The 72,089-nt window shown below is 33.9% G+C and overlaps 1 protein-coding gene and 1 pseudogene across 1 annotated transcript; both read left to right on the top strand.

The window, feature by feature from the left end:
• Positions 1-40,306: 40,306 nt before the first annotated feature.
• Positions 40,307-43,859, top strand: LOC120092617 (Lactate/malate dehydrogenase family protein). The gene is made up of 2 exons (XM_039050759.2): positions 40,307-41,223; positions 43,124-43,859. The coding sequence occupies exons 1-2, from the start codon at positions 40,615-40,617 to the stop codon at positions 43,565-43,567; spliced, it is 1,053 nt and encodes a 350-aa protein (XP_038906687.1). The 5' UTR covers positions 40,307-40,614; the 3' UTR covers positions 43,568-43,859.
• A 3,660-nt stretch (positions 43,860-47,519) lies between these two features.
• LOC150031797 (putative lipid-binding protein AIR1 pseudogene) lies at positions 47,520-47,978 on the top strand (annotated as a pseudogene).
• Positions 47,979-72,089: the final 24,111 nt, after the last annotated feature.

Below are 72,089 nucleotides of genomic sequence, written 5' to 3'. Positions count from 1 at the left end.
TTAGACACAAGGTGGTGCCTGCCCAACCCATGTCAAGTTACAACAAGAGATGCTTACTCATATGACAACCCCAAGATACAAGCCAGATGAGCATAAGAAAGTGCCAAACACAATGGCAAAGATCCTTGGTGATGTCTCCAAAACTACTAAAGACTCTTCCACCCCGGTGAACCACGGACCACGAGATCGAGTGAGAGCCAAGAATCAGGCTACCTGTTGGGTTTTATGTCCTAAAACTCGCAATTTGTAAAATGATAAACATTTTCTATAATCAATATACTTATTATTGATTTCATAAATTGTATGAAAGCCTAAATCCAATAAACTAAGACCCATGACTGTTATATGAGTACTTGAACTTTATGTGGAGACATAAGAGTGGACCAGGTTCGAGTAAATAGCCAAAATGATCTATGGTACATGAATAAGGTTGGGTACCTTATTCTGGTAGCACCATTGGATGCGGCCTACTCTGTAGTTGTTATAAAGAGTTATAAAGTGCTACATACGATGTGATCCTAATTCGTACATGATATAACTTGAGGAGTGGAGGCGTCCTATGCAATGAGTTTCCATAAGATCAGGACCAAGAAATAAGTCACTCTTACTTTATAACGCTGTTTACTGTATAAGACTGACTATTTCACCTAGATGACCTAGGTAACTCGACCTTAATCCTGAGCTAACTATCAACTCCTGTTTATTGGGGATTGTCCTTAGATTTGCATAAGTGAGGGTTGGCTCAACAGCACCGGCTTAATAAGACTCCCATTTCAAGAGTAAGTCCTAATAGATATTTGGGGACATAGGGTGCAAGACGAAGTTCACGCCTACCCGATTTAGGGATAGGAGAAAGGTTGTTCTCTCAAGTACTGAATCCAGGTCTTGAACAAGGGGCCCTACTCTCTCACTGGGTTGAGAGTGTTTGGTTTGGTGATTAGATCACAAACTAGTTGTTCATTAGAGGATCAGTAGGAACTTGAGGAATAAGACATAATCTCGAGGGTAAAACAGATATTTAACCCAACCGTTATTAAGAACAACCTGTGAAGGGTCGACTTGCTGATTATGGTTAAATCATGTGGACATAATATATATATAGTGAGGGGAGTGCAGCTAAAGGCTTTAGTGAAGTGACCCATTAGTTAACGAATGAGGATTAATCTGGTCTAATGAGTTTAGCCAATTAATCTCGGATCGTTGGTGTCTATGATCTGTAGGTCCGCGAGGTCCCCCTACTAGCTCATAACGGACTCGCTCTAGAATAACGTGATAAGTTAATTTGAATCGTTCAAATTAGAATTAAGAGAATTAGTAATTATATGGAATATAATTACTTGTTTGATTTGAAAATTAAATGGAATAGGAGAATTTATATTTAAATATGATTTAAATATATAAAGACGGATGTGTTAAAATTAATTTAATATTTGATATTAAATTAATTAAGTTTTATTTAAAAATTAATTTATGAAATTAATTTTTTTTTTCAGTTTTTAAATCAAAATGGGTTTTAAAATCAAGTTTTTATTTTTGAGATAAAATTGGAAAATAGAAAAACAAAAACACAAAATGGAAAAAATCGGTTTTCCATTATCCATCACCTAAGTTGCTTACACAAATAGCATCATCTTTGCCTTGTCTTCTCCAAGCATGATCTGGAACTCATGCAACTCTCTCCTTTGCATGTTGATATATAATATAATGAAGAGATTGGAGTGAAATTCAGGCATGCAATCTATAGAGAATTTTAGTGAAAAATCGGTTGAAGAAAGAGTTATTCACCAAGATTGCTGCTGTGAGCTTTTCTTCTTCATCCTTTGATTCAAGCATGTTTTTAGTCCCACACTCAATCTAGAGCACCAAGAGAATAGTGGGGAAGATCTTGAGGTGGTCTACAACTCAGAGAAGATAGCATCTGGAGAAGGAGCTTTGAAGAAGTTCTACAAGAGGTATGTCTTGAAACTCACTTGTTTTTTGGAAAAGCATGCTTTATATTTTGCCGAAATTAGTGAATTAGAGTGCTTAAATGATCATTGTGCTTTCGCTGTTGCTAATGCAATCCTACAATTGGTATCATAGCATCATATAAGCATTCAATTCGGTTTAATTTTAGTTTGGTGGGTGTTTTATATGAGAAATATGAAACTGATGCACTGATATGGTTTTATGAGTTTTGGCATTTTAATTATCTTGAATTTCTCATTTAAATTTGTAATTGACTCTTATTTGATGAGATTTTAGTGTTAGCAAGAGTCCGTAATTTATTTGAAGTCATTAGAGTTGAAATTAAGATGTAATTGAAGAAATAAGTGAAGAAGGCCAAACTGTTGTTCCAGTTTTTTCAGCTTCTGCTCAAAATCGTTGTTAAGGTTCAGTTACTAAGCGATCGTCTAGCTCTAAATACTACACGATGTGAAGAAAAGCTAGAAGATTGTATAGCAATGGGCGCTGGACGTTGTGATGTTGAATGCTAAATGATTGTGTACCTGCGGGAGCTAAACAATGCGTTCAATTTGCTATACGATAGCAATAAGCAATCGTTTAGCTTTGGCATGGGAACTAAATGATACGCTGAATTTATGATACGATGGTACTACATGATCGTTTAGCTATGATGCGTGTTAAGCGATTCGATGAAGTGCTACGTGATAACACTGAGCGATCACGTAGAAGCGAAGCTAAGCGACCGTGTAGACAAAGAGCTAAGCGACGCGATGGTGTTCTATACGATAGAGCTAAGCGATCGTTTAGCTACGGTGGCTACTAAACGATGGCATGAAGCGCTAGGTGATGGTGTTAAGCGATCGTTTAGTTCTATACGATAGAGCAAAGCGATGGAGATAAGTGATCGTGTAGTTCTATATGATAGAGCTAAGCGATCATTTAGCTTCGGCAGACACTAAGCGATCGTTTAGTTGTGCCAAACACTAAGCGATCATGTACCCTTTCACAACACAAGGCGATGAAGCTAGACGATTCCCTTCCACACTACATGATCGACCTTAGCAAGACTTTAAGGTTAGACCAAGAGTAGCCGGTTCGATCGGTTTTCTCAAGGTACAATCTGGTTCAGCCTCCAAGTGTTTTTGGTTGGTCTGGTTCAGACTCATCCAGTCTGGTTCAAGATGCTTGGGTTCGGTTTGGAGTGGTTCAAGCGGTTCAATGACGGTATTGAAGCTGATTGTAATAGTTAGGCTTCTGTTTGCTTGTTTATGCCAATACTAAAACCATATCAGTCTGTGTTTAATTATTTATGCATTTGATGTATGTTATAATTAAATATATCTTGTATGTGCATATAGTATGCCATTTAAATTTAAAATCCCACCATAGGAAGCATGTTATATGCATTGAAAGTATGTTATAAATTGTTATAATATATAGTATGTGTGTTAGGGTTTCTTGTATTAAATATTGAATGCCTTATTTATGTTATGGATGTTTAGCATGTCTAAAGTTTTATAAGTTGTTATAAAATTGGGTTAGACATTTAAAATACATAAACAACAACTGCATGCTCACGTAGGTTAACCACCTATTTTAAATAGTTAAAACTAATAAAACCTAGGTTACAAACTCAACCGGTATATAATCCTATCTAAGGCTAGGGGTACTTAAGTTGACGGTTTACGGAACACCTCCTACCTGGGGATTATGACCGAATTATTGAGCATTGGTAACTAGTTTTATAAGTATACGTGAGCGATGTGAGGTAATAAAATGGCTTATCACCTAGACATCGTAGGTTAAAATCCAATTATAAGAGTTATACTTGGATAAACCACATAGACTTAGGGTTGTTTTATTAGCCGAAAAGAACCTAAGTATAAATCTACCCAATATAACACTTCAGTGGTAGTTTAATAAATTCTATAAGATAGAGTTATTAGAGAATTTCAGTGGGAGATTAATACCATATACGATACGTTATTTTTAGCTCTCACATCTCTAAGAGTTCACAATCCAGATTTAAGCGGTACTTCGTGTCACCCTGGGAGTGACCTCCATTCGGAGAGTATTTTTTAGCTTAAATCTAGATTTTAGTGAATAAGAGGAAGTTGTACAAACATAAGTTTATTATATGATATATAGATTTCAACTGCCACGTAGTTTATATCGTGAGATTCATATGACGTTTCGTGTCACCTTGGGAGTGACCTCCATTCGAAAAGTGTTTTGTATGAGTCAATATCAAGGTAAATGGAGGAAGTAGTTCATAGTAAATGGGTGAATGATATGTGTCAATATATCCTACGGTCTCCTCCATTAGTCTGAACCGTGAGATTCCTATGTTGCGCCTGCTAGTTTGCTTTAGGCGGCCCTTTGCTAGTCGTTTAGCGACGACTATCCCCTCGGAGGGTTGTAACATAGGATTTGGAACAACTCATGCTTCAGTAAAATGAATAGGGTTTTATAGTTCTGTCTTGGATATTGTCTTCAATTTTGGAGGCAAGTTCATACCGTCCTATAAGATCTGAAAATTGCCGGTCACACATACAAGAATTACTAAGTTGTTAGTAAAGATCTTAACCGAAAACGATAACTTAATGACTATAGGAATAAAAGTTATTCCAGAGACAATAGGAATAAGAGTTAGGCAAGTTCATAACTCGGGCGGAGGTAGGAGACCTTCAGATTTTGAAGTACTTGCACTAATGAGTCTTTCCTCTTAGATATGGAAAAGGAAAGGAAGCACAACGAGGCTTGGTGCAATTGTATAGAGGACCCTTCAAAATTGACAAATGGATAGGCAAGGCAACCTATCGTTTAAAGGGCGAGTGGGAAGTTACTCAGAGAGGACACAACCAACAATGATGTTGGTGAGCTCAAGTGAGGGGAGGTTTGTCAGGACCTTGGTTCTTGAACACTGGCATAGTTGGAGAAGCCTTGCAAGCAACGGTGTCAGGGTGTGTGCATGGGCAACATACGAGTGAAGAGTAGGGTAGGCGACATAGGCAGGCGTGTATGAGACTAACGCACGAGGACCTGCAAGTTCCCACCGAGGTGCGCACGAGAGATCGATAGGTGCATGCCGTGCATGGCCCAGTCGAGGGCAGGCACATGATATGCAGCGGGGTACAAGACACAGGAAGACGACGCAAATCAATATGCATGAGCAATTGAAATGTGATTGAATGGACAACCGGTCGACTAGAGAGTGCCTTAGAAGGGATTCCAGGCAGCACCCAAAAAGTTGGTATGTGAAGCCGATCCAATGAGAGTCAGTAGTTAAACCATTGGATGTGAAAACCTAACGAGGATGTCGATGAGCTCAACCTGGGGAGGTTTGTCAGATCTCTAAATCTCAAAGCATGTAGCTGGCGAATGGGTTATGTCGAGCGGGTGGACAACATGCTTAGGGCTGATAAGAGGTTAGCCATGACACATGCCCAAAGTGCCGAGGCATGCGACCAGACGTGCACGGAAAGCTAACAAAAGGTTTGAGTGACAAGGGGAACGACGTGGGCAGGCAGCCCATGCCTCATGACCAAAAGGATGGCACGGGCGCTTGGTGCATAGAAGGTGCACATAAAAGTGTGGGGTGTGACTGAGGTTAGCAGGGCATGCGACACGAACAGATGCTTGGGCGTGCACACGCATTGCACGACAGTAGGAAGCATGTGTGCATGCATAACCCCCAATGGTGATGGTGCATTCTACAGGCAAGGGCACTGTGGCGTTTGCAGGGCCAGATGAATGCATAGGTGTCACAGGCACATGCCAAACAGAAGGCGATAAGGCAGCATACACGCGATGTTCGGGAGACACAGTCTTAGTGCCATCTTAACACAAACAGTCAAGCGTGTACTCAAGGTGAGGCAAGCTTGGTCCGGGAAAAAGGGAAGCATGGTCCAGTAAACTCTTGGCCAATTAGCCTTGCTGCCGACATGGGGCAAGCATTTTGAGAGGAACTTGATAATAATAAAGGATTATTATTAAATGTGCTTGTCCAAGAGGAGCTAGCAAGCATATATATAGACAAGAATGGTGGACATCCATGATCATGGGCATCATGGGTGGTTATTTCCTAGTTTGTAAGAAGGTTGCCCTAAAAATAGTAAATAGGAGAGAGTGAATGCTAAAAAATAGGAGGAAATGGCCATGTCCTCCTAAAATGTAAGAGATAATTGTGGATATGGGAGAGTGGCCCTAATTACATGGGTAGTGGACGGTTTTACCCACTAGGGCCACTTCCACATTTTCCTCCTATTATCACTCCTCCCACGCCTATAAAAGGATAACCTTGGGGGTTGTCCAAGGCATTTAATGATATATACATTCATTGAGTCACCTTTTGCAAAGGAAGATCTTCTACATGAGGAGATTTCCTATCTCGACTCTTGTAAGCATGGTTTTGATGTTACTTCGGTAATAAAGTGTTACATTTCCACTAATTCTACTTATATCTCTCGTACCCTTTCTCTAGCCAAGTCATGTAGTGATGGTGTGAGTTTAAAAATGCCTTTTGGGATTTCCATCCAGGATTCAAGTGTTCTGTGGGTGTTTTGGGCAAGTTCATGTAGGTTGGTAAAGTGAGACTTGGCAACGCACGAGGTAAAAGGTTGCTCAATTCGATGGTAGGATTCCGCCCCGTGACACCCTACTAAGGTGGACAAGAGAATAAGAAGCCCAAGAATTTTGTCGAAAGGTTTTGTCGTGTGATAGCATTGATTTCCTAGACATCACACATTATTTCATACTGAAGGGATTGGAATTTCCCCCAGTAGAAGCAATTGGATGTATTGGTCTCTAGAGTTCGTTTTATAGAACATATAAAATTCAGAGTGACAGAAATAATTGATAAATATTATTAAATCAAGCATGCTACTACTGTGAAAATGGAGAAAAGAGATAAGATATCACGTCCTTTGAAGAACAATTCTTCACGTTCCTCCAATTTGCATCGTCTTCTCCCGATCTCATGAACACTGCAACCGGATATGAACACAGGGTCTTCCTTGTTCTTCTCATGGACGAGATGAAGGAAATCTCGAAGGAGATCCTAGAGCAGAAGTGGATCGTCCAAATTTCATTTCGATTGAAACATAAATTTACAGTAAACGCAGATAGGTTATGCAAACTAAGTAAATTACAACATGCTTTTCAAATAAGATACATAGTTCAAGGGAAATCACCTTTGAAGAACACTTCTTCTCGTATCCCTTGAACGGTCACGAACTCCTCGAACAAAAAGCAACAAGATCTTGAATACCTTCTTCAAGTAAATCATGAACCAAATGGGAAGAGAACATTACCACTTGGATTCCTTGGTATGCTCGGGGTGAGAACCCAGGAATTGTGGGCTCTGACTATTTTGGTTAAGAGGAGTTCGGAGGAGGAAGACGATTGAAGAAGAATCACTATCGCATAGGAACTGTTTCAATCATTTAGGTTATCGCATAGACAAAGAGCTTATCGTGTATGCTCTATGTTTGTCGTGTAGACTATCGCATAGTTTATTCTTGCATTCGACTCTCTTGGAAGAAAAGAAAAACCAATTTTTCATTTTATTTCAATTGCCATGAAATTGCATAACTACCCACCAAGGTAGTTTTTGAGAAAAAAGGATTATTATTCAAAATAATAAATAATACAAATAAATATGATAACCAACTTATCATATTATATTTATAACCTATAGTTTTAATATTACATCACATACAATATAAACTATAATTCTTCTTCTCTATTTTATGGCATTTAATATAAATCATATTTATATTAAATTAATAACTATTTGAATCTCATTCAAATATATATTCCTCCAAATAATGTATCAAATACATTATATCAATTATATCATATATAATTGAATTAATTTAATTATATCATATATAATTAAATTATCTCTTATTAATTTGAACAAATCAAATGAACACAAACATTGATTCTCAACAAAATTCTTTTAAGCTACCAATGGGACCTTATGGACCTGTAGCTTGAAGTTGCAATGGTACATGAATAATTAATTAAATTCTCTAATTATATTATCCACCATTCGTTAACTGTTGGGCACTCCACTAAAGATCGACAATTGCACTTTTCGCACTACAGATAAATTTCTATGTCCATTGGAGATAACTAATCAACAGTGCAATGATCCTTCACAAATTGCTCGTAAGTACAATTAGGCCAAAATACTGTTTTGCCCCAATAGTTACATCTAACTCCTTAAGTACCAATGATTCCTTTAATGAACAATAAGTTATAGTCCCACTATGACCAAGTCCTCTCAGGCCAAGAGAGGGTGTGATCACTATGTTTAAGACCCAAAATCAGCCCTTAAGGGAGAAATTTATCTACTTACCCCTACATCGGGGAATGAGTGAATTCTGTCTTGTGTAGCTGAGTTCCCGGCTCTCCAATCAAACGAATCCCCAAAATGGTAGGCTTGTTGAGTTGGAAATCTGGCCACTCTCACCTACACAAATTAAAAGACCGCCTTCATAAGCAGGAGTTCACAACTCACTCAGGATTTAGGTCCTGTCACCTATGGTCATCTTAGTGAAATGTAAGTCTCTATTATTAGCGATGTTATATAAAGAGATTAATCATTTCGTGGTCTGATCTTATACAAACTCTTTGTATAGGATACCCCCGCTTGTATGTCTCCACATGAATGATCAAGATCAGATCATTTGTAGCACTTTACAACATTTGTAATACCTACAAAGTAGGTCGTATCCATAGTGTCACTAGGATAAGGTACCCAACCTTATCCATCTACTACAGACCATTTAGGTTATCATTTAAACAAGATCCACCTGTATGTCTCTACATACTTGTTTAAATTACATAAAATAACCTCAGATCTTAGTTTATTGGATTGAGTATATGCTTATAAAATAACACTTATTTTATTAACAATATGTTTATATAGAGTTTACAAACTACAAGATTACAAGGAGATTTAGGACATCATTCCCAACAATCTCCCACTTGTCCTAAAGCTTAGGGAGATTAATGTACAATACAATAAACTAGGGCATACACTATACCCGAGTGACATCTTTCACTTGCCTTAGACAATGTGTCGCATATCCCGTAGACCCATAATTTCTAGATGACCCTCGAACACTTTAGTCGTGAGAGCCTTTGTAAACGGATCAACAATGTTGTGCTCTGACTTGATCGTTGTGACAATCGCATCACCTCGATGCACAATGCCCCGGATCAAATGATATTCCCATTCTATGTGCTTGCCTCTTCGATGACTCCTAGGTTCCTTAGAATTTGCCACAGCACTACTGTTATCACAATAAAGTGTAATGGGCAAAGACATATTTGGAATAACTTCCAAATCAATAAGGAGCTTCTTAAGCCAAACAACATCTTTAGCAGCTTCACAAGTATCTACGTATTCGGCTTCCATAGTGGAGTTTGCGATGCATCCTTGTTTGATGCTTCGCCACATTATAGCTCCTTCATTTAGAGTGAACACTAACCCTGATGTGAATTTTCGAGAATCCTGATCAGTCTGAAAGTCAAAGTCTGTGTATCCCATAAAGATCAAATCCTTATCTCCGTACACGGGCTTATAGTCCCTTGTTCTCTGAAGAAACTTGAGGATCGTTTTGACTACCGTCCAATGATCTAATCTAGGATTAGACTAATATCGACTAAAAATCTCTACTGCATAGCAAACGTTAGGTCTAGTACATATCAATTCATACATAAGGCTACCAATAGGCGATACATAGAGAATCCGTCTCATTTCCTCAACCTCTTGAGGAGTCTTAGGACACTGTTCCTTAGACAAAACAATTCCATGCTTAAAAGATAATAAACCCTTCTTGGAATTTTGTATTGAATATCTGACAAACATCTTGTCAATATACGATGCCTGAGACAAGACCAACCTTTTGTTTTTACGATCCTTTATGATCTAGACCCCTTGAACAAATTGCACCTCTCCCAAATCTTTCATTTGGAATTGGGCGACTAACCATTTCTTAACAGTTAGAAAACCTTCGTCATTCCCAATGAGTAGATATCATCCACATACAGCACGAGAAAAGCTACTGAGTTGCTGCTGATTTTCTTGTAAACACAAGGCTCATCAACATTCTGATTAAAGCCATAAGATTTGATCGCAGTATCAAATCTATATTCCAAGATCGAGATGCTTGTTTCAGTCCATAAATGGATCGATTAAGCTTGCAAATGTTTTGCTCTTGATCTTGTTCAATAAATCCTTCTGGTTGAACCAAGTAGATAGTCTTCTCAAAATTACCATTCAAAAAGGCAGTCTTGACGTCCATTTTCTACATCTCATAGTCATAATATGTGGCTATGGACAAGAGAATCCTGATAGACTTTAACATGACAACAAGTGAGAAAGTTTCTTCATAGTCCACTCCCTCACTCTGGGTATAACCCTTTCCCACAAATCTAGCCTTAAAGGTCTGTACCTTTCCATTTACACCTCTTTTCCTCTTGTAAATCTATTTACAACCTATAGGTTTTACCCCATCAGGTTGATCTACAAGCTTCCAGATAGAATTGAAGTACATGGACTCTATTTCTTGATTCATGGCTTTAATCCATTCATCTTTGTCAACATCATCCATTGCTTGTTTATAAGACAATGGATCCTCAACACCATCATTAGATATGATGTTTTGGACTTCTATTAAACCCATGTAGCGTACAGGTGGGTTCATAACCCTCCCACTACGTCAAGGCAATCTCAACTCTTGAGATAAATGACTAGATGAACTGACATCAACAACCCTTGTTGATCTATCAGCCTGTTCAATAACTCTTGTTGAAGTCTCAGCAGTCTCATTAGAAATCTCACTTAAAACAAGTTTACTTTGTGGCTTATGATCCCTCATGTGGTCTTCTTCTAAGAAAGTAGCATTTGTCGATACAAACACTTTATTTTCACTTGGAGCATAGAAGTATCCACCTCTCATTTTTTGGGGTAACCTACAAATAGACACACTTTTGAATGAGGTTCCAACTTTTTGGGGTTTTGATAAGCACATGGGTTGGACATCACCAAATCCTGAAGTGGCGAAAACTGCTTTACGACCTCTCCATAACTCAAAAGGTGTTTCAGAAACACTCTTTGAGGGAACATTGTTCAAAATATAAACTGCAATCTCTACTGCATATTGATGCGTGTAATTGTGATGTGTTATGGTGTGAGTTTGCGGTGTTGTGTGTTATACGGTGATCATGCAAGTTTTCCTAACAAGACCCAAGTATAAGCCTTCATAGGTTTCCTGGTAAGTCCAAGGTCGAACATAGGGACTACTAAGTAAATATGCGACAAACTCTTCGATTCTATTGTGGTAGTAAAAACAAATGAAGTGGATAGCGTTTTGATTGAGATTTTTCCTATGCGATGGAGTTGAACGCAAAGTTGATGAAAGCGTAGAGTTACAATGAGTATGCGATGAAGGGGTTGAGAAGGGGTTTAGCTAACATTCCCAAGATTGTGCACAAATTATGCGATCATGCTACACATAAATAACAACACGTCATTTCTCAATGCAGAATGCCATAATTCTTATTTCTAGGACACATGCAATATGTATACAAAACAGTCGATAGGACTTATGTCTAAGCCTCAACTCTTGTCTATGCGATGATGAATGATGCACACATAAAACAAGGTGATCGTATACAATCATTCCTATTTCTAGGGCGTATGCGATGTGTAAATAGCAATAGAACTTATGTCTAAGTTTCTATTTCTTGCTTATGCGATTCTAATCTGACTCTCTCAGGCCTAGATTCTAATCTGACTATTTCAAGCCTAGATTCTATCTTTAGATGACTCTCTCAAGTATGTCCAAATGATTAATGATGCATACATAAGACAAGATGATTGCATAAAATGTAAATCTTAAGTCATGCTAGCTAAGTACTTCTCAACCCATTTAGAAATTTAGCTACTCATGCGAAGTATGGAGAGAGTGAACATAGATTGAAATGATATTTCCATTTTCTGTAAATAAAGTATTGAATACAAAATAACAAATGGATTTAAGAGATAAGAAGCCTGGTAAGCATCGACTTGCTTCTCGTGGCCTTTTACACTGCTCTTTTTCACTCTAACTTTGTTCTAAATGTGTATTCTTGCTCTCACAAGTGTTGGCTCATTCTTCTTTATGTTTCTTTCTAGTAGTCTCTCGATCTATCTGAGACTGATCTCTCGGCTTCCTCCTCTTCTTGCTCTTTTCCATCTTCTATGTATATGTATGAGTATGTGCGTGAACAGACTAACTGCTAGCTAACTTGTTAACTTCCTCTCACATTGGTGGCCTTTGGTATTTATAAATTTCAAGGTGAAGCAGTCTTTCTTGCTAATGATCGCAATGATGGGCAACATTAATTCCCCTGCTCTGATGCGCTGATTAATGGTCACCAAAAGTTGAGTGTACTTGCTATAGTGTGGCTTTTAACGGCTTATCAACTAAATTCGGATTCGACCGTTATCAGCTTTCTGTCCCATCATGATTTATTATGCTATCACCTTGATACGCAGTCTTTATGCGGCCGCCTTTTTAAGAAACTTCTCACGATCGCATGACTTACGATCGCAATCTTCAAAAGTGTTGATGCCTTGTTCCTCTGGATCACAATTTCATACGTGCCATCGCATTGTTCCTGCATAAAATAGGTAAATTAACTATTTTTATGCATTGGGTGCTTCCGATCGCAATTCCTTTCAGTTTAGTGCTTTTGGACATGATATTGCTTATTTTACCATCGCATTTTCTCATTGTTTTACTTATTTGAGCTGTAATAACTCGTATTTCTACCAGTTATCACATATCCCCAAAACGAGTCTGGAAGATGAGCATAACTCATCATAGACCGAACGATGTCCAACAGGGTTCTATTTCTTCTTTCTGATACACCATTTTGCTGAGGTGTACTTGGGGCTGAGCGTTAGGACATGATTTCATGTTTTATCATAAAGTTCTGGAATCATAAGTCCATATACTCTCCACCACGATTAGATCATATTGTTTTTATCTTCTTACCTAACAAGTTTTCAACTTCAGTCTTGTACTCCTTGAACGTTTCAAAAGCTTCGGACTTATGTTGCATTAGGTATAGATACCCAAATCTAGAATAATCATCTATGAAATAGATGAAATATTCATACCCACTTCGTGCTCTTACATTCACCGGACCAGATCTGAATGTATAAGCTCCAAGGTTTCCTTGGCTCTATAACCTGTTTCAATAAAGGTCGTCTGGTCATTTGCCCTCAAGGCATGATTCACATACTGGTAAAGGGTTTTCTTGTAAATCGTTTAGAAGTCCACTTTTCACCAACTTCTCAATCTCATTAAGATTGATGTGACCTAACCTTAGATGCCAAAGATGGACATTTGCTTTAGGAGAAATCTTTGATCTTTTTACAGTTGTTGCTGTTTTGAACATTTCAGTATTGAGCACAGCTTTTATGACTAATGGTCTTAGAACATACAAGTTATTTTCTATTGAACCAAAATATATCTCCATTCTATTCTTAAAAATAAACACTTTATTCTCAGAGAAGGAAATTGAATAATTTTGTTGAATCAGACAAAAAAAAGAAATTAAGTTCCTTTTGATATGGAGAACTACATATACGTTATCCAATAATAGATATCGTTTCTTGTCCAAAATTAACTTAAGCCTGCCTACAGCAACAGCTGAAACGGCCTCACTAGTACCGACTGTAAGAGTCATCTCTCTAGCTTCCAACTGTTTCCAAGAACTAAATCTCTAATGGGAAGAACACACATGGTTAGTAGCCCCTAAATCAATTATCCAGGCAGAATCATCATTCTCTACTAAACACGTCTCCATGACAATAAATCATATTTATCCTCTTTGGAGTTCTTCCTTTTCTAAAGAGTAGTGGGATCAGGATCAGAACCCATATTATAAACTCCAAGTTTCATCTTAAAGGAAAATCCTCATTGATGTTTCATCTTAAAGGACAATCCTCATTGATGAACTTCATCAGAGTTGGCAACAATTGCTTTCTCTGTTAGTCCCTTGACATTCAATATGGACTGGAGATTATCTTAGGAACTGACACTACTGGTTTCATTGTCATCAATCTCATTTTGCTTGAATAGTGAGAACCTTCGTTCAAACAATTCTTGTATTGATGCCATGATCTCATGTGCAATGACCATGTTCTCAAATCTTTTGGCCAATGCATATGGTATGCTTACCAAAATTTGAACTCGGGCCTTTGAATTAACCTTCATCCACACCTCATATGCATTACGAACATTTTGTGGTGCATCAGGGGTTGGGACTTGAGGAAAATCCTCAAACACGACAACTTCGAGGTCGTTTACCACAAAAAGAGTTTTAATGAATTCTTTCCACATCATGTAATTAAAGCCGGTCAAACTTGAAAAGAAACTAATGGAAAATCAATATTTGATATTTTGTTGAAAAACAAACATATGATCTACATTAGATTTTAGCATAACTCTCTTAAAAAATCCAATCAGTTTTAGCAAAATCTAAATGAACCCCAACATCTAGTTTTACAATGGCGCTTCAGTGTTTAGGACAAAAGCCACCAAAGAGTAGTCAATTTCTCCCTTCATTGAAGGGATACACTCTCAACTAATCTTTACACCAAAATAACTCTTATTCCTATAATGATCAGTCATCATTTATTTGGTCAAGAAATCATTAACTTGCTTAATAATTTTCCGTAAGTGTGACCCTTCATTTTAGATCATAGAGTTCCGCCCCAATGAGCCAACTGAAGGGAAAAACCGATTGGGGCAAAAACTAAAGCAACCCTATCCATTTTTTGAGTTCGCCTTGATATTGACCAACTGCACAAACCATTCGAAGTGGGACACTCCCAAGGCACCTCAAGGTCGTGCAAGAAGATCTCACAGGGCAAACCAATGTAAGAGATCGTAGGACATGTTGATACACATCATTCTCTCACTTACTATAAATACTCTCTCCATTCATCTTGATATTGACCCATGCAAACACCATCTGAAGGGGGACGCTCCCATGACACCGCAAGGCCAAGCATGAATCTCACGGTGTAAATATTAAAGGAGAAATGTGAGTGAAAAAATGACATAACATATATATCTTGTCCTCCCACTGAGTATTTTAACAACCTAGGGTTTAATTTATTTAGGAAAAATACGGCTAATTATTTTTACTAAGTGATTATTTAAGTTTGTCCAAAAGTAACATTTACTTTGGAAAGTTAAACAATTTTGATTAACATTCATTAAACACCTTAACAAACATTAATCAACAATTGCATGCTTGTTACAAATCTATCTAATTCACCTTTCCAGGTAGATTCCCAGGTAGGGGTATTTTGTTTCTGTCAGCTTAAATACCCCAGCCTAGCTAGAACCCGCCTTAGACAAAAGGTCCCTTATAGATATATTTGCTACAAATTTAATCTTTTATTGAAATCAATTTAATCCTATTAAACTGATTTAAAAGATTAATCTAATTTCTAATCTCATTAGAAATTTGTGAACTTAGGTCTATCTCAATCATATTTTAAAGCTTAGGGAGACTAATATATAATACAAATAAAGTATAAAATACAATAAACTAATGCATACACTATACCCTAGTAACACGAGAATTGTGCAGACGTGTAGGCTTACATTTAATTTCCATAAGAGGGAAGGGAAGAAGAGTATTGACAGAGATTTTCTTCTCTGTAAACTCATTTACATAACATAGAGAGCAAGAGGAGAAAGAGAGAGAATGAGACAGAACTTCTCTCTATTTTTTTCTTCAGTTTGTTATGTGAGAGCGTTTGAGAAAAAAATAGGTGAGGGAGTTATAACTCCCTCCCCTTTAATTTAATTAAATCAAATTCAAATTAAAAAGTTTGAATTTAATATATATATATATATATATATATATAGCCACTTAATATATATAGAAACTATATGTTATAACACATATAACATATATAACCTATAGTTATTGTTATATCATATATAACATAGACCATAGTTTATTATTCTCTCAAATAACCTAAAATATTAATATGAATCACATTCATATTAACTTTAACCTATAGTTTTTATATGAATCACATTTATATAAATTAATATTTGAATCACATTCAAATGACAACCCCTCTAAAAAAACTATATAAATTTAATATGATTCATATTCACATAATTAATATTTGAAGCATATTCAAATATTTATTTCTCTCATAAAACTATATAAATTTAATGTGAATCATATTCACATTAAATTTTAACATATAGATTTTATATGAATCATATTCAAATATTTATTTTTTTCCATAAAATTATTTAAATTTAATATGAATCATATTCACATTAAATTTTAACATATAGATTTTGTATGAATCATATTCATACAATTAATATTTGAATCATATTCAAACATTTATTTCTCTCATAAAATTATATAATGTATCAATATACACGATTTAATTGTATCTTATGCAATTAATTCCCCTTAATTAATTTGAACGATTCAAATTAAATCAAAATTAATTTGATTCTCATCAGTCCTAACTGAGTTGACGACGGGACCTTATGAACCTATAGATTGAAGCTCCAATGATACGAGATTAATTTATTAAACTATTTTATTCAAATTAATCAACATTCATTAACTATCAATCACTCCATTAAAGACTGACCGTTGAACTCTTCGCATTATAGATATATTTATGTGTCCATTGGATATAACCAATTGATGCATTATTTTATGATGTGGAAATGTGGATGAAATGCGATGGTGAAATTGCGTTGAGCACTCAAGTTTTCTCAGTAGAATCCAAGTGTAAACTCCACTGAGTTTCCTGGTAAGTCCAGGGTTGAACTCAGGGACTTTGGAAAATAGGTTGCGGTGGTAATTTTAGGAAAACTTTGCGGTAACTAAATAAATAAATAGTTGTTGAGGTTGTTGTTTGCAGTAATGAAAAATAAACAAATGCGATGGAGTTTGAAAAGAGTTGAATAAACAGAAGATGCGATGAGTATGTGGTGAATAGGTTAAGAAAAGTTTCGGCTAACACTTCCTAGGATGCGTTCATGTTGTGTGATCATGCAACATGTACAACAGTAAACTACCTCTCGGTGTGAATTCCACGGCTTCTAAGGCTAGAACGCATGCAATATATGCAATAAGTCTATAGGACCTACACATAAGTCTTTATTCTTATTTATGCGATGAAAAAATGACACACACATAAATAAGGCGACCACATAATATCATTCCCATCTCTAGGATGCATGCGATGCAGGTTGACAAACAGAGCTTATGTCTAAGTCCCTATCTCTTGTTTATGCAGTTATAATCTTGCTCTCTCGAGTCTAGATTCTAACCTAGCTCTATCGAGTCTTAGGTTCTTTCTTCAGACTCTCTCTCGAGTAGCTCTAAAGGGGTATTTGACACAGCATAACACAAGATAATTGCAAGCAATGAACTTATTAGGTCATGTTAGCTTAGTTCTTCTCAGCCCATTTGACTAGTTTAACTACTCATGCTTGCTAAGAGAGTGAACATATGTAGAATAAGAACTTCCATTGTATAAATATAAAGATGAAGTACAAAATAACAATGCAAGGATAGAATGAAGAGCCTGGTAGCAATCTCTTGCTGCCCAGGCTTTTACACTATTTTTCTACTCGTGTTCAAAAGATAATCTTGCTCTCACGAGAGTCGGCCCACTCTCTGCTTATATGCCTCAAGGTTCTCTCTCGTGTTTCCCTGAGCGATTTTCGGCGTCTTTCCTCTTCTCTTGCTCTGCCTTAAAATAAAAAGGAAAAGCTATGGACAAAAACGTGCTAAGCTAACTGATGAATTTTCTAACTGGTGAACCCTTTTTCTGAAGAATGCCTCTGGTATTTATAGAGCTTCAGGGTGAAGGTGGCTTCTCTCTTATGATTGCACAGATGGGATGACTTTAATTCCCTGACTGATGCGCCGAATATTTGTCACCGAAAAGCTGAATGTACTTGTTATCGTTAGTGGCTGTCAGCTTAATTCGGATTTGACCGTCATCAGCTTTCTATCCCATCGCGATTAATTATGCCTTTCGCCCAGATGCACCCAACAAGTTGCGGCAATCCTTCTTGAGCAAATATTTGCAAACACAATCACCGCAAAGTCTAGTAGTAATGCTACGCTCGACTGATTTCCTATGACCGCAATTTCCACCTTGTGTGAATGTATCTTCTGCATAAAAACACAAAAATCAACTGTTTCTATGCGATGAACGCATGCGATCACAATATTATGAAATTGATGCTTTTTGGACGCAATTTAACATATTTTATCAACACAAGCCAACATTGTTTAAGAACTTAGCACTACGATAACGTGCATTTCTGCCCGTTATCACCAATCAACAACGCGTTTACTCTTCACAAGTTGCTTATAAGTACAATTGGGTCAAATTACCATTTTACCCTTATAGTTACATCTAACTTATTAAGTACCATTGATCCCTCTAAGAACAATTAGTCATAGTCCAACTATGAACAAACCCTTCTCGAGGTAGGAGAGGGTGAGGCGCCTAATTGTTCAAGTCCTTGAATCAGTCCTTACGGGAGCAATTTATCTTCTTACCGTAACTATAGAGAAGATAAAGAAATATAGAAAGATACCTTCACAACTTGAAGTATGAGGAAAGAAATCCAAACAACTAATAGAATGAAGGTCCTTTTCCACGTAAATTGAAGCATTAATTCTTGAAACAAAAAATTTGGTCAAAATAACAAAATATTTTGTTCAATAAGCTCTTCCATTAAAAAAAAGGTTTGTCCTCTTTATGTTAATCCTAGTTAGAGCTTGAAATTCGAACTTGAGATTGAACTTTATGATGGCACAAACTAATATTTGACCAGATTGAACAAATTAGAATTTAAACAGATTGAACAGATTATTGGTCCACCTCGATATTGTAAAAACATTACCATATAAGAAATCTCATCTCTTTTAAAAGAAAAATCCATCAATCCTGCCCCCTAGCTCTTTCTACTTTACTATCGCTTTTAATGAACATTACGAAAAGGTTTCCATCATTCTCAATCTCATTCCTATTTTATATAAACGAGACATCTGGTTTTCCTTTCAGAAGAATAATACCTGGAATAATATTCAACCAATGTAATATTTTCCTTTTCCATTAGAGAAAAAAAATGCAATCATCATCTATATCATATTTTTTTTCATCACCACATCCAGTTATCTAGCCAAACACAACTAAGTAACTAAGTATGACAAAAAAATATTTCTTACCATACCAGTCGGCAGTCATCAATCTAAACCAAAAACCTGCTCCTTTACCCCATCAATCTTGGTAGCCAATTCATCTCTACTTTCCTGAACAAAAGAAATTGGCTAATTTATCACACATATTTGAAGAAAAGTACAAGACTACAAATCAAACCACTTCAAGCAGTAACCTTGAATAAAAAAAGTGGAGCAGTGAACCACACACTATAGCCAAGCCCCATAACTTCCAACAACTTTGGTACTTATATTTACAAGAATCCAAGGTTATAAAATCATATGAAAATCTTTACCAACTAAACCCTCTAAAATTTACTTTTTCAGTTCTAAGAAAACTTTACCAATGGGATGGAATCAATAGTGCCAACAATGGTAGAAACCAACCAAATGCCAAAGAAGGCACCAACACCAATCTGTCCCTTTTTTTCTTTGCCTTTCTGGTCAACTGTAGTGTGAAGTTGGAACCAATGGAGAAAATATTCATAACTTTAGCAGTATTTTCTTCATTACACCTCTCTAGTCAAGCGTGACCCTTCTTATCAGCCATATTCACAGCAACATTATCCGCGAAGCTTAGCAGGCGAGAGCGAGTATGTTGCGGTTAGATCTGGGGAGACCCAGTGCATTGTGGTCAGATTTGGCAAGATGGAATGTGTTTTAGTCAGATTCGATGAGTTAGACTGTAGATCTTGCGATATCGAGCTAAGTTGCAGTCGGATTTAGCAAGATCCACATAACAGATTGGTGTTCGAGAGATGGAGAAACAAAGTTAGAGAAAGAGAGAGAGGGAGGGAGGGAGGGAGAAGAAGAAGGCTATGGAGAATGAGACCCACAGATTTGACCATGGAGAATGGCGAATCTAAACCACGACTGTAATCAACGAACAATATCGGTCGATGATGATGGTGGGCGATGGGAGTTGATACGTGCGACAGTGGGAGAATTGACGAGAGAAAGAGAGATCTATTGGAAATAATGCCCTAAATCTTCTTGTAATCTCGTAGTTTGTAAACTCTGTATAAACATATTGTTATTAATAAAATAAGTGTTATTTTATAAGCATTTACTCAATCCAATAAACTAAGATCCGAGGTTAATTTATGTAAATTTAAACAAGTATATAGAGTCATACAGGTGGATCTTGTTTAAATAATAACCTAAATGGTCTGTAGTAGATAGATAAGGTTGGGTACCTTATCCTTGTGGCAATACAGATACGACCCGTATTGTAGGTGTTACAAGTGTTGTAATTGTTGGGGTTGATGCCCTAAAGTCTCGTGTCCTGTAGTTTGTAAACAGTTTGTACAAATGCTTGTGTTGTATAATATATGATATTTACTTCACATCTTGTATTTTTGCTCAGTTACTTGTTTTATTTGCTTTACTACAAACCAATAAACATAAAATCCTTGGTTATCTGTATGTGACTCAAGCATGTATGTGGTGACATACAAGTGGATCATGTCTTGAATGATAACCAAAATGGTCTGTAGTATATGGATACAAGAGGGAAACCTTATCCTGGTAACGCTACGGATGCAGCACGGTTTGCAGAATGGTCACAAGTGTTGTGACTTGTCACAGATGGTCTGATCTTGATCATTCGTGTTGGGGACATGCAAGCGGGGGTGTCCTATACAAAGAGTTTGTATAAGACCTAACCACGAAGTGTTAAAGTCTTGTTATATAACACCGTTCATGAAAGAGACTTCACTTCACTAGGATGACCATAGGTAACATGACCTTAATCCTGGGTGAGTTGGAAACTCCTGCCATTGAGGGCGGTCCTTTGATTTTTATGGGTGCAAGTGTCCAATTCGCCGATTCAAACCTACCATTTTGGGGATTCGTCTGATTTGGGAGTTGGGAACTCAGTTACACAAGATGGAATTCACTCCTTCCCCGAAGCAGGGGTAAGTAGATAGATAGCTCCCTTAAGGGCTGATTCTGGTGCTTGAACGATGTGGCGCCACACATCTTCTCTTGGCCTGAGAGGTGTTCACACATAGTTGGACTGTTTTTTATTGTTCATTAGAGGAATTAATGGTACTTAAGGATTGAGATGTAACTACAAGAGCAAAACGGTAATTTGGCCTAGCTGTACTTATGAGCATCTGTGAAGGGTTATTGTACTCATGATTGGTTATATCCGTGGACACAGAAATATATCTGTGGTAAGAAGAGTTCAGTTGTTGGTCTTTAGTGGAATGCCTGATAGTTAACGGATGGTGGATCTCATGGCTAAATTGTTTAGTCAGCTATTCACGGACTGTTGGAGCTTCAAGCCACAGATCCATTAGGTCCCCTGGGTAGCTTGGATAAAGTCGAGAACCAGTGTTTGGGTTAATTTGAAATGTTCAAATTGACAAGAGAAAGTTCGATTATATATGATATAATTGGACTGGTTAATTATATAAGATATAATTGGCTAAATGTATAAAATACATTATTTTGGAGGAAATTAGATATAAATATGGTTTATATCAAGTAGAGGAGAAAATACTATAGTAGATATGTGATATCAAACTATAGGATAAAAATATAATATGATTATATTAATTAATTAATTAATTGATTAATTATATGATAATTAATCCAAAATTCACATTCGAACGTGGGTTAGTGGGATCCATCGGTTATTGTAACCGATGAATTAAAATGAAAAATGTTTTCATTTTGAATCGCCCGGAGTTCAATCACCCAAAAAAGAATTCGCAAGAGCGTGTTGTTGAGAATATAAAATGATCGCTTATGTAAAATGAGAGCCTATACGATAGTCCTCTCCGCCTAAACGATCGTCTACCTCGTGCCTAAACGATCGCACACTATTTCCTACACGATCGCATAGCTTTTCTAAACGATCATATAGTGTTCTGATTTTGCTAAACGATCGTATACCTTTTCCTAAATGATCGTTCAGTAAATCCTACACGATCGTGTAGTTCATCCTAAACGATAGGCATTTCTGCTATGCGATAGCGGCTTTTTCCCTCCCACTTGCTTATTTCCTACACGATTAGTGTTTCCTCCTTCCTCTACCAAATTTACCAAAGACCATGCTTTGAGTTCTCACTGATGGCTAATCGTTATAGGAATAAGAGTTATTCTGATGTAATTATTAGTTGGGAGTATCTCAAGGGGAGTATCTCAAGTCAGTGAAGGGAGAAATTGGCTACCCTTCGGTGGCCTTTATCCTAAATCACTGAAGCGTCATTGCAAAACTAGATGTAATATGAGGTTCATTTAGATTTTGCTAAACCTGATTGGATTTGTTTTAAAAGAGTTACACTAAAATCTAACATAGATCAATATGTTTGTTTTTCTACCAAAATGTCAATGTTTGATTTTCGTTAGTTGCCTTTTCTACTTTGACTGGTTTTAATTACATGACGTGGAAAGAGTCTATTAAAAAAATTTCGTGGTAATCGACCTCGAGTTTGTCATGTTTGAGGATTGTCCTCAAGTCCCAACCCCTCATGCACTGTGAATTATTTGTAATGCATATGAGGTATGGATGAAGGCTAATTCGAAGGCCCGACTTCATATTTTGGCTAGCATACCTGATGCATTGGCCAAAAGTTTTAGGAACATGGTCATTGCACCGTGAGATCATGGAGTCGTTCCAAGAATTATTTGAACATAAGTTCTCATTTTTTTTAAGCAAAATAGGATTAATGACAATGAAACCAATGGTGTCAGTTCCCAAGATAATCTTCAGTCCTTATAGAATGTCAAGAGACTAACAGAGAAAGCAATTGTTGCTGACTCTTATGAAGTTCATCAACGAGGAATATCCTCTGAAATGAAGCTTGAGTTTATAATACAGGTTTTGATACTGATCCCACTACTCTCCAGAAAAAGGAAGAACTCCAAAGACGATAAATGTGATTTATTTATCTTGAAGACGTGCTTGGTAGATAATGATGATTCTGCCTGGATAATTGATTCAGGGGCTACTAACCACGTGTGTTCTTTCCATCAAGGATTTAGTTCCTCGAAACAGTTGGAAGCTGGAGAGTTGACTCTTAGAGTCAGTACTGGTAAGGCTGTTTTAGTTATTGCTGTAGGCAGTCTTTGGTTATTTTTGGACAAGAAACGATATTTGTTATTGGATAATGTTTATGTAGTTCCTCATATAAAGAGGAACTTAATTTCAGTTTCATGTCTGATTGAACAAAATTATTTCATCTCCTTTTCTGAGAATAAAGTGTTTATTTTTAAGAATGGTATGGAGATAGGGTTTGGTTCAATGGAAAATAACTTGTATGTACTAAGGTTGTTAGTCATAAAAGTCTTGCTTAATATTGAAATATACAAAACAGTAACAACTGTAAAAAGACCAAGAGTTTTTCCTAAAGAAAATGTCCATCTTTGGCTAGATCATATAAATCTCAATAGGATTAAGAAGTTGGTGAAAAGTAGACTTCTAAATGGTTTAGATGAAAGCTCTTTGCTAGTATGTGAATTTTGCCTTAAAGGCAAAATGATCAAATGACTTTTTACTGGAAAAGGTTATAGAGCCAAGGAAACCTTGGAGCTTATACATTCAGACATTTGTGGTTCGGTGAGTGTAAGAGCAAGAGGTGGGTATGAATATTTCATCTATTTCATAGATGATTATTCTAGATTTGGGTATCTATACCTAATGCAACATAAGTTTGAAGCTCTTGAAAAGTTCAAGGAGTATAAGACTGAAGTTGAAAACTTGTTAGGTAAAAAGATAAAAACACTACGATCTGATCGTGGTGGAGAGTATATGGACTTAGAATTCCATAACTATATGATAGAACATGGATTCACGTCTTAACTCTTAACCCCAGGTACACCTCAACAGAATGGTGTATCAGAAAGGAGAAACAGAACCCTACTGGACATGGGTCGGTCTATGATGACTTATGCTCATCTTCAAGCCTCGTTTTGGGGATATGTAGTAGAAACTGCAATTTACATTTTGAACAATGTTCCCTTAAAAAGTATTTATGAAACACCTTTTGATTTATGAAGAGGTCGTAAAGGTAGTTTACGCCACTTCAGGATTTGGGGATGCCAGCCCACGTGTTTGTGGCTAACCCCAAAAAGTTGGAACCTCGTTTGAAAGTAGGCCTATTTGTCGGTTACCCAAAAGAAACAAGAGGTAGATACTTCTATGATCTAAGTGAGAATAAAGTGTTTATATCAACAAACGCTACCTTCTTGGAAGAAGACCACATAAGAGATCATAAGCCACAGAGTAAACTTGTTTTAAATGAGATTTCTAATGAGACTGCTGAGACTTCAACAAGAGTTGTTGAACATGCTGATAGATCAACAAGAGTTGTTGATGTCAATTCATCTAGTCAACCATCTCAAGAGTTGAGATTGCCTTGACAGAGTGGGAAGGTTGTGAACCCACCTGTATGCTACATGGGTTTAACAGGAGCCCAAAACATCATATCTGATGATGGAGTTGAGGACCCATTGTCTTAAAAGCAATCAATGGAAGATATTGACAAAGATGAATGGATTAAAGTCATGAATCAAGAAATGGAGTTTATGTACTTCAATTCTGTCTGGGAGCTTGTAGATCAACCTGATGGAGTAAAACATATAGGTTGTAAGTGGATCTATAAGAGGAAAAGAGGTGTAGATGGAAAGGTACAAATCTTTAAGGCTAGACTTGTGGCAAAGGGTTATACCTAGGTTGAGAGAGTAGACTATGAAGAAACTTTCTCACCTGTTGTCATGTTAAAGTCTATCAGGATTCTCCTGTCCATAGCCACATATTATGACTATGAGATATGGAAAATGGATGTCAAGACTACCTTTTTGAATGGTAATCTTGAGGAGACCATCTACATGGCTCAACCAGAAGAATTCATTGAATAAGATCAAGAGAAAAAGGTTTGCAAACTTAATCGGTCCATTTATGGACTGAAACAAGCATCTAGATCTTAGAATATAAGATTTGATACTGCGATCAAATATTATGACTTTGATCAGAATGTTGATGAGCCTTGTGTTTATAAGAAAATCATCAACAGCTCATTAGTATTCCTTGTGTTGTGCTGTATGTGAATGGATATCCTACTCATTGGGAATGATGTAGGTTTTCTGACTGACGTTAAGAACTAGCTAGCCACCCAATTCCAAATAAAATATTTAGGAGAGGTGCAGTATGTTCTAGGGATCCAGATTATAAGGGATCGTAAGAACAAAAGGTTGGCCTTGTCTCAGGCATCGTACATTGACAAGATGCTTGTCAGATATTCGATGCAAAATTCCAAGAAGGGTTTATTACCTGTCAGGCATGAAATTGTTTTGTCTAAGGAACAATGTCCTAAGACACCTCAAGAGGTTGAGGAAATGAGACAAATTTCCTATGCATCAGCTATTGGTAGCCTTATGTATGCAATGTTATGTACTAGACCTGACATTTTCTATGCAGTAGGAGTTCTCAGTCGATATTAGTCCAATCCAAGATTAGATCACTAGACACGGTCAAAACGATCCTCAAGTATCTTTGGAGAACGAAGGACTAAATGCTCGTATATGGAGATAAGAATCTGATCCTTACAAGATACACAGACTCTGACTTTCAGATTGATAGAGATTCTCAGAAATCCACATCAGAGTCAGTGTTCACTCTGAATGGAGGAGCTATAGTATAGTGAAGCATCAAGCAAGGATACATTGCGGACTCCACTATGTAAGTCGAATACGTAGCTACTTGTGAAGCTGTTAAAGAGGTTGTTTGGCTTAAGAAGTTCCTTACTAATTTGGAAGTTATTCCAAATATGTCTTTGCCAACCACACTTTATTGTGATAACAGTGGTGTTGTGGCAAATTTTAAGGAACCTCGGAGTCACCGAAGAGGCAAGCACATAGAACGAAAATATCATTTGATCCGGGAGATTGTGTATCACGGTGATAGGATTTTCATGAAGATCGTGTCAGAGCACAATGCTGTTGATCCGTTTACAAAGGCTCTCACGGCTAAAGTGTTCAAGGGTCATCTAGAATGTCTGGGTCTATGGGATATACGGCACCTTGTCTAGGGCAAGTGGGAGATGTTACTGGGATATAATGTATGCCCTAGTTTATTATATTTTGTACTGTCTTTGTATTGTACATTAGTCTCCCTAGGCTTTAGGATAAGCGGGAGATTGTTGGGAATGGTATCCTAAATCTTCTTGTAATCTCGTAGTTTGTAAACTCTATATAAACATATTATTATTAATAAAATAAGTGTTATTTATAAGCATTTACTCAATCCAATAAACTAAGATCCGAGGTTATTTTATGTAAATTTAAACAAGTATGTAGAGACATACAGATGAATCTTGTATAAATAATAACCAAAATGGTTTGTAGTAAATGGATAAGGTTGGGTACTTTATCCTGGTGACACTATGGATACGATCCTCTTTGTAGGTGTTACAAGTGTTGTAAAGTGCTACGAATAATCTGATCATAATCATTCATTTAGAGACATACGAGTGGGGGTATCCTATACAAAGGTTTTGCATAAGACCGACTACGAAATGATTAGTCTCTTTATATAACACCGTTGATAATAGAGATTTACATTGCACTAGAATGACCATAGGTAACATGATTTGAATCTTGAGTGAGTTGTGAACTCCTGCTTATGAAGGCAGTCCTTTGATTTGTATGGATGAGAGTAGCCAGATTGCCAACTCGACAAGCCTATCATTTTGGGAATTCGTCTGATTGGGGAGTTGGGAACTCAGCTTCACGAGACAGAATTCATTCCTTCCCCAATGTAGGGGTAAGTAAATAGAGTGCTCCCTTAAGGGCTGATTTTGGGTCTTGAACATAGTGGTCACACCCGCTCTTGGGCACAGAGGATTAAGTCATAGTGGGACTATGACTTATTGTTCATTAGAGAAATCAGTTGTACTTAAGGAGTTAGATGTAACTATAGGGGCAAAATGGTAATTTGGCCTAGCTGTACTTACGAGCAGTTTGTGAAGATTCATCGCACTGTTGATTCTTTATATGGACATAGGAATATGTCTGTAGTGCAAAGAGTGCAACTGTCGGTCTTTAGTGGAGTGCCCGTCAGTTAACGAATGGTGGATATCGTGATTAAAAAGTTTAGTCAGTTATTCACATATTGCTCCTACTATAAATAGAATGCCCGACAATTAACAAATGGTGGATATCGTGATTAAAAAGTTTAGTCAGTTATTCACATACAGTTAGAGCTTCAATTTACGGGTCCATAAGGTCCCCTTGGTAGCTCAATGGATTCAAGTTGAGAATCAGTTTTTGGGTTAGTTTGAATATTCAAATTAACAAGAGGGAATTTGATTATATATGATATAATTAAATTAATTCAATTATATATGATATAATTGATATAATGTATTTGATACATTATTAGATTGGAAGAATTAATATAAATATGATTTACATTAAATGCCATAAAATAGGAAAAGAACTATGGTTTATATATTGCATATGATGCAATATTAAACTATATGTTATAAATATGATATAATAAGTTAGTTATTATATTTATTTATAATTTATTAATTATATGATAATTAATATTTCTTTTTCTAAATAACCGACCTTAGTGAGTGGTTATACACGATTTTATGGAAAATTGAGATAAAAGGAATTTGATTTCAAAAATCTCAACAGTACAACGAGACACACAAGTAATCAGATTAGTAATCGAGTGTCTGAACAATAGGATTGAGTTTACTATACCATAGTACTCGTTTACTAAACAATCAGGCGCCGAGTTTACTATACGATGGTACTCGTTTTCTAACGATCGAGCGTCAAGTCTATGAGATAGGCTTTCTTCTTCTACACGATAATGTTGTCTGATACTTGATTGACTACTCTATCATTTACTTCCTCCATCCCTCTATCCAAAATCATATAGAGCCCACAATTCCTGGATTCTCGCATCGAGAATACCAAGGTAATCTTGTGGTGGTGTCTAATTCTGTTCGAGGATTGAGAATCGAGTTTTACTTGCTGGTGATCGAGGATCTTCCAGTTGATCGTTGTGTTCGTGCTGTTTGGACGCCTAGGTGACTGAACGAGGGAAATACATGAAGAAAAAGTTCTTCAAAGATATTGTCACTCGATCCTTTGTATTTAATTTAAGAAGCATTCTGTAATTAGTCTTTAATGCATAATTGTTTCTGTTTGATTGTAAATGTTTATGTTTTTTCACAATGGAGTTTGGAACGATCCGCTTTCGCTCAACGGTCCTCTAGTTTTAAAGTTCCTTCAAGATCTGCATGGGTCGTTGCATGAGAGTGAGTTGAAGTGAGAGAGATACTATATAGATGAGGTTAGCGGCTAGAATTTGAGGAAGAAGAAGAAAAATGGTACCTTTGCTTCCTTTCAAACCCTAAAAAATTGAGTAAGTTAGCGGATAGAAAAACGGATCTTTAATGTCGGTTTAAGTACACCTACAATGTCGGTTTAAAATCGACATTAAAGATCCTTTTTTTTTTTAGAAATCGACATTGTACATGCGTTTGTAGTTTTTGCAATCGACATCAAAGCCAAAATTTATTGTAGTGAACTTTCCCTGGTAGACACCTCATCAAACAAACCTTTTCATCGAAGCACTCTTCTACAAAGAGGCTCCATCCCTTCTACAATAATCACCATTAACCTTTTTTCTTTTATTTAAGTATTCGTAAGATTTTAGTTTTTTAAGTTGTTCATAAGCAACCATTTCTAAACTACCAAAGATCCAAATGGAAATAGAGCTCACATGACTCTAAAATCTATGCTACCATTGATATGACTAATCTATGCTACCATTGATACAACTAAGTGACAGTTCCAAAATGAAAAATTAAAGTTGAATTTCAAAATGATAGTTCTAGGTTCTTTTTTCCTCTCTTTTATTTTTGTTTTAATTTCTTCTTGGTGAAAATATTAATGGTAGTGAATTTTTTCTTTGGTTAGTAAGATGTAACCTACTTTGTGTAGGTATTGAGAGGCAATGACTTGTGACATTATGAATGTTTTAGAAAGTGTTAATTGTGAATGTTTTAGGAAATGTTGGATTGTAAATGCTTTATAAAGTGTTGGAGTGACAAATTGGTTGTTGTTGAAGTTTGTTTTGTAAAAGGCATATTTTTGTGTTTTTGTTTAGCAATTTTCATTATTTTTTTAAGGAATAATTTTAATTTATATTAGATTCTTTGTAGAAAGGCGAAGAACCAAGGTATTTAGATAGGACTTTTTGGCATTCCTCAGACATTACAACAACAATGTATCTGCATTAATTTGTTAAGATTTATATTTACTTATTTTTTTAATATATTTTAAAGGGAATGATTTGATATACTTATTTTGCCCTTTTATTTTTAATAAATTCTTACTTACCCTTTGTCCATAAAATGAGTTTTTCTTATTTTCAATTCAAAAGACAATAAATGTGAGCTTTCAAATTTTCAACTCACAAAATATATTTATATATTTTAAAATTAAAATTTTATATAGAATAGGTAAAATGGTGTTGGTACGATGCAACTCTTCGAGTGTATGTGTTTAATGAGCACCCATTGATGCAAATGATGCCAATGGGATGTGATTACTCAAACATGGTAGTTACACATCGAACAAGTGCTTCTTTTCATGTAGGTGTGAAATGCATATATAAAAGGAAAAAAAAAAATTAAAGTGTTTGATTATGTTCTTAAAAAAAAAAATCTCATATATCTAAAATTTAGGGAAAAAGAAATCTCGGAAGCTTAAATTATACACATGTGCATAAATTAGTTTAGAATCTTGAATTACTTAAAAATTAGAATAAAGATTTCAATTAAGAAAATTGAGAGTACATAATTCTAAAAGAAATTATTAGTTTTCAAATTAAAACTTTACATGTAATGTACTGGTTTTTTTAAAATTAAAATATAATCTTAATTTTTAAATTCTATTATATGAAACTTTTTCATAAATTTTATAGAGATTAAAAAAAACTCCAAATAATATTTAATTATGACAAAATGATATTTGGACAAAAATTAAACATGTTTTTCTATTTTAAATTAAAACTACAAGATTCTTTAAAAAAAAAAAAAAAAATGCAAGATTTTAAGAGGCTATAAAGGATAATATTTACTATTTAAGTGTTAAATTTTTCATAAAGTCCTCTTTTGTCATTCTCTTGAATTAGTTACTAACAAAAACATTTGTTTGGTACGGTACAACATAAAATAATTTGCTTATGAAAATGTGAAAATAAAAATTGTTAGGTTTACTAACGGTTAAAAGTTTATGGTAATTAAAACAAAATATAATAATTTATTTAATACAAGCTAAAAAACCACTATATTTTAACGAAAAAATTCATAGATAAAAAAAAAGTCAAATTATTTATAGAAATAGCGCAAAAAAAAAAAAAAAACACCAGTTGATACTGGCAGGCTTCTATTAACGTCTATCACATAATACAATAATAAACTTCTATCAGCCTCTATCAACCTCTATCAAAGAAGAATAAATTTTGTTATTTTGTATAAATAATTTTCCTTATTTTTCTATTTTTGAAAACCCTCAAAGTTTCTTAATAAAGACTACAAGATTTCACATGCATATGCACATGTTTCTTGACTAATACATACAAAAGGTGTGATATGATTGCATCGCGATGTCTAAGTACACGATGTTGACTTTTTGGCCCTTAATCTCAAATTAATTAATTAATCAATATTTTGATGATAACAAACTCAATTTTTAATTACTGAAAATTTTAGTTTTTTAATATTTCCATAGCATAGAGCTCGGAACAACGATTCCAACACCTCTTGAATCACTCAAATCGGAGCTAAAACAAAGAAGTTATGACCGAAACAAGTTTTATCGAAAAATACCGATGGCGATGACGTGGCAACTGAGTCAGCATCAATGACCACAACGATGACACGTGGAGCTTTGGGAGAGTACCACGTAGGGCTTTTGGTTATTTAAAATATTATATATATATTATTTTATTAAAAAAAAGTGTCAAACGGTTTTTTTTAAATTAAAAAATAAAAAATAAAAAAAAACATTAAATGCTCTTGCCGTTGGAAGCTTTTTTCATATATATATATATATATATATATATATATATATATTATATATATATATATATATATTATTATATATTTTATCTTCTTATTTTTCTTTTAATTTCTTTTAATCTCCATCCTTTGTTTTTTTAACACAAATCTAATGGTCCAATTTAAATTCAATTTTTTTCCCTTTCCATCTCTTTATAAACATCTTCCTCTCTAAATTTTGAATTAACAAATTTTACATTTCAAAATCCTCCAAAACTCAAAAGTTTCTATTGTTGCTCTCTCTAAGTTCCTATTTTTTTTTTCTTTTCGTCTTTTTATTGAGAGAGTGTTATTGTATTGTGAGGATAAATTTGTTGAGTGCTTAAGCTTGTAAATCCACTCTAGTGAGAGTTGTATTGTGTTCTTCAAAAATTCCAACATTTGTAACGGTTTGATCCTAAACCGTGGAAAGAGTCGGGTTTGCTCTTGAACCCGTAAGCGGTGGTGTAATGGTTGGGCTCTAATCTGTGGAAGGAGTCGGAAAGATTTTATTCAAATTCCCAAGAGGCGCTTGGGGAGTGGAGTAGGTCGAGTTTGACCGAACCACTATATGTTTTCTTCTCTAACTCTTTCCTTTTTATTTTTGCAATTAATTTAAGCAATTTATTGTATGTTTTAGTTTATTCTTATTTATTTGCTAAAATTTGATAGAATTAAATTATCACACTTTTTGTCATCTTATTTATTGCATAAATTGAATTTTTTTTATTATTTATAAAAAGTGTATTAATTAGTTTAATTGGTTTAATTTTAAAAAAAATAATAATTAAACCCTATTCACCCCTCTAGAGTTGCCATATCGATCCAACACACGATCTAATAGATGCTTCCAGTGGTGAGATTGGTGGTAGATGTTGAGCAGCTAATTCTATCTGAAACTCAAAAGCAACTTAGTGGGAAAAAATAAGAAGGAAAGAATGAGCTAGAAAGCCCAACAATGAGTATTTTTAATATTAAAATAGCCATAGTAAAACTTTCTTAAAACGATATAGAAGTTCAAAACTTGGAACAAAACAATTTAACATTTAAGATTAATAAACATTAGAAAATTCAAAGAAATAACAATCCTTAATAAACTTAACACACAAGCTTGTGAAATACCATCATCAAGTCTGTATCCCAATTTATTGTCATATTGGCTTAGAACAATGTCAATACGCTCAAAACAATACTTCTTTTTATAGGTGCACATAGGTTTATAATTTTATTACCATAATACATTCTATTTGTGTGTCTATAAACATAATCACGTCATTATAACATGTACACCACGAAAATATATTTACTGAGTGTATCGAATAATCAACATAGGTAAAAGATCTAGGAGATTAAAAATCATTTTAACGTAAATCTCACCATGCATATCACACATAAATCATGCCTTCACATTATTTTGAAACCATTCATGATAAAAAAATAAAAAAATAAAAAAATGACATTACTGAAAACCATAAATAATTTAGCAATTTTTCCTAAAGCCAAACATAATAATAAATTACATGAAATTTCATAATATTTGACTAAATAATAAAATATGTTGTAAATAAACCACTCAGATTTGAATCTCATAATTTCTTTAAAACCATATATAATCGTGAATTTCTTAAAATATCATATAATATATAAATGTTTAAACATTTAGTAAAGTATTCACTCACAAATTTTTTGTCAATCACACGTTAGAGATCATGAGGTACCCCAACTTCGATCCAATCAAATTATAAATTAACTATTTAAATTTAATGTGAAAGTATGTAAAAGAAAACACAACACCGAAGAGAATGATTTGGTTGTTTATTTGTTTTATTCCGTCTCAAATTATTATTATTATTTTGTTTATTTTTGTTAATTAAATTAATTTACAATAATAAATTGTAATGATTTGATCTTATCCATATTGTGGAATTTCTTTTTCAAAGATTTGATGGAATTTTGATGCAATATAAACCGAACTTAACTAATTAATTAACATACATTATTAAATATGGTAACAAATTTCAAATTATTTGGATTAAATTATTACATATACTAAAAATTGTTATAAGTTTAAAAATATAAAAGTTAAATTGTTAAGTTTAAAAAGGCTTGAGATTAAGTTTAGAAAAATTGGATAAAAAATATGTTTTGACCTTGAAAACAAGTTTTCAATAAGTATTCACTTTAGGGTGATTAAGAATTTTAATAAAATAAGTTAGTGTAAAGATGTATTAATATTTTTTTCCTACTAAAGTGTCACACTCCGCTCCAGTTTACCCTCTTAACCTGGATGAAATGATGATTGCAGCAGTTACCAACTCTTTTGCTGGTACTTACTACCTATCTAACCTGTTAAATTTTGCTCAAACCCTAAATACGTACATTTCATCAATATACGAACAAATTAACTCAGAACTTAACACAGTTACATTACAGGGTTTCATAGCATTGTTCATACATGAATATTACAACTTAGTGAGCCCCATCTAGAATACTAGTCCCTATTTGACAGACACATGTGTACTAACTAATACTGGTCTTCAATTAAGCTTCCTTCAATCTGACTCTTATAGTGGCAAAGCTGCAGCAGAGAAGTCTTTTGGGAACTGACCGCTACCTTAAAAGAAAACATTTGAAAACATGAGCTAGAAGCCCAGTGAGTGACTAATAGTTAAAGCATAACTTTCATACATAAATTTGATATTAAAACTGAAAGCTTTAACTGAAAACATAAACTTGGCAACTATTATCCATGCCATCAACATCACTTAGCACTTTTCTTACTTTGCTAGACTATGCCTTAGTTTATTAGTCTAGAGTGGCCCTTTTGCTCACTCTTTATCATTCTTTACTGCATTACTACTTAATTGGGAAGAAACCCTTTTGTTCACTTCCTAAAAACATAATTTACATCCTTAGTTGGGAGAGAACCTTTACTCAATTCCTCAACGTCAATCTATAGCTAGTGTGGAGTGATCTCAACATTACAAATAACAACTTCTCTTTCATTCGTGTGATTCTAGTTTAAGTATCGTCATACCTTTGGTACTACTGGTCAGATACCTTCTCTGTGTCCTTCAATATTGAGTTGCTCGGATACCTTCTCCGTGTCCTTCAGTATCGAGCTATTCAAATCTAAGACTAAGCTTCAGTATCTTCTCATTTAGTCCTTCAGTACTGAGCTATTCAAATCTAAGACTGAGCTTCAGTACCTTCTCATCTAGTCCTTCAGTATTGAACTACTTATACTAAACTTGCACATTCTTATCTCTTAATGACTTAGTTGCCCAAAAGCATTATATACTAATGCATTCTCATGTTCATTGAAAGCATAACATAAACATAACATTAATGTGAGATGCGTTGCTTGGTAACTATTTGAGAATAGTTGTCATAAATAGCTTTCAGTAAACATGCATTACTAGACATTCATAAGCATTAGCAATTTACTTAAAACATTTAAAGCATTTAGAGTCGCTCACAGTCTTTGGCAATCCTCTTCATGTATATGCTCACTGTTTGTTGAACACTTAGCCAAATTCTTAGGCCTTAACTTGACTAGGCAACAACTTCATTACCATGCATTCATGGCTTGCGTCTATGCCTTGCTTTAGGCGTTCAAGCCTCCTATGCGACCAAGCTTTCAGCCAACGCCTATTGGCCATTGCATAGCAACCTTTGCGCCCATTGTTTAGCTCATGCGCCCGTCTTGTGGCACATCAACGCATGCCCCATGCGTTCGTCTGGTCGCACCCATGGACAATTACATAGCAACCTTTGCGCCCATCGTTTAGCTCATGTGCCCCTCTTGTGGTATATCAACGCATAACCCATGCGTTCGTCTGGTTGCGCCCATAAACTCCAACGCAACCTTGTCCTAATACCTTGTGCGCCTGCCTGTAGGATCCAATGCCCACGCAGCACTTGCACTTACGACTTCAATATGTGTTGCATGGTCTAATGCTTCTTAGCGCGTCCTTGCGCTAATTCAGCCTCCAACGCATACGCTCAACATCATCGTCAAGCCCTTAAAGCTGCTTGTTTGTTCAACCCAAGCAGCTGCCTGCTTGTTCAAGATTCCAGATTTAACTTTCAATTTTAATAACTAATTTTTCAGGCCTTTTCTCAAGAAATTTCCTTCTACAAATATTCTCTAAAATGTCTTAGCAAGCTTAAATTAAAATTTCAGCTCAGAATTTCTCATGGTTGAGCTGAAATCCTTAGATCATTAAGACTGGCCCAACTTAATCAAGAATTCGACCTTCAGCCGAATTCTTCATTCTCTAGCTCGATTCCGCTAGAATATCCTTCTAGCATTTCAACCTCAGCAACTAGACATACTCAGGGTTTGAATAGCTCTGAAATTACTCCATTTGCATGAGCGAATTTCTCCAACCCTCTCTTTGAAATCGAGTTTCCCTTTTAAACTAGCAGCTGTATGTTCTCCTTTTAACATCAAGTTGCCACCTAATCCTTAAAGGATAATATCAAACCTGAGTACGACAACTGACTTCGCTAATCAATCACTAAGATGATCCTTCCCTCTTGGTTATCGACGCAAGCGTCAGCTCCCAAGCCAACGCTTGCAACCACATGACCGCATACCTCCTCCACAATGCATCGCCCAATCTTGTTAACGCATAGCTCACTTAAAGGCTATTGCGTCCCCCCTTTTGGTCGCATACTCCTAAGCGAATGCATTTTCTAGCCCATGCATAGCTTAGTCTTATCATATCAAGCAAGCATTAGGCCTTCCTCATTTCATAGCATAACTTTAGCGTGCATCGAGTTTCAACGCCTTACACACATTGCATACTCCATCGTCTAGCGCCCAGCGCCAATCGTCTAGCACCCAACGTCTATCGTCTAGCGCTTGTCGTGCAACTCATCGTCTAGTGTTGATGCTGATCGTGCAGTGCCAATTCCTCGTCGCTTAACGCTATTGTCCAATGCATAGCGCTATCGCTTAGCGCGACCCTTTGTATCGTCTAGAGTTGCACTTTACTGCACGATTGCCTACCGCATCTCTTAACTCCACGCATTTGCTACACGATTGCCTACCTCATCGCATAGCGCCGGTCGTTTGCTAGACGATTACATACCTCATCGTATAGCGCCACTTATTTACTACACGATCAACCAGCGTGCGCATCTCCAATGCCTAGTGCCCAAATACCCTCGCAAGCCCCTTGGCTGCCACAAGCCTTATCAACGCATCATGTCTTTCAACTCATGCGTTCATCCTTAGTACCAATGCATAGTTTATCCTTGCCTTCAACACTTAGCCTCTACAAGCCTTGGTTGCTACACACGCAACCTCATGCGTCCACACTTCTCCATCAACGCATGCCTACACTTTGCTTCCATACTTAGCCAATTTTTACTTGTTATATTATCTAAAACTCACCCTTAACTAAGTATTTGTAACACTTAGAATTTTCTTCCTCCCTCTTCTTACTTTCTTTACCTCCTTTCATAATTTTACTTAACACGTTTGTTACTCACTTATATAGGAAAATGGAGTACGGAGTTTACATAGAGCTACCTTAAACATAATTTAATTGGTTAAAACATATGAACTTAAGTAATAAATTAGAAGTTTGAATCTCTTAATAGGTTAGATATGCGAATTCCTTCCCTACCTCCATAATATGTTTGCTTACTTAGTATCCTATCATTAAATATATTTGGTCAAAACTACAAATTTTGATTAAAAAAAAAAAGCTCTAATATCATTTTTCTTTAAAATTCTATCAATTTTATTAGAACACTTTCTTTCACAAATTTTCAGAAGAGAAGTTGTGAGATGGTAGAAAATTGGCCACCTTATTCAATTTGTTTTGTAGCCTCTTATGTTGTCTGAAAATTAAACTATGAAAGTGGTCTCATACTTTATTCAGCAATATCTAAGCATTGACATCAAAGTGGAAGCTATAAGATTTGGAATTAATGATTATATTAAATAACCTAACTTTGGTTTATAACAAAGTGGTATTCTTGAAAAATAAAAATAAAAAAATTAATAACTAACACATTTGGACATAGTGTTTATACTATCGACCTCAAGATCATAAGTTCGATTCCCCACCTCACACTTTAATTACAATATCTTTTCAAAATAATAATAATAATAATAAAATTATTGTAGAGGATGAAATTTAATTAATTATAATTTTTTAAAATCAATTAATAGAAATTAGTACTAAAAGCAGCAAATAAATACTTAATGAAAAATCAAGGTGGCAAAGTGTAAATTTAGAGATTTAAGGACTAAATTGAAACCAATCTTAAAATCTCAAAGATGACAACATTTTGAAATATAAAGATTAAATTGAAATCAAAAGTAAAATTTACGAACTAAATATATAAAATTTTAAAATTTAGAGGCTAAATAGAAAATTAAACTCACAAATCTATGGAAAGAAAAAAAAAAAAAAAGAATTTTCCGTCAATTCATTTATTTATTTATTCCTTGTAAAGTGAACTGCCCCGCCCATGGTTCCAGAGCTCAAAACCTTCAACTTATTATTATTTCATCTTGGTTTGGTAGTTGGTTGAATGAAAAGCAATTCTTCACGAACTTTCAAACTTCCTCATGCTTTGCTTTGGATTTCCCGCTCTCATCACGTTTTTCCCTTTTCTCCACTCCTTTTCATGCACAATTTTCCACCGACTATACTTTTCATCCAATGATTTTCTTAAATTATAGTGTAATTGATTTAAAGTTTAAAACTACTAAAAACAATTATTTTTAAGTATAATAAAATGTCATTGGTTATCAATGAATCATGAATCGATTAAGATACATATCAATCAATGATCGATAAATTGTAATAGACATTTATTAAACACCGATAGATATCTACTACATTTTATCATTGATAGATAGTGAAAATTACTATATTTGTTATAAGTTTATACATTTTCTTTTATTTGAAAATAGTCCTAAATTATATCCCAAAATTTTATTATTTATATTAATTAATTTAATTTACAATAATAAATTGTAATGAATTGATCATATATTGTGGATTTTTCTAAAAAAAGTTTGATGTCAAAATAAACCTATCATAACTAGATAATTAAAATACGTCAACTAAATATGGTTACAAATTTTAAATTATTACATACTATATTTACGGACTAAAAATGGTTACAAGTTTAAAAATAGAAAAATTAAATTGTTAAGTTTACAAAGGTTTGGAGATTAAGTTTAGAGATACTATGGATGAAAAATATTTTTTTAACCTTTTGAAAATTTATTCACAAAATTGTGATAAAAGTAATATATGTTTTCGATAATTATTCAACTTCAATTACTGATCTTAAAAGAATAGAATAGTGAAAGGACACATTAAGATTTTTTTACTCGAATTAATTTTAGCATAATTTAATTGGTTAAGACATTTGATCTTACGCAATAGATTAGAGATCTGAATTTCTTAACAAGTTAGATATTTTTTTAAAAAAAAAATTAAAATTACAAGGTTTTTTAAATCTGAAGTGTCATTTGAGTGTAATGTGATAGAAATTTCTATCAAAATGGATGTTTTTCCATTTTCATACTAAATTATAAAAATAACTTTTAAACTGCCCCTAAGGTCCAAACTACTTTTTTTTTTTTTTTGATAATTTCCTCGCGGTAAAGTCCAGAATTTTCAGTTGAATACAACAAATCCAAATATGAAAAGAGAATGAATAGCTTTACATTTATCATGGATAGAAATTGATTAAGGACGTATTTGGATTGACATAAGAAAAAGTATTTTTCGAAAAAATCATTTTTATTTAAACTCTTTTGATAAACATAGTTTCAAACATACTTTAACAGGATTTCAAATGCAATTTTAAGTAATTGTCAAATATTTCAACTTTTTTTTTAAAAAAAATAACTTATTTTTAAAATTAAATAAACTAAACACCCCTAAATTATTCCATATAAGAGAAGGTGGATTTTTTAAAATAATTAAGAAAAAACAAAATTTTGATTATTAAAATCGGGACAGAGATCTGAATTCCCTCTCTCTATCTAGAATTTTGGTGTATGGAATAATACTCTTAAAAAATTATTATGGCAACACAAAGCACTTAGCTAACATTGGAGAACATATAAGCACAATAGTGCTTCAAATGTATTACGTCTCACGAAAGGTTCAATCTTCATATCTCTATATTTGTTGTACTAAAAGGGAACATAATATTACTTACAACATCAATTAATTATTTAATTTATTATCACCCGATTACGTGTATAATTTTTTTAGTAGAATAGATGAAATTTAAACGTTTCACCTTAAAAGAGATAGGAGCGTTTGGGGGTAAGAGTGAAGTTGTTTAATTGTAGAGTCTACAGTATAAGAAGTTAACAAGTCTTGAATGGAATATTTTTAATCGTTAAGCTCCATAATGGGTTTAAGAACTTTTTGAACCAAACGTGGAGTGAAATTTCACTTTCTCAACTCTTGCTCCTTGAGCTAAACATGTTCTAGATGTCTTATTCACTTATCTATACTCATGCCGACCACTATATGTATCTAATGTCACCATTTATGTAATGTCATAATTTATAATTAAGAGGATTAGGTGTATTGTTAATTTATTTATGCTCACGTCAACCATTATATATACCTAATGTATAAATGTCATCCTTACCATTAATTCAACTTGTTAATTAGTAAATTTCCAAGATCATTCTTTAAACTTTCTCATATACATTTTAAGAGCCTAACTAATTAGTTTTCTTTTAGACAATTTAAAGTATAATTCAACTCGTTAAAGGATATGTTCTCGACGAAAAGATTAGAGTTTGAATCGTTCTGCTTCTAATATGTTTTATCAAAAATAAAAAAATAAAAAAGAAAGAATGGTAGTAGCTTGTTTCATTCTTTGAATAAATAAAATAATTTTACTAATTTGAGTGTAACTTCTTATTTATTATAGGTTTTAAAACTCTATCTTTGATCAAAAGAGCCTAATTCAATCTAAGAAGAAATTTTATTCGTATACTTCCATGTGGGAAAAAAAGCTCTCACATTTTAGTGGAGAGAGAGAGAATCTCTCCTAAAAATAGGGAGTGGGACCCACAGTGGCCAATGAAATGAATCAAAGTTGAACCGTCAACCCCAAGGAATGTTGACCGCTGAAAAATCTCTGAAAAACTGCTCTTACACTTTCTTCTCTGTCTTCAACTTTCCCAACTTTCTTCTTCTTCATTCCTTTATCGCAATCGCCACTTGAAGTTCTCTGCAACAACTCCACCGCCAATCACAATCTCCAAACCTTTTTCACAATGCAGAAGAGTTCCTCAACATCTTCCTTAGGTCCAGGTGGCCTCGACCTTTCTCAAGCCTTCTTCAAGCCAATCCGCGACGCCTCTCCCCCATCGACTTCAAAGCGCAACACCAAAATCTCCGTCATCGGCACCGGAAACGTTGGCATGGCCATCGCTCAAACCATCCTTACTCAAGATCTGGTCGACGAACTCGTCCTCGTCGACGCCAAGCCCGACAAACTCCGCGGCGAAATGCTCGATCTCCAACACGCTGCCGCTTTCCTTCCCCGCACCAAAATCAGCGCCTCCACCGATTACTCCATTACCGCTGGATCCGATCTATGTATTATTACTGCTGGTGCTCGCCAGATCGCCGGTGAATCTAGGTTGAATCTGCTGCAGAGGAACGTTGCTCTGTTTCAGAAGATCGTGCCGCCGCTGGTTCAGTTCTCTCCCGAGACGATTCTTCTGATCGTTTCAAATCCGGTGGATGTTTTAACTTATGTTGCTTGGAAGCTCTCTGGTTTTCCTTCAAATCGAGTGATTGGATCGGGAACGAATCTGGATTCGTCTAGGTTCAGGTTTCTTATCGCTGATCATCTCGACGTCAATGCTCAGGATGTTCAGGTCAGTTTTCCGATTGATATTTCTCCTGCGTTCTTCAATTGATCAGTGCTTTTTTTGGTAATTTGGTGTTTGTTGAAGAAATTTCCCTTTTGATTTAATTGTTTTTGGTTGATTGGTATCAAATGTGCTGATTATTTTTGGGAAAATTTGTGGAAAAGAACATCTCAAATAACTATTAGATAGAAAAAAAAAAAAAATCAAAACCAAATCTGTTAGACACGAAATTAAAAATGTTATTAAACACTTTTTAAAGTCCATAAATTTATGAAGTAACCTACAAATTTAGACTGCTTTTGATAATCATTTTTATTTTTTAAAATTAAGTATATTTTCTTTCATTTTTTAAGAGTATAAGAGTTGTATTAAATTTTTTTTTTAAAAAAAACTGTTTTTTTAATTTTTAAAATTTGACTTAGTTTTTTTATAATATTATTAAAAAATAGATAATAAAACATTAAATTTAAAAATGAAAATGTGTTTATAGGTTTAATTTTAAAAAATAAAAAATCAGATGGGTACCAAATGCTGCCTTAGAAATTTATAATATAATCTAACAAGTTCAAAGAATAAACTTGTAATTAAACTAAAAAAATTGTGTTTAAATTATAAATTTGATCTCTATGATTGAAGGAAGTTAGAATTTAGTTATAACTAAAATTTTGTATTTATGGTTTATAAAATTCTAGGAGGGGTTTATCAAACCCTAGGACCATTTATGAGATTTTATGAAATTAGGTGGACAAATTTTAACCTTTACAAAAGGAGTAGATTCTAACATTCTCCTAACCATTGGAACCAAATTTGTAATTTAATCAAAATAAATAACCAATGTTCCACCTAATATTTCTTCACCAATATTCACCTCTATCAAACTTATTAAAAGCAAAACAAAGATAAATGAAAAAAAAAATCTATTTTAGGTTTAAATACTACTTTGGTACGTGTGATTTTAACTTTGATTCATTTTTATACTTGTACTTTTAAGATGTTCATTTTGGACCTTATATTTTAAATTTTTGTTCATTTTGGTTCTTGAACTTTTGAAAAGTGGTCATTTTGAACCTTTAAAAATGAAGTAAAAGTGAAAATGATGGGATAAAAATGGTCACTTCTTAAAAGTATAAGGACCTGAATGAACATTTTGAAAGTATAGAAACCAAATTAAACTAAAGTTAAAAGTATAAGAACCAAAAGGAATATTTTGAAAGTATATAATAAAAATGAACTCAAACCAAACATATAGAAACTAAAGTAGTATTTAGGGGTGACAATTCAAACCGCAAAAATCGAACTGAACTGAATTGAAAACTTAGTGAAATCGAAAAATATGGTTCGGTCCTGTTTGAAAAAATTTTGAAACCGAATTAATTTGGTTTGGTTCGGTTTCAATTTTGAAAATCAAATTTTAAATCGAAGTGAAAGAGTAAATCGAATTTAAAATCGAATCATTTTTAATTTAAAAAATAAAACCAAATTGAACCGAACCGTTTTTTAATTAAAAAGATGTAACATAGATTTTTTTAAAATACCAAACCGGCTCGATTCGGTTCGATTTGAACCAATAAATTCATTTGATTTGATTTGATTTTAATATTAGAAAATTCGGTTTGATTCGGTTTGACTATTAAACTGAATAAAATAGAATCGTTTCAACCCATTAGTATTTAAACATTCAAATTTTGAATGTTGGTGGACAGAAATTAGAAAAAGGAAAAAGAAAAACCGCGTTTTGAGAATTCAGTTACCAAAATGAAGAAATAAATTCACCCAAGTATAATTCAAACCATAATCTAGGTGCTTAAATTATGCATCAAACCATAGATGAATTTGTAGAAAATAGCATTGATATTTAAATCATGAAGCTAAAAAATAGAGGATTGGATTATATATGTGTTTGAAGGCATACATAGTGGGAGAGCACGGCGACAGTTCAGTAGCATTATGGTCAAGCATAAGTGTAGGCGGAGTGCCAATACTAAGCTTTCTAAAGAATCAACAAATCGCCTACGAGAAAGAAACATTAGAGAAAATTCACAAAGAGGTCATTGGCGGGGCTTATGAAGTCATAAGCCTTAAGGGCTACACATCATGGGCAATCGGCTATTCCGTGGCGAGCTTGGCTCGGTCACTCCTTCGAGACCAACGGAGGATCCACCCCGTCTCTGTCCTTGCAAAAGGGTTGTATGGTATTGACGGTGGCGACCTGTTCCTCAGCCTGCCTGCGCAGCTCGGGAGGGGTGGAGTATTGGGGATCACCAATGTGCATCTAACTGAGGAGGAGTCGAGACGGTTGAGGGACTCGGCCAACACCATCTTGCAGGTGCAAACCGAGTTGGGGATCTGAAAATTTTGCACCAACAATTTATATCCATGGATGATATGGATGCTTTTGATGTTGTTTTGATGGTGTTTGTGTTTCTTTTGAGGTTGGATGAAGAGTAAAGAGCTAACTTTGATAAGGGTGAGATTGATAATGTTTTGTTCTATTACCCTTTAGAATGATATATATTAACTATAATCACACAATGTATAACATATAATGATGCCCGATTAAGGCACTACATCGATCCATGGACAAATTTCCCTAAACTTACGAAATTTAATAAGAATTTAAACTTCATGTCGTTTTTATGAAATCGCATCAATCGTTTCTGTCTTATATTAAACTCTTACTTCTTTTTTTTAACATGCATTCTTGGCCTATTGATAATTTTGCATGTCTATAATTTCCTTCCATCTCTTGGTTGGGTGTTCAATTCTTAAAATGGACACTTTTATTTTTTTTTTTCTTTTATATTTATTTCCATCTTTCATATTTTATTTATTAATTTTATATTTACCAAAAAAAATGCTATATTTATATTTTATTTTAGTTTTGAATTTTAAAATTCTCAATTATTTAGATTTATATATTATTTTAATTTTCAATATGTATGTATTTTAGTCCCTAAACTTATCTAAAAGTAACAATTTAATTCCTAAACTTTGGATTGTAAAAATTTAGTCTCTCAACTTTCAATTTTGTGAAAATTTAATCCTTAAATTTTATAATGCAATAATTTAGTCATTGTACTTTAAAATTTGTAACAATCTAGTCCTTATTTTAAATATTAGTGTTAAGATTTAACAAATTCTCTTGCATAAACAAACCAATAAATTAATTAGAGATTCAATATTTTCATAAAATATAAAATATCCATCATAAAATAATAAAAGTTGACATATAATTTTGATAAATTTACTTACGTTAGGGACTAAATTATTACATACTAAAGTTTAAGGACTAAATAATTACAAAATTAAAAATATAAGGACTAAATCGTTACAAACCAAAGTTTATGGACTAAATTGTTACTTTCATAAAAGTTTAGGGAACCTTTATTTTTTTATATTTCAAATTTCAATTCTCAAGGTACTTTTATTTATTATTTGTTTTTTATATTTTATTTATTTTCTTTATGTATACTAACTTTTCTATATTTAACTTTTGAATATTAAATTTTGCAATATGCATGTTTATATATTATCTTAATTTTAATATTTTAGTATATCAGTAATCGAGGAGACTTTTATAATATATATAAATTTTGCCGACTAAAGCATTCATTATCTTAACTTTAATATTTGACAACAATGACATTTACATAATAACATAATTAAGTTAGATTTGACTTGACATCATTTAAGACAAATGACTCGATTAAAAGTGACGGTGACAATCAAATTTGGGCAACATATAAAGAATATGATGCAATTTGTTATTATATTTAGTTTTCATCGGGTCTTACTTGTATTAGATGACATAAACTTTTGATGATATCTTTTTCAATATTTAAAGTATGATATATCTTCTCTTTTTATATTATATTGTTAAAAAAAAAAAAGCAAAAAAAAAAAAAACAGTTTCTGTTTTTTTCTTTTAAAAAAACAGAAAACAAGAATAATTATCAAATATATTCTTGTTTCTTGTTCTGAAAAAAGAAGAAATGGGAAACTAAAAACAGAAAATGGGAAACAAAAAGTAGGAAACGAAAACATTATCAAAGAGACTCTTAATTGCTTGTTTTGAAGGACTGTCAGGATCTACTTAATTTTGAATAAATTTATTCTAACATCACCTGAATGTCACGTTATCCACCCTATATTTTTCCAACATTCAATTTAAATTCTTGGATACAAATTATTTGGGATAACTTTAATGTTAGCTTTAACCAGCTTTTACCATTACCAAACACAAATGATTAGTCTAAAATCGAACTAAATTACCATAAATATTTGCCAGCTTTATTGCAATCCATATCAAATCTATTTTGCATCTGGAACTCCACTCACAAATATATTAATATTTCAATATTCTTATTCTTCCACCAAAACTCATATTAGAGTTCAAAGTAGAAACTAAAAATTCGAGAATAATCAATAAAATTGATTGGATTGATTTTGAAGAGTATATATATGAGTTGATTCGTTCAGTTTACATAAAAATTCTCAATTTTAATTAGTCCAAAATAGTAGATTTTAATTTGGTTTCGGTTGTTTGAATTAGTACTAGTAAACAATACGTGTTGTACACTGAAATGTTAAAATTTTAATTTAAAGTTTAAAATAGTGTATAATTATTTGTAAAATTTTTATTCATGTAGTCTATACATATTATTTAAACTTTGTTTTTATGATTATCAAGTATTAAAAGCTGGTATCAATAATATATTTTTCGTTATACAATATGAATTTAGACACAATTACAGAAAATTTAATTTTAAAGCAAAACATATCTAAAAATTGAAATTATACATGTCATTTTTTTAATACAATTGAAAGTATACTTTTTATTACCCCTCCATATTTTACCATTTTCACGTTTCCATTAATATCAGATTCATAACTATTGAATCTAATTAAATATTTTTGTTTGTTTTTCTTTATGCTCGTTTTTCATCCGTTGGATGCCCTAACCGCTCTTCATCGTCTTGAAAATCAGTGAGTTTTTTTCAGAAAATATAGATCCGATTTTTCTATTCTTATTGTTTTTCCTCATTGTCATCCATACTCTTCAAAGCAAAACAGGCATCCTAATCGACAATTCTATTCTTTTCTCTAGTGAGTACATGCTTGAGTTGGGAAGTTATGTTAACCTTGAGAAAAAAACCAATATACGTAATTTAGCACCAAGATCACGTCGAATTTTGTTTTTTTAGACTGTGAACCTTTCCACGGCACAATAACGATTGACATTTAGTTCTAACACATTCGACCACAAATAATAGTATTTCTAAAATTCTTTTTCACCAATCTCAAATTAGTTAAGATTTAATTTACAACTGGAATTGAAACTCAATAGCAATGAAACTGACTAAAGTGGGTGTAGATTGTCTATGGACAAAAAAATGTTCTTCCAAATTGCATTTTCATCTAAACAATATTTAAAAAAAAATTATTATATTTTCTTCTTACATCAAAGGTATTTATAGAAGTTCGTGTAACGATGTAACACGAACATTATAATAACGAATAAAAGAGAAAATGGGTATTAACCTTTCTGAGCTCAAATAACTTTCATCATCGTATCAATTTACATCATTATATTCTTTACATTTGGTAGGCAAATATCACGTTAGATGACTCAAACCTATATATATTTTTTTTTAATCAATAAAACTCCAAAATTTTTATATGCGAATCAATTTATTTTCTCAGTTAGGATGTCCCTTAAAAATTGTTAATTCATCAATTCTAATCATCAATTCTATTAGTTTGAGATTTGAAGAAGTGTGCAAAAAGTGACACATAGATGAATTTCAAACGTAACATTAATAAATGGTTTCACACTATGTTTTTTTAAACATAACATGCATGGGATCGTAAATGAATATAATCTAAGGCGTTTAATTTGCTTCAATTATTATCTTATAATTTTTTAATTGATACAACCAAAATTTAGACATTTAAATCGATATTTTTTTTCCAAATTTAATGAACTTAAGCTATATATAGAAGTTTTATAATAAGATTCTACAAGATTCCTCTTCAATGATTGATCTAATGGTAATGGTCTTCCACTAAAATCTTTTATGGGTCTCAAGCCTTTGTTAATAGTATCAATTCTTCTTAAAATATAGTTTAGTTTCTTCATGTGAATATATAAAAACATTAATATATAATTAAAAACTCTCTGCCTTTAGCCATCTCCTTCTATAAAAGGTGTATATAATAAGCTTCGTCTCATTCTTCATTTGAAATAGACTTAATTCCCACATTCATAGTTAAAACCAAACATAATAGAGAGAGATTAAAAGATGGGTTATTCAGAAGCTTATTTTTCTCATTTCCAATTCTTCCTCTCCTTCAATCTTCTCTTCTTTACACTTTCCACAACCACATGCACAAGTTTTTCTCTTCAAAACCCCAAATTTCAACAGCCACAGCTACCAAAATTACCAAAATTATCTATTATTCTTCCTCCTCCCACATCTCCTTCTTCCCCCAATGAAAAATGTCCTAAAGATGCCATTAAGATTGGCCTTTGTGCCAAATTGCTCAACAATGATTTGCTCAAAGTCATTCTTGGCCAACCACCTGTTGCTCCTTGTTGCTCTCTCATTCAAGGCATTGCTGATCTTGAAGCTGGAATTTTCCTTTGCACTGCCATTAAAGCAAGTGTGTTGGGCATTGACCTTACCCAAATACCAATTTCACTTACTTTGTTCCTTAATAATTGTGGTACGAAAGTTCCACCAGATTTCCAATGCCCTTGAATTAGATTTTTTTCCCCTTATGTGTTGTGTGTTTTAAGTTTAATTTCTTATGTTAATTTTGTTGTCTTTATGTTTTGTTTGCTAACAATTTAGCAAACATTATTTATTGTGTGGTGTAACTCATGTCAAAATAAAGTTGATTTATATGTTGTTTTATACATCATTTGTATCTCAATATCCATCAAGATTATTCACTTTTAGGAAACTTCTTTGGTATAATTAAAGGAAGTGGGTAGGGGTCAAATTTCCTTTAAACGAGAGTGAGTCGAAAATGAGGGCATTCGTTCATCCTTCCATTCAAAAGCGCCAACATAATTGGCTACGACAAACGTGAACCATTTCTTTCTTTTCTTACTTCCAAACAAAGTTTGAATGTTGTCTAATCAAATCCCAAGTCTATCCGAGGTGGAATTTTTCATTGTCGGCCTAAAGGACGAGAGTTGGGGAGCTTAACCCATCTATTTAGCTTTTGAGATTAAGGATAATTTAATATGGCATTGAAGTAGGAAGCTCTGTGTATAATACCATTTCTTCTCTATAATTGATATTGATTTCTAGTTTTTTGAATTAAAAAAAAAAAAAAGACCACAAATGTAGAAGAGTGTTTAATATTGATATTTTAATGTGTAACCTATGAATTTAAGCTAGCTTGAGTGATATTACATGTAGTATTGATAAAGTCTATGGATCATAAAATATGTCATATTTTCTATCTTTAAATTAATATGAACTTCTAACCTTCCTCTGCATGTTGCTGAACTCAAATAATAAAAAATAGAGACAAATTTAAATTTTTGCATCATGAAGTTTAATTATATCAGTATAGTCCTCGATTTGAAATTTGAACAATATAATTAAGTTCCAAACATTTAGAAAATACTCCATTTAAGACTCTCACAACTTATACTCTGAACTTTTTTTATAAATAAAACAAAACCAATTTAAATAATAAGTGAAAAAAGGATTATCCAATCCAGATTGTCACAATTCATACACGTTATTACAACAAAATCAATAACAAGGAATAAAACAAACAATAAAGCTGGTAGAAAAAATACCTACATTTGGGGGTAGTCTGAATTTTTTCAAGTTATTGTTTTTCTTAATCAAACGACATTGAAGATTCATAAAATCCAATAGGACCCATTTTATTTGTATCTATTCTAAATTTTATTCTCTCTACCAAAGATTTACGTAGATTGTGTATAATAATAATAATAATCTATAGAATATATCAAAGGGGTTATAGGGAGAAGCTTTTATTTTAATCATTCTAACTATTGCATTAGTGGCAAATTGGACAATTTTAAAATTTGTTAAATAAAAACTCAAAAGCAAATTGAAAAGTCTTATTTATTCCATTGATATTATTACATTTAAGGAGAAATTTAAATGTTACGTTTCTTGAGAAACTCCTTGAAAATGAAACAAATCATCAAAGTCTACTAAACATCTTAGAATAAGAATGTTACGTTTCCACAACATCCCTATACTCTCCACATCCCCATATTCTCCTCTCTCAATTCTTGAACGTCTCCTATCTTTTTCTATATAAACATATATTTTCTTCTTGTCCAATATTAAAATGCAAAGGCTCATGATGCTACTCACAATGAAGAAGAATGAAAAGATTGGATTTTGAAGTTGGCTTGGTAGATTTTATGTGTGCGATAAAAATACATGGGTGGCTTGGGCAAAAATGAAAAACAAGTATGAATGGTTAGCCTAAATTCTTTATATCTATATTGAATAGATAAACCCTATGATCATTCATGTCAAATTGTCAAGAATAACATACCAGATTCCATTGCAAAATTGATGATAGCTTCAAGATGATGATGGATGACTATGGTCTTCCTCAACCAAAACTCCGAATGCCCTTAGTGGGATCTCTCTCTAGATGGGATTCAAGAAAAACCGAATGCTTATTGTTTTGGTATATCAGTCTGAAAATATGAGTCAATGTATCCTGTAAGGATCAGATCCTTGGCACCATACACAAGCATATAGCCCCTCGTTCTCTGAAGATACTTGAGGATGTTTTTAATGGCAGTCCAATGACCATATCTAAGATTGAACTGAAAAATTGTTGACAATTCTGACTGTATAGCATCAATAGAGAAACGTTTCATATCTTCAACTTCTTAAGGTGTCTTAGGACACTGTTCTTTAGACAGGGGAATTCCATGCCTGAAAGACAGTAAACCCTTCTTGAAATTATGCATTTTATATCTATACAACATCTTGTCTATATATGATGCCTGAGATAAGACTAGCGTTCTGTTCTTGCGATTTCAAAAGATTTGGATTCCAAGAACATATTGTACTTCTCCCAAATATTTCATTTGGAGTTGTGTTGCTAACCATCTCTTAATGTCATCCAGGAATCCTACCTTCCTAATGAGTAGGATATCATCAACATACAACACCAAGAATGCTACAGATAATCTTTTTTGTAAACACAAGGTTCCCAACGTTCTGTTCAAAGCCATAAGATTTGATCACAGTATCAAATCTTACATTCCAGGATCTAGAAGCTTGCTTTAATCCATAAATGGATTATTTTATCTTGCAAACCTTTTGTCCTTGACCATATTCAATAAACCTCTCTGGTTGAGCCATATAGATACTCTCTTCAAGATTGCCATTTAGAAAGGCTATCTTGACATCCATTTTCCAGGTTTCATAATCATAAAAAGTGACTATGGATTAGAGTATCCTAATCGACTTTAGCATGACAATAGGATAGGAGGTTTTTAGTCCACCCCCTCTCTTTGGGTAAACTATTTTGCCACACATCGAGCCTTAAAGGTCTGTATCTTTCCGGCTTAGTCTTATTTCCTCTTGTAGATTCATTTATAACCAATAAATTTTACTCCATCTGACTGATCTACAAGTTCCCAAACTAAATTGAAGTACATAGACTCCATTTTCAGGTCCATGGCTTGGATCCACTGGTCTCGGTCTACATCTTCCATTGAATGTTTAAAGGTCAATGGATCCTTTAAGCCATCATCAGGTATGACGACCTAAGTTTTTGTTAAACCTATGTAACGGTCAAGTTGTTGAACAATCCTCCCACTATGTTAAGGCTCTCTCAACTCTTGAGAAGGATGTGGTTGACCAAATGTTCCAGCTCCATCAGCAACTCTTGTTGAAGGATGACCTAATAAAAAAACTCTTGTTAAGTTATTTTATCTCTTTTCCCTAAGACAATTAGGAAAAATCATGAAAAGTGCAACAACTTGACAAAAAAATCATCGAATTAATTATATTATGCGATCACATATGAACACAATCTCGTAATCCAAAAGTTATAAAAATCGTGCTTTGTGAATGCAGAAATCTATTCATGCGATCATAAGATGTCACTGTAGAAGAAAATTCCTGACACCAAAATTGGATTCGCATCGTGTGATAACGGGCAGAAATGCACGTTATTACAGTGCAAAGTTATAAAACAATGAAGGATTGCGATAGTAAAAATATATGAAATTGCGTCCAAAAGTGTTAAGTTTGTAACATTGCGATCGCATGCGTCCATCGCATTAAAAATAGTTAACTTATGTATTTAGTGCAGAAAATGTGTTGGCGCAAGGCGAAATTTCGATCCAAAGAAATTAACGTCCGAGCGCATTAAGAGATTGTGACCGCAAGGGTATATGGTCGTTTGCATTCGTAAAAATCTGCTTAAGAAGGTGGCCGCATAGAATCGGCACATCAAGACGAAAGATTAATAAATCACGATGGGACAGAAAGCTGATGATGGTCAATTCTGAATTAAGTTGAAAAGGCATTAACGACACTATAACAAGTACACTCGACTTTTCAGTGACAATTATTCGGGGCATCAGACAGAGAATTAATGCCATCCCATCAGTGCAATCATAAAAGAGAAAAAGCTCTTCACCTTGAAGCCCTATAAATACTGAAGGCCACCTTCATTGAAGCAGTTCGGTTTTTCATTCCAGCTAAGCCATATAGAAGATAGTTAGCCTTAGTTTTTAGTTTCCATATACTCAGAAGGTGGAAGCGAGAGAAGGAAAAAGACGCCGGAAGATCGTCCTGGTCAGCTCGAGAGAGTGCCAGGGAGCGTGGAAAATAGAGAGGGCCAACTCTTGCGAGAGCAAGAATATCTTTTGAGCAGAGTAGAGAAAAACAATGTAAAAGCCTTGGGAAGCAAGAAATTGCTACCAGACTCTTTATCCTTATTTCACATTGTCATTCTGTACTTCGATTTCATATATATATAGAATGGAACTTACATTTCTATATCTGTTCACTCTCTTCATAATGCGCATGAGTAACTAAACTTTTGAATGGGTTGAGAAGTACTTAGCTAACATGACCTAGGATTTTCATTGCATGCGATCATCTTGTCTTATATTGCGTCCATCACTCCTTTAGAGCTACTTGAGAGAGAGTCTAAAGAAAGAATCTAAGACTTGAGAGAGCTAGGTTAGAATCTAGACTTGAGAAAGCAAGATTAGATATGCATAAGCAAGGGATAGAAACTTAGAGATAAGCTCTGTTTGCCAACATGCATCGCATGCACCCTAGAGATAGGTTATGGTAGTATGCGGTCGCCTTGCGTATGTGTGTGTCATTCGTCATCGCATAGGCAAGAGTAGAGGCTTAGATGTAAGTCCTATAGACATCATCGCATACATCGCATGCGTTCTAAAACTAGAAGTCGTAGCATTTGCATTGAGAGATGACTTACTATTGTATGTATGTAGCATGATTGCATAACATGAATGCAATCCTAGGAAGTGTTAGCTAAATCCTTTCTCAACCCATTCCCCCGCATACTCATCGCATCTTTCGTATTATTAACTCTTTTCTCAACTCCGTCGCATAAACTTTATACTTTAAACAACACACCAACCAACTCATTGATTTATTTGTTACCGAAAAGTGATCTAGAATTACCATTGCATATTGTTTTCCTTAGTCCCTGTGTTCGACCCTGGGCTTACCAGGCAACTCAATAGGATTTATACTTGGATCTTGCTGAAAAAACTTATATGCACAATGCATATTCCACCATCGCATTCTACACCATTATTACATCGCATTAAACAACGCATCAAGTTTTTCGCGCTTTTGCCGAGGACTACGACAATACATCATGCTAACGGTAATTTTTCTTATTTTCTTTGCAGCTTTCAATCTCTGGCGAATTACGACCCAGAGATTGAAAGAACGTTCTAATGAAGATTGAGAAACAACCGCCAACAACAAGAAGACAGAACTCCAAAAATGGTGGAACAATCGGAAGAAAGGGCCGCAAACGCAAATAATATAATAGCCAACCCCATCCTCCTAGCGAATGACCGTAATAGACCCATTCGGGACTATGCACCGCCCAACCTATATGATTTCTCCCCAGGAATCATGAACCCAGCTTTGGATGGATCAAGGTTTGAAATGAAATCGGTTATGTTGTAGATGATTCAAATGACCGGACAGTTTGGTGGAAGGCGTGACGAGGATCCGCATGCCTATCTTCGAAGTTTTATTGAAATCTGCAACACTTTTTTGTTCCCAAACATCTCCGCTGAGGAAGTTCGATTAACATTGTTTCCATTTTCGTTGTGTGACCAGCCACAAAAATGGGCTTATTCTCTCGAACCAGGGGAGATTACATCATGGGAACAAGTAGTCTAGAAATTCATGAAGAAGTACTTCCCTCTGATGGAGAACGGCAGAAGAAGGAAGTTGAACATCAATTTTGAACAGGATATTGTCGAATCGCTCAGCGACGCTTGGACGACATATACAGATGGAAATTTTCTACCACGGATTGATCCCTGCTTCGCAGACAGCTGTCAACGCGGCAGCAGCTTGAGGTCTGCTAGATAAAACTTACGATGAGGCCAAGAATATCCTTGATCGCATTTCTAAAAATCATGAAGACTGGAGAGAAAGCGATCAAAGATTAAGAATCAAGGACAGTGACGCGAATAACGGGGCCATCGCATCCCTTCAGAACCAAATGACTTCGATGATGAACTTGATACAGGGAATCGCAATCAGTAGCCCAGGAACCCATAGTGGGCAAGTCAACGCAATCAACCAGACAACCGCAAGTTGTGCTACTTGCGGTGAAGGCCATCTAATGAAGGAATGCCCAAGAAACCCACAGTCGGTCTATTTTGTGAAGAATAATCCGTTTTAAAAAACGTACAACCCAGGGTGGAGAAACCACCCTAACTTCGCGTGGAAAAATCAACAGCAAAATTTTCAATTAGTGGCGCAAAAAGAAGGGCCACCCGGATTTTCCTCATGAACCAACAGTCAAACGCAAAATCAACCCAGCAGTTCGCCGGCACCGCAATCTTCTTCCTTGGAGAGTTTGTTGAAGCAATATATTGAAAAGAATGAAACAATGCTTCAAAATCAAGCAACGTTTATCCCCAACCTGGAAATTCATATAGGCCAGATTACGGGTGAACTCAAGAATAGACCACAAGGGGTACTGCCGAGTTCAACGGAACTCCCGTGCAACCCAGAGGGTACGGGAAAAAAGCAATGTCAAGTTGTGACATTGCGGAGCTGAAGAACTGTGGCGGAGGAGAAGAAGAAGCTTAGCCGGTCTTCTTCAATTGCGATGGAGCCGGAGATTGCGTTGACTAGAGGATAAATAGAAGAAAGATGCCCAAGTATCTTTATCCCAGAAAATAAGCTCTGAATTTTTCCAATGCAAATATCACCGCAAGCAATTCTTTTTGTGGTCGTGTAATTTGTTTGAGCAGGGTTCAAGGTTTTACTCGCATATGCGATGGGATGTAGCATTGTTTTTTTCTTTTGCGCCAGCACAGCTCCCATTGCATAACCGCTTGCATCGAACATTAGTTCAAAGGGTTGTGTCCAGTCCGGTGCGATCAACACAGGTGCGGTTGTTAATGCGTTCTTCAAAATCCTGAATGCGTTGAGGCATTGGTCATCAAAGTCAAACTTTCTATCTGCTTCCAGCAACGCACTCAGTAGTCGTGCAATCTTTGAAAAGTCTTTGACAAAATGTCTATAAAAGCCAACGTGTCCTAAGAAGGTCTTGACAACCTTCACATTTGTTGGAGGTGGAAGCTTTTCAATCGCCTCAATCTTTGCCTTGTTCACCTTCAGCCCATCCTTAGACACCTTGTGCCCAGTCACAATACCTTCTTTTACCATGAAATGACATTTCTCCCAATTCATCACAAGGTTCGTCTCTTCACATCTTTTCAATATCTTCTCCAGGTTATTGAGAGAGACTTCGTATGTTTGGCCATACACCGAGAATTCGTCCATGAAAATTTCTACAGAGTCTTCAAGATATTTAGAAAAGATGGCGATCATATACCTTTGGAAAGTACTCGGCGCATTGCATAGACCGAACGGCATGCGTCGAAATGCGAATGTTCCATACGGGCAGGTGAATGTGGTTTTCTCTTGATCTTTAGGAGCAATAAAAAAAACAGTAGAAAAACAGTAGAAATCATTTCCAGCTAGGCGGTCTAGCATTTGGTCGATAAAAGGCAAAGGGAAGTGATCCTTCTTTGTTGCTGCATTTAGTTTGCGGTAGTCCATGCAAATCCACCATCTAGTGATGGTTCTCATTGGTATTAATTCGTTATTTGCATTGGGGACTATCGTCATCCTTCCTTTCTTCAGCACGCATTGCACGAAGCTGACCCACGTATTGTTGGCTATTGGATAGATAATTCCCGCGTCTAACCACTTGATTATCTTCTTCTTTACGACCTCATTCATCGTAGGGTTGAGTCTGCGTTGATGTTGATCGATCCTTTGTGATTCTCTTGGAGTCGAATCCTATGCATGCAGTATGCGGGGCTGATTCCTCTAATGTCTGTGAGCGTCCAGCCAATTGCATTTACATACTTTCTCAGGATGCTCAGCAGCGCATTTTCTTGATCTTCATTAAGTGCAAAGAAAATTATTATAGGTAGCTTTTCATTCTGCCCCAGAAAAGCATACATCAGGTGGTTTGGAAGGGTCTTCAGTTCTATTGTTGGTGGTTGTTCCAAGGATAGTTTTGTTGTTTTTCTTTCTTCACTCATTGTCAGCTTGTCTTCTTCGAATGCGATCATCTCATTTTCTTTGGTTGTTTTTTCCATGATCGCATTGCATATTACTATGGATGCGATCACATTCTCATCTTCATTTTCATCTTCAAACTTTTCTTCTTCATTCAAACTTGCTTCATCGTCAGATTCATTGAGGTCTTCTTCCTCAGAATACTTCATGGCTCAGATAATGTCAAACTTGAGCTTCTGTCCATTCATGCTCAGCGTGATCTCTCTTTTGTACACATCAATCTGGGCGCGACCAGTGGATAGGAATGGTCATCCCAGTATGACGGGTACATCCTTATTTGCTTCATAGTCCAGGATGATGAAGTCTGCTGGTAATATAAATTTGTCGATTGTAACTAGAACATCCTTCACCTTCCCTTCTGGATGCACACAAGATCTATCCGCTAATTGGAAAGTCACCGTCGTAGGCACTAGCTGCCCCACGTTCAGCTGCTTGAAAATTGACCGGGGCATCAAGTTGATGCTGGTCCTGAGATCGCAAAGCGCTTGACCGATGTATAACCCTCTAATAGAGCAAGGTATAGTGAAACTTCCAGGGTTGCGCATTTTCGTTGGGACTATATATTTTGAACTTTGTGTTAAAGCCATCGTTGCGAACTTACCAGTGCTTCTCTTCATCGCACTATATCCTTCAAAAACTTTGCATACTTGGGCATCTGTTCAATCGCTTCAATAAACGGAATGTTAATATGCAACTGTTTTAGCATATCTATGAAGCGTTGATACTGTACCTCATCATTGTAATCATTGTATTTATCCTTGGGCATCTTTCTAAAGTAATCATTCACACTGACCACTCGACGATAAAATATTTGATGACGAAGAAAGATGCGAAGCCGAGATTGATCAGATGGGTTCTCCTCCTCTAGGAATTCAACACAGAAATTATCGATCGCAAAGGGATGGAGAACTAGGTTGCAGACCATTTATCCAGATTAGAAAATGCTGAAGTTGACCACAATCAATCAGAGGTGAACGCAACTTTCCCAAACAAGTAGCTATTTAAAATTGAAGAATTGCCATGGTATGTGGACGTGGTCAATTTTCTGGTTTGCGAACAATTTCCTAAAGACTATACAAACCACCAAAAGAGGTGGCTTAGACATGAATGCAGATCATATTATTGGGATGAGCCAAATCTTTATAAGAGGGGGTTAGACCAGATTTTGCGCCTGTGTATACCAGATGCTGCTCGCCAACATATATTATCACAATGTCATGACTCGCCATATGGAGGGCACTTTGGAGGTCAATGCACAGTAGTGAAAGTATTACAAAGTGGGTATTATTGGCCAACAATATTCAAGGATGCAAGAGACTACGTGATGGAGTTTTGCACAGTTTGCCAACGCATGGGTAATATTTAATGGAAGCATGCGATGCCCATGAACATCATTTTAGAACTAGAATTGTTCGACGTTTGGGACATTGACTTCATGGGACCATTTCCATGGTCACAAATATATTATGTTAGCCGTTGACTACATTTCAAAATAGGTAGAAGCGGTAGCATACGCCGCAAGCGATGCTGTGGTAGTCTCCAAGTTCCTGAAGAAAAATATTTTCACTTGGTTTGGCACTCCCCGTGCCGTAATAAGTGATGAAGACTCCCACTTTATCAATCACATCATCAAAAATTTGCTGCTAAAATATAATATCCTCCATAAAGTAGCCACCATATACCATCCACAGACAAATGGTCAAGCTGAAGTGTCCAACCGGGAAATCAAGCTGATATTAGAGAAGGTGGTGAAGCCTTCACGAAAAGATTGGGTAACAAATCTAGACGATGCCTTGTGGGCATACAAGATCGCCTATAAGACACCTATAGGCATGTCCCCGTATGCATTGGTATTTGGTGTTTGAAAAGGCATGTCATTTACCACTCGAAATGGAGCATAAAGCACTGTGGGCGGTGAAAAAGCTAAACTTTGATTTAAAGGCCGCAGGGGAAGCAAGAAAACTTCAATTGGTCGAGCTGGAGGAATGAAGAACTCTCACATATGAAAATGCAAAGATCTACAAAGAGCGCGCAAAGCGCTGACACGACAAACAATTATGCGAGAAGAATCTCCATGTCGGACAAAAGGTCTTATTATTTAATTCTCGGCTACGATTCTTCCCTAGGAAATTAAAGTCACGTTGGTCTGGACCTTTCATAGCCAGAGAGGTATTCCCGCAAGGCGCGGTCGAGTTATCCAATGAAGACGGAACCAACGTATTCAAAGTCAAGGGGCAAAGAGTAAAAATATATCGCGGAGAAGACTTGCATCACAAGGCCGCCTCCGTGTGCCTGAGGAACTCTTGACTGAAAAAGAAGTGGGCGGTCCCTGCATAATCATGCAATTCAAATTCATCAGGGTTGAAAGTTTTGTAAAGTATCCGTTGAAATCTTCAATTCATGAACTTAACTCTATCTTCTTACCATTATTATCATTTCGTTATCTACTGCATTCAAAAAAAAAGGAAGAAAAATTTTGCTAACTCTATTTTTTTATTTGACCCTCTCAATGTTTTCCTTGCAACGATCGTGGTGAACGACTGCGGAAGAGCTACACGAAAGACGTAACTACTTTATTCCACCACTGCAATCTAAGAAAGCAGTTTGCCGCAAAGAAGGATACGATCACAATTAATGCGGGCGACAGAGCAAATTTGAGGGTTGTATCTCTCCTTGACTTTGTTTATTCCAAATTTTGCTCTATCGCATATTATTTTAACTTTGATAATTTTATCATCGCATCCTTTTTAGTCGGCGCAATCATTTAACAATGATTAATTTAGTAAGTCACTGCATTGTTTCTATTTTCCAATTATGATTTCAATGATGAAATGCATGCCTCTATTTTTTTCGTATATACTAGAGTCAACTTAATTTTAGGACAGTCATCTCATGAAATATTTCTAGAAGTTAGTGGTCTGCCAGCTTTCTTTCAAACTAACTTTTTACGAAACTTCCTAAGAGCATCACATGACTTCTTTCAATCTTTCAACAATGAGGACATTGCTGCGTTTAAATTTGAGGGTGCGGTATTCATTTTCAACTTTGCTATTTTTTAGGCACTACAAAAAAAAAACATAACGTTGCAATCGGATCCTACTCGTAGTCGGATGTCCGCATGACAACCATGGAGGCAAGCCAAAACGAAGGTAGGAATCGTGATCAACGCATAAATAAATGATCGTAACTCTGCTGCCAGATGGGCATGAGTTTAGACTGAGAAAGAGCGCCTTGCTCGTAGTTGGATGTCCGCATGACATACGTGGGAACAAGCCAAAACGAAGGCTAGGCACTCGGATCAATGCAAGGTCATAGAAAAATATATATGTCTAAAATATGCAAGGATAAAAATCATTTGAAAATACCCCAGTTGAAAAAAAAAAGTTTTTTTATGAAATAAATCATGCGATGCCCTGGAAACAAGTAAAGTTTTTTTGAAGGTTAAACTTGCGGTCCCTAAATTTTAGAAATATTTTAAGAAGAGACATGGATAAGAATTAAGGAGATTTTGGTACATAGGATTTGAATAAGGCAACCTTGAGAAATCTAGGAAAGAAGAAGGTGATTGACTTGCTAGAGAAAATCTTTAGCTTATGCTTGAGGAAAAACATAGTTTTAATTTTGGGGGTGAGGTGTGAGCACATAACTTCATGCGATAGAAGATAACATGACGCATATGGCAGTGGAGGTTAAATCAGAGTTTGTGGCTATCAAGTAAGCTTCATGGCAGGGCCAATGAACTTCTGGTGTGAAGTAGACGACGCGTCAGGGTATGGACATTAATGCACCTTGTCAGTTCAATCATTAGTGAGAGAAGAAGAAGTGTCCTTTGATACCTATAAATACCCACGATATTTCCATGCAAAGGGACACGACCAAAAAGACGTTAGAGGAAACTCTGTGCAATTTCTCACTTCATAAACACTTCCTTTCAAGCCCTCGAAAAAATCTTGAGTGAGAACTCAAGATTTCCTTTAGAAGAAAAAGGGGAAACTTCATCTTCAGCACAATTTAGCAAGGCAGTCATCCACAACACCAGAAGAAGCAAAGAATTGTATACCACAACTTGATATTCTATCTCTATCTCTTTTTCTGCTATTGTTGCCTTTTATATTGTGTAAAACCATTGAAAAAGTTCTTTTATCAATATAAATTCATATACAGTATTTTGTTTATTCATCTTTTCATCCATTTATCATGAGCAACTAATTTTTTAATGGGTTGAGAAACATTGCAACTAACATGAACTAAGTAAAGCTTAATCGTGCATTCAACTTATTTTATGCATGCTTTATAAACTATTTGAATAATTCGAAAGATTGTTCTAAATAGAATGAATCTATGCTTGAAAGAGTAAAATATTTAGACCTCATAAAACAAGAAGAGATTACCTATAGAAATAAAGACATCTTTTGCATCAAACACTTATCACATGCATTCTAGAAATAAGATATTGTGGCTGTATGCACTGAAAATTGTAGGCTCATACTTTTGAGTGATTTGTTTGAACACATGACATATGCATTTACTTAGGAATTGTTAGTGAATATTTTTCTCAACCCTACTTTTATTCATTTGAAATCGAAATCTCTCTGGATAGGTTGTTTGCTTATGATTGAGATTATCATCGCATCCACCATTATTTATTTTACTGTAGCAATAGAATAGGAACAAACTCATCATATACTTAACAAAACGACTCGCGTAAAGATCGAAACAATCATTGATAACACATTGATAGAATGCAATCCCTGAGTTTGACCCTGGACTGACCAGGATTCTAGTTGGATTTATACTTCGGTCTAACTAGGTAAAACTATTCGTTTGTAAGGTTCACATAGTAACTAATTCATTGCATAACGAGAATGCATCAAGTTTTTGGCACTGCTGTCGGGGATTGTGGTAACTAAGTTGCGCTAAGATTATTGTTTATAATTTTTGCAGGTCTTGATTTTTGGTGTATTGTACCTTGATCTGTGAAAGTAGTACAAACGTTTTATGAGCAAAGGATCAACACTTGAGCTAGTATACGACCCAGAGATTGAGAGGACCTTTTATAGAAGAAGAAAAGCAAATAGGAAAAAAAGACAAAAGATTAGGGCTCACATCATGGGAACAAGTCGAGGAAAAGTTTATGAAGAAATATTTTCCACCTATAGAAAATGCAAGAAGGAGAAGGGTAATCATAAATTTTAAACAGGAAGAAAACGAAGCATTAAGTGACGAATGGGAGAAATTCAGAAGGCTAGTAAGAGATTGTCCACATAATAGACTCCCTGATTATTTTCAAATGGAGATTTTTTTGTTATGGCTTGAATTCAGCATCCAAACTGTCGTAAATTATGTCACAACAGGTGTTTTATTGGATAAAACTTATGTTGAAGCTAAAAACATCCTTGATCGCATCTCAAATAATCATGAGGACTAGAAAGAGAGCAAATATGGCTCACAATCGAATGAGAGAGGAAGAAGTGGACAAAGTAATGATGCCATTGCATCACTACAACCGTAGGTGAATGCGATGACTAGTTTGCTGCATGCAATGGCAATGACAAAAACTGGCGTTGGAAATGGGCAAGTAAATGTGGTTACTCAGATCGCCAACAAGAACTGCATTCTCTACGAAGAAGTTGATTCGCTCGAGGAATACCCGCACAATCTACAATCTGTCTACGTTGTAAAAAATAATCTGTTTTCAAATACCTACAATCTCAGTTGGTGAAACCACCCGAATTTCCCTTGGGGCAGAAATCAGCAAGTATACGGCAACCATCATAATGCCCCTAAAGATGGACCACCTAGGTTCCATCAAGGACAACATGGACATCAACTGGCAACAAGCTCATCGCAACAACCAGTAACTTCACCTTTGGAAAATTTGTTAAAAGAATACATACATAAAAATGAGGCGGTTCTGCAATGTCAAGCGTTGTCCATTCAAAATCTTGAACTTCAAATGGGGCAGATCACTAGAGAATTGAAAAACATACCACAAGGCTCACTACTAAGCAACACTGAAGTTCCTCAAGTTCAGACAAAGAATAATGTCACACGGTGACATTGAGAAGTGGTAGCATAATGAAAGAAGATCATAAGGAAAAGTCAATGAAGCCTACTAATGAAGCGTATAGACCTTTTTTTGATGAAAAGATTGACAAGCGACCAATAAAGGAAACAAAGGTATCATCGCATGAAAAGCAAGAGGAAAGCTGAGACTCATCTATGACAGCTTCTACTTCAAAGGCGTCAAATAAGGTGCAATTCCCTCTATACTTAAAAAGGTTGAAGAGGAAGAATGATGAGAACTAATTTCAATGCTTCCTTGGAGTGTTAAAATAGTTGCATATTAACATTCCACTCATCGAAGTGCTGGAACAAATGTCATCTTACGCCAAATTCTTAAAAGATATCATCTCAAAGAAATGAAAAATGAGAAATTATGAGACTGTCGCACTGACACAAGAATGTAGCACCATTATACAAGAAAGTATTCCACTAAAAATGCGAGATCCAGGGAGTTTCACTGGAGGAATTTATATAGGGAAAGCCCTATGCGACCTTGGAGCCAGCATCAATCTCATGCCATTATCAATCTTTAAACACATAGAAATGAGAGAACTTGTACCCATAACAATTACTTTGTAACTGGTAGACCGTTCCTTGGTGCATCTAGAAGGGAAATTAGAATATGTGCTCGTAAAGGTGGATAAATTCATCTTTCCAGCTAATTTCGTTATATTAGACTATGAAGCAAATAAAGATGTACCTAACGTTTTGGGAAAAACCTTCCTCTCCATAAGAAGAACCCAAATTGATGTGTACAAGGGTAAAATCACCATGCAAGTTAATGGCCAGACGATGAAGTTTAACATTCTTAAGGCGATGGAATATCCTGATGAGATAAATGCATGCCAAACAGTTGAATTGGAAGAGGATTGACCTTGTAGGTTGGATTTCGAAGTTGGGGAAGCAATGGAACTGAAGGATGAGGCGAACGCAACATTGGAATCGTGTTATACGGTAAAAGACATGCAAAAGAATTTTGAACCTTTGGGCTTGAAGAATCAAGAAGGCAAAATCAAGCCTTTGCTCGAGCAATTGCCAGTTTTGGAATTGAAAGCGCTCCCCACCCACCTGAAATATGCATTCCTTGGTGAGAACAATACTTTACCTATGATTATTTCAGCAAAACTCTCAGAAGAAAAAGAAGACGCTCTATTGAAAGTTTTGAAAAAACTAAAACAATGAGCGCATTCTAACGCTACGGTTACAAGTTGGAAAATATCTATGGACTACAGGAAGTTCAATGTAGCTACTAAGAAGGATCACTTTTTGTTGCCATTTATTGATCAAATGTTGGACAGATTAGTAGAGATTGATTTCTTTTGCTTCTTAGATGGCTATGTAGGGTACAATTAAATCATGATTGTGCCTGAGGATCAAGAAAAGGCAACCTTCATGAGCGTCATGAAGCTACTATGTGACGAACAGAGTTCTTTTCCATGGCATCGCGATGCTAGGGCACGGAGTTGGGACGCTTCGAGATGGGGAGAAGCGTGTTTCAGTGCCGGTTTGCACGCGGTTTGGTTTTTTTTTGGAGCTGGTTCGGGTTCGGTTCACTTGGTTCGAGCGGTTTGAGGGCGGTTCGGTTGCTGGAGGTCCGGTTCGTGTTGTTTCAAGACTCAGTTCACCTATTTATAACCGGTTTGACTTTTTTCTAATATAACAGTTAGTTTTTTTATTAATTAAATTAATATAAATGTTATATTAATTTAATTAATTCTTTAGAAGTCCAATCCCACTCCATAATTGCTATTTAATTATGCATATGATGTGTGGTTTAATTATGTTATATATGTCATAATGTATGTCATATAATAAAATCCTACCATAAGTTGTGCATTATTTATGCATCATTTATATTATAAATGTTGTAATATTACATGATTTAATTTTATAGCATGCCCATGCATCATATAATATAAGTGTTATACATACACTTGCACGCATTAATAACATAACCATGCATCATTTATATTATAATAGTTATAATATATAGTCTGTATGTTATTTATTTCACTACCTTAATATATAAGTGTTATGCATATATAGTAATGAAATGGGAATTGCATGATGCGTGACATTACTTTAGATAATTTTATAATTGTTATAGTTTTATAAAGTATGTCATACGATGCAATGTATGGTTTTAACCTGTTTCATTTATTTTATAATAGTTATAATTAAATGAAATTAGAAATTAAAATCAGTAATTCAGAAGTACATGCAAACTTAGGTAAAATCATTGTTTAAAATAATTTTAAAATATGATTCACATAGACCTAAGATCATAAGTTGCTAATGAGATTAGAAATTAGTTTAATATTTATAATCAGTTTAATATGATTAAATTGGTTTTAATAAAAGATTAAATTTGTAGCAAACGTATCTATAAGGGATCTTTTGTCTAAGGCTAGTTCTATCTAGGCTGGGGTACCTTCCTGATCCTCCAGTGTCACAATGTTTCTGCTATATCTCTTGCCAGTAATCCCATTTTTCATGCTCGCATTAAGCACAGTGAGATCAGCTATCACTTTATTCGAGAGAAAGTAGTTGTCAAGGATCTATCCGTTCGGTTTATTTCTTTGCAGGATCAGGTTGTTGATTTGTTCACTAAACCACTCTCTCCATGTTGCTGTGCTCATTGTTGTACCAAATTCATGGCTTCTTTCCTGTTCTAAGTTTGCGGGGGTATATTAGATATTCGTTTTAGTTTTCATCTTCTTTACAAGTTTGTTATTAATTTTGTTATAGGTTATTGTAGATTTAATTTTTTTATTGTAACTTCTACAAGGAGGATGTTTTGTATCACCCTATCATAAAAGGGTCATGAGATTTCATAAAATTACTCAAGGAATCGAAAACATAATTAAAACTCAATTACTTAACTTATCTATTGCAACAAATATCATTTTTAATGATAATAACTAAGTGTATAACAACATTTTTAAAAAATTGCAAATATAGCAAAGTCTATCAATTATACAGTCTATTGCTGATAGACCTCTACCAATGATATGGTCTATCACTGATAGATTCCTACTAGTGTTATGATCTATCACTAATAGATTATCTAATTTTTGTTATATCTACATTTTTTTTTTTGCACTGTGTTATATCTGCTAATAAGGCTTGGTTATTATATTACAATTGCCTCTAAATATTATTTGGATATAGTCAGTTATTAAGATGTGTGTTATTTATCTAAGACTTATAAACGTTAGATATCTCAAATGAGTTATTGAATACATGTAGAAGAACTATATATTATGATAATATATGAAGCAAACTATACCCAATTACAAATCTTGGCAATCATTAAGTTAGTGAAGAATATGTATGATTATGGTAGATTAATGACTGAACGCATTCATGAAACATGAGTCGCAGTCAAAGCTTTATGTGAAGACAATAGAAGAACATGTATAGATGAAACCAAAACAAGATATATCAAAGTAGATGAAACAAAAAAAAATTTAAATATCAAAGCAGATAAAATAAAATAATATCTCACTGAAGCTCTCTTTTCCTATCATGATCTTGAAGTGTTTTAATTTTTCAATAAACTCGAATGTGGAAGCGATTAATAGAAATTAGATCTCAATAGAGAAATTAAATCAATCAAAATGACATTATTATAAAGTTTCAGTAAAACGGATGAAAACTTATTTGATTCCATTATATGATGAATATCCAAAATAATTTTCAATATTCTCCAATTCCAATGCCGTATAATCTTCAGTTCGTCATATGATATTATAAAGACTTGTTTTATTCAATGAATTAAACCCTAAAATAGAGATTATATTGTCCTTCATTATGGAATTAAGAACACGTAAAGATTGAGAGATGAAGAGAGAAGAACCATATCTTTGTAAAACTGTTTGTAAAACTGTCTATCATGTATAGGTTAGCTTTTAATTTCACAAAATAACAAAAAGACCCATTAATTTTTTCAACTTCACATAACATTACTCAAACTTATATGTTTCTAAAGTATGGGACGAAGGGATCTACACCCAATAATGCCTCTTCAATACTACACTAAGCATCACCGTATGTACAATAATAACAATTATCAATTATTTAAAATATATGCAAATCAAGATTAGAAATCAAAATTTCTAACTTGAAGAATCTAATGATATTAATATTCTAACTTTTTTTTTTTGAAAGATAATCTAAAAGACTGATTTACAAAGGCATTGCCTACTTTAATGTTGTAATATATGAGTCACAACTCAAATATCTCAAATGATGTTTTAATAAAGGAGGGTAAATGTGATGATGCACCATATTTTCCATGACTGTTGTTTTAACCCATTAATTTTTTTTAACAAGATTAGCCTTCTAGAGACCCTCTAGAGGGGGTGTTAATGAATGTTCAAATTAACAAATTTAATTAGATGCTCAATAACGCATTAAAATTTCTAATGAAATCCAATCTTCAGGAAATTATAAACTTAGAACTTACTCAGTGCTTTAGTTTTATAGAACTCAAGTAATTTTAGTCTTTCAAGTCTTCGAGCTTCATAGAGTTGTAGTCTTGAATTTGATCATAACTTTAAAGTCTTACTTAAGAATAAAAAGTCTAAGAATAAGATTCTTGAGAATCAAAAAACACTTTATTTGATTGTACATGAGAATATTATCAAAATTTTATAATAAAAATAGTTTTGTATTTTATTTATAAAATTAATCATGGACACCTCTATAAAATTTTGATAGATTAATTGATAAACAATAAATTCAATTCAAAGTCTTGAACAAAATTAATTGTTTAACTATCAAATAATAATATTAATTAAATTTTTAATTACAAATATTTGTAAAATGAGTAATTAATAATTAAAGTTATTTGGTCATATAATTTGTTGTATCAATTTGACGAGTTTATATAAATATGATGTATTAATTAATATAATAATTAAAATCAATTTTAAAAAATAAATATAAAAAATTATAATTTGATGAATTATAATTAATTGATGATAAACTAATTATAATTATTAAAAAATAATCTCATAAAATAGTAATCATATTAATAATTAATTAGCTACATATATAATTTATTAATGAATTAATAGTATTAATGAATCGGTTCTTTACGATTTATTAAATAATTTATTTATTTATTTATAAATTTGGAATAGTTAAATTTAAATATTTAATTTAAAATTTAATATAAATTTCTAAATTATAAATTTAATATTCATATATTAATTAATTTTAATAATATAAAATAATAGAAAACTCATAAATTTAATTAATTCATGTATTAAAGGGGAGAGAGTGAGTATCAAGAAAACTCGTTAGATGGGTATCATCTATGGGTATAAGAAATGCATGAGAATAGTTTATTCTCATACCTAAAACTTCAAAACTTGTACCAAACAAGGAAAGGTGTATTATACCTATTCTCATCCTTATTCCCATTCTAATTTCCTCGATCCAAACATCTCCTTAGAGCTTTAATCTTCAAATCTTGAGAGTTTTGAGTGCTTTGTTATTAATTCTTCTCCATTACCTCCAAATGAAGGGGAGAGGTTTTACATGGGTTTTACATGGACTTGGGCCCATGTAGTTTTGGGGTGTGGGCCTAAGTTGGGCTTTGGGCCTAGTCCTTTTTTTTTTTCCAAATTTTCATCGTGGGTTTGAATTAGGTTGGACTTTGGACTAAAGTAATTTTAATTATTTAGTCTGATCCAATTTAAGATTTAAAGTCCAATCAGACCTCTAGCCAAATTTATCGATCGTGGTCTAAGTTTAATAAGTCCATATTTGTGATCAACTATCCAGATTCAAGACGTGCATCTTTTTATTAGCCATTTTGACGTCTATAAATTTTTATTTTGAGTACAATAATTCTTAATTTGCCCCATAATTTAATAGAATTGACTTTGATTGTGATGATGTGGCGCTTTATGATTAATTAGTCGAAATTTCTTATCCATTGATATCATTTTAATAGTTTGTCATTGATAAAACTCTTTTTTTCTTTTAAGAAAATCATCAATAAACATTTTATTTATATCTATTCTTGATAGACCATTTTTACATACTATCATTAATAGATGTCTATCATTTATCAACAATTTTTTATATTTATTAACAACAATCTGTAGATATTTGCTAGATTATTTTTGTTTAGGGTGAAGTCGATTTGATGTTCTCAGATTTGGAGTCGATCAAGATTCAAATCAATTGTTTTTATTTAGTACTTGTTGATTTGGTTGGGGTTTTTTTTTTTCACATTTTCAATTTTATTTCCGGTTTTGTTTTTAATTGGGCTGGCCTTTTTGCCTTTTAAAATAGATTGAAATTAGAGTTTTTGTTTCTTTTATTGATATTTTTCGAAATAACAAACATTTATGATCATGATAAAGGGTCCTTATTCTAAACACCAAATATAGTACACCCTAATAATTAAAATATTAATTTTTATGTTTATTATTAATGAAACATTTTTGTATTTATCATAGATCGTGTCTCTCTCTATCAATGATAGATGTTTATTATTGATACATTTTTGTCAATTATCATTATCATTATCATTATTATTAAAAAATGTATATTATTATTACATTGCTCTAGCAATTTATTGTTATTTGGGATAGGGGTGTTCAAATAATCTGACAACCCGAACAATCCGGATTATCCAATCGGGTTGGGTTGGGTTAGTTTTGTTCTTGGGTTGAGTTTGGTTGAATTTTTCTATTTTTTGGGTTGGATTGGGTTGTGGGTTAACTAAAAAAAATCTTGGTTGATCCAACTCAACCCAAATTATATATATATATATATATTCCTTTTCCTTTAAAGTTTGATTTCTTTGTATTGATTATTTTTTGAATTTTTAGTATTTTTCTTTTAAAATTGTTATGATATTTGTCTTTGTTTAAAGTTTACGATAAATATTATAGATATTTGGTATTTAGCATCTTAGAGATTTTAGTTATTAGTCATGTATTATATATAAATTTATATATTTTTCATTAAAAATAAAAAAAAGTTATAACCCGACAATCCAACCCAATCCAACCTGTATTTTAAGGGTTGAGTTGGAAACTTTATTTGGATAATTTGGATTGTCAATCAAACTAACCCGAATTTTTGAGTTGGTCCAAAAAATACCTTCAATCCAATCCAATCTATATAGACTCCTAATTTGGGATTGAGGAATTCGTATATCTAATCTCGTTGTTGAGAGTATAGAATGAGGACAAGGTTTTAAAGTGGTTGGCCATAAAGAGACTTGCATCCACTATTGGTGAAAGCAATTCTACTCATTCAAGTAGAAAATACAAAGCTTTCTTATTTTCTTAGTATAATTTTTATGCGATGGATTCTTCTATTTATAATATATGCTTTCACTTATTTACAACAAACTTAACTGATTTTGTTTCATAAAAGTTTTAATTGAAGAAAACTTTTCACTCATGTTGCTTTACCATTTCTAATATTTTTCCTAATTTTTTTTATAATGATTAATCAATCATAGATCTCATAACACCAAGTGCATGTGCAAACTCATGGATATGAATCCACTTTCAAATATCAATATCTATATACCATTTAACATTTTATTGATATGATATATCAGTAATAGAATAGCATGCAAATAATTAAATATAGAAGAAAAAAAATAATAGTTAAATATTGATATTGCATTTCTATTTTATACTTGATCAACTTAAAGGAAAATGAACAATAGTAAGAGATATCTAATAATAAATGAAGTATACTAATATTGTTCTTATATATATATATACACATATTTATTTATTATATCAAACATAATAATAAAGAAGCAGCAGGTAAACAGTCAGTAATAGACATCTAATCATCGATAGACTCTAAAATCAGAGACGGACTTCAGGTAAGTCTATAAAGTGTTAGATCTTAGTTATATATAATTTTATAAGCGATAGACCTTAATTAATGATAAGTATGGATAGAAATTAAAACTGTATGTATTACATATTTACAAATACTTTTAAATTGTACTAAATTCGTAAATATTTTGTGTCAAATTGTCGTGTGTGTAATTGTTTCTTAAATAAAGAAACGAAAACATCCGGTATATATATAAACTTATTATTCCTGATCAAAAGTACCAAAAACCATGTTATGACATAAGAATGTGTGTGGACGAACTGTCTTCCCACATGTGATTTAATGAAGTATCTTTTCTTAAAATAAAATAAAAAATTCTTGAAAAAAAAGAAGAAAAAACTCCATTTTTTGTGGTTTTTCTCATATCGATATTATGAAAGTGTTCGATTCTTTTCTTGGTCTGTACAACCTTCACAAAATTTCTTAAATATATTAATATATATCAACTTTCCAATAAGAAGTCGGTGGGGATAACTCCATAGTTTCCTTTAGGGCCCGTTTTGTAATTTTTCTTTATTAAAAATTAAGTCTATATAAATTATTTTTACCTTCAAATTTCTTTCTTTATTATCCACTTTTTACTACTGGTTTAAAAAGCTAAGTCAAAATTTAGAAACTAAAAGAAATAGCTTTTAAAATTTTGTTTTGTTTTTTTAGAATTTGACTAAGAATTCAACCCTTGTACTTAAGAAATGTACAAATCATGGTAAGAAATAAAGAGAAAATAAACTTAATTTTTTAAAATAAAAAATAACAAAACAAATAGCTATCAAACGAAATTTATTTCTTAAATTTATCATAAGATTGCTTAATTTTTTTCCCAAGTTTAAATTTTTTTAAAAAAAATATTTATGTTTATTTTTTTTTAACAATTATGTAGAATTGAAGAACCCAACCCTTGATAATACAAATTTTTATACTACACACATCTGTTAGAAATAAAGACGGCCTATAATTTTCTTTTAAAAAGGGGAACCAATGGGCCTATAAAATATAAATAAGAAAATTAAATAGGTCAAACAGATTGTTTTAAAAAATGCCATCTAAAAAGTTTTTTAATATATCATAAATGGTAAAGTGTGAATCCAATATGAAGTTAAATACCAACAAAGAGATCGCCCGTTTTCCAGCGGTGTCATCCCACAATCCACACGGGAAAAGATGGAGAAAATAATAATTAAAATAAAAAAGTTTATTAAACTACAAATTTAATCTCGAAATTTAAATAATATGTCTAAAAATTAAAGTCACTCACTTAAAAATGGTTTAATCGGACTTTCAACTTTGTATCTAATAGATTTCTAACCTTGAAACATATCAATATTTGTCTCCTACCTTTTAATTTTTTGTCTAATATATCTATGACATATTCTAAATCTTTTGAAAAATGAATGAATCGATCTTATCCTAAAACTTCAATGGTATATCTAGTTGTCACTGAATTTTTCACAAAACGTTAAATAGGTCAAGTAGTTATTACACAAAATTAAAATTTATGGGCATATTTTTTGTACATCATAATATGTCAATTTAGGGCGACTGTGAAAACATCATAAGTGTGAAAAAGATTAGATTTAGTAGACCAAAGATATGATTGAAAATTTTCTAGCCATTCTTACAAAGTGTTGGATAATTATCAAGAAAGTTTTTTATTATTTAATAAGTTTCTTCAAGACAATTTTGGATCATTAGATCTTACCTTTTGTCCAAGACCAAGATCTAAAGGCCACAAATTGGAGTTATTGGATCTTTCACATCTATCAAGGACAATATGAAGTCATCGGATTTGTTTGATGACCAAGTTTCATTGGACTATAAATAGGTGGAGACTCATGGTTGCCAAACCATCCTAAAAATCTCCAACAAGTGAGTGAGATAAAATAGAGTTTATTCTTGTAAGATAGCTTGGTATTCATCTATAAGAAAGAAAGTTTATAACTCATATTTTATGTAGTGGAATTATTCTATCTTTGCCCGTGGTTTTTACCTTAATTTGTTTAGAGGTTTTCTACGTAAAATCATTATGATGTGTTATTCTTTTCCTTCTTCTTCTTCATT

Source organism: Benincasa hispida, chromosome 12 (assembly GCF_027475165.1).
Source record: "Benincasa hispida cultivar pf3 chromosome 12, pf3_genome.v1.1, whole genome shotgun sequence".
NCBI lineage: Eukaryota > Viridiplantae > Streptophyta > Magnoliopsida > Cucurbitales > Cucurbitaceae > Benincasa > Benincasa hispida.
This window is presented reverse-complemented; position numbering and strand designations above follow the sequence as displayed.

Excerpts from the sequence above, each read along its gene's own strand:
- LOC120092617 (XM_039050759.2), top strand. The coding sequence starts at position 40,615 with ATGCAGAAGAGTTCCTCAACATCTTCCTTAGGTCCAGGTGGCCTCGAC. Across the intron at positions 41,224-43,123 it reads TCAATGCTCAGGATGTTCAG|GCATACATAGTGGGAGAGCA; the intron begins GTCAGTTTTCCG and ends ATGTGTTTGAAG.